The sequence below is a fragment of the Mastigoproctus giganteus genome, chromosome 6 (genome assembly GCF_048544385.1).
Source record: "Mastigoproctus giganteus isolate SK-2022 chromosome 6, ASM4854438v1, whole genome shotgun sequence".
Classification (NCBI taxonomy): Eukaryota; Metazoa; Arthropoda; class Arachnida; order Uropygi; family Thelyphonidae; genus Mastigoproctus; species Mastigoproctus giganteus.
The window spans coordinates 22997031-23069119 of record NC_143580.1 but is presented as its reverse complement, the minus strand read 5'-3'; the positions used below and the strand labels follow the sequence as shown (position 1 = coordinate 23069119).

The 72089-nt window shown below is 37.6% G+C and overlaps 2 protein-coding genes across 3 annotated transcripts; one reads left to right on the top strand and one right to left on the bottom strand.

Annotated features, from left to right (window-relative positions):
- Positions 1-7709: 7709 nt before the first annotated feature.
- On the top strand, positions 7710-13444 carry LOC150084085 (coagulogen-like). The gene is made up of 6 exons (XM_090376109.1): positions 7710-7788; positions 7909-8039; positions 8389-8493; positions 9213-9254; positions 10899-11051; positions 13303-13444. The coding sequence occupies exons 1-6, from the start codon at positions 7780-7782 to the stop codon at positions 13442-13444; spliced, it is 582 nt and encodes a 193-aa protein (XP_090232235.1). The 5' UTR covers positions 7710-7779.
- Positions 13445-15457: 2013 nt separating this feature from the next.
- On the bottom strand, positions 15458-65560 carry dachs (unconventional myosin-IXb-like dachs). Of its 2 annotated transcripts, XM_090375028.1 has the most exons (24): positions 65168-65560; positions 48190-48339; positions 34984-35123; positions 33302-33471; positions 32528-32702; positions 30251-30325; positions 29591-29675; positions 29365-29471; positions 29114-29240; positions 28742-28863; positions 26755-26902; positions 26395-26537; positions 23995-24168; positions 22954-23054; positions 21919-22124; positions 20670-20724; positions 19659-19770; positions 19369-19468; positions 18698-18804; positions 18500-18594; positions 17985-18143; positions 17501-17648; positions 17282-17381; positions 15458-15765 (listed from the first exon to the last, which is right to left on the bottom strand). In XM_090375028.1, exons 1-24 carry the CDS (start codon positions 65256-65258, stop codon positions 15599-15601), a joined length of 3057 nt encoding a protein of 1018 aa, XP_090231154.1. In that variant the 5' UTR covers positions 65259-65560; the 3' UTR covers positions 15458-15598. The 2 variants fall into 2 exon arrangements, with proteins under 2 accessions (XP_090231154.1, XP_090231155.1); XM_090375029.1 differs by lacking the exon at positions 48190-48339.
- Between the last annotated feature and the right edge of the window lie 6529 nt (positions 65561-72089).

Genomic DNA, 72089 nt, shown 5'->3' with positions numbered 1-72089 from the left:
AAAAGAATAGTAGTTTTTTTTGTTTTTTTTTTATAACTGCGAATTTTAATTTTTGGCATTTTGCCAAATCTAATTTAACTGAGTTAAAAATCTATAGAAATGATTTTTCACATTCGAGAATGAACAAAAAAAAAAAAAAAAAAAAAAAACAGTTTTTTACTGCAGTTTTGATATTTTCTTCATAATAAAAATTAAATAAAATAAGTGCCCTCTGGTGAGCACTCTTGAAACTTTTCACTTTTGAAGCACCATCTCGAAAATCACCAAGTCCCACCAATCGATAACAAACCCATCTAAGGACATATTTGGCCAAATCATTAATTCTTTCATGCGCCTGTAATTAGATCGCTTGTTACCAAGAAGTGATGGGCCCTTAGATTAATGAGGTATCTCTGGGATCTGTATCTGGGATCTGTATCTCTCTGAACAACCGACACCTGATTATCACAAAAATAAGCGATGAGTGAGTGGAAAGAGGCTCTAAGCAACTGAGGCGCAGTCGACCCGTTCTATTTATTTACTTCTTTTTTAAATTCCAGTTTTAGTTATTTTTAACGTTTGATCCACAGGAACCAAAAGATTGGACAAAAACCAAAAGAATGCGATCAAATATAATTATCGCACAGATCATTATCAAAGACGTAAAGCAAGAATATAAATCTAAAAAGACATTGAAGGAAGGTCATTAGTTTCAATTTCATTTTATTTAATACAAAAAAAAAAAAAAAAAACAGGATCAAAACATTTATTTCTCTTCCCTTTCAACAGATCAAAGAGTACGGTTTGTTGTCGAGCTTGTTCAACAATACTATTCGTCGTTTGGTTCGCTCTAGTGAATTTCACTGCGTGAGCGCGTGCATTGCTGTGGCAAAGAAAAAAAAACAAGAAGGAAATTGACTATCGTTTGGTAGCTGAATGACACTTCTTTAAGCGAACCAGGAAACAATGAAAAACCAACAATGGCTGTTGATATATGCGCACGTGGAAGCAAACAGTGGTTCTTGTAAAACACGCACGTGGAAGTAACAATAGTTGTTCCAGCTTATTGTTGAAAGTGACAATGGGTTTTTCTCCAGTTGTAGGAAATATTTATATACGCATCTAACGTTTGTCGTCTGGTTTTTGTTTGCGTGTTGGTTTTCCAACAATGCATTTTTCCATGACAACCAGTTCACCATGGAAACGCCTTAACAATAAAAAAAAGATAACAATGTATCGCCTTCATTGTTGATTTGCAAATGAACTTCGTTCTACCAGAGAATTTATCATTTTTTTTTACGTTGATTTCACTTTAAGTAAATTAACCATTTCCGTCTCCCGCGTTTCAATATATATTAATTATCCAGTGGCGCCTCCTACTTAATGAACCCTCTAGCGGTAAACAATTTAAAATTTATCCGAAATTATAAAATAATTGGAAAAATAATCACGCTTCAAAGCCGATAATTTCATGCGTGCATTTTAAAGGAGAGAATTTTCTGCATTACAAAAAAACAGCTCTGTGTTGGGGTGGAGGGATAAACTTAGGGGGAGGTTCCATGATAATAATTATCAGTTTCCTTTCTTAATTAGCTCTCTTACTTTAATTACAAACTCTGGGAAAACTTTCATTTAATTAGCAGCGTTCCTTAAGAGTATTACAAACGTGTTCCGCATGTGAAGAAATGTCAAAATAAGCAGACGAACGTGTCGAGGGAAGAAAACCATATTTTAGCCCTCCCCCCGGAGTTTATGACCCCCCACAGATACTTCCCACTGACTTATTGTCCTTTGGTGTTTATTGTAAAATCAATTTACGAGAATATTTTCGTTATGTACACTAGGTGACCATTTTATTGGGAACCCTACAGGCACCATAGAAAAGTTTAGAGTACTTTCAACGATTTCAGTGCATTGTTCGTTGACTTTAATTGGACTGGCATTTTCTCTAACAGTTGCCAGTCTCTATAGAACTGTGCATGACGTCATGTATTCTGTAGCTGGGGTTTCCATAAGCCTGCTTAATAAAGATTTCTCCCCAGGGTGTCAGGAAACTCAATTCAGTGCTCCCATTTCATTACTTAGGCCTACATAATAATGGAGGTTTTTGATTACAGTCTGCAGTGCGTTGGCATGACAACGGCTGGATGTATTTGCAGGCTTAGTTAAAAAAAAATAAAAAAATAAATGGGGATGTTTACAAGAACTGGAGGGAAGGCAGTGAGGGACTAACTCTCATTTAGATCCCGATGTTCGTGATTTAAACAGTGCGCATGCGTAGTGACCTCTTCTCTCGATCGATCGTGAGCTGAGATGGAGTGGGAGGAAGGGGGAGGGGGGAATGTGCATTTACGGCGATGTAGGAGAAAGGTTCTCTGATTAAGTCAATCATCTCCGGAGTTACAATCGTTTGGTGCTGTCTGCGGATAACAAAAGACCGAACTTTCGAAGAGACCCACACCTGAGCGTTTTCTATTGCCCTCCCTGCGTTAACCTCAGCTGTTGTGGGTGGTCTTTGTCGCCTCCTTCTTAGCGAAACAGGAAAAAGATGGAGTCCCTCCTGACATCAGAATTTTACGTCCACCCTCTGGCCAGTGAGCACATACGGCGGGAAGAGGTCAGAAGAAAGACGAGGACCGAAGCGTTCCATTAAACTGACAACGGAGTTTGTAGAAGTGCGGTCCCTTGAGGAAACTCGCTTAAACCCCCCCCCCCCCCCGGCGCTAATAAATCGTATTTGCGCCTTTTCATAGAATAGAATAGAATAGAATCTTTAATTTCACCATGATATACATACAATTAGTCCCATCATGGCAAGGTGGTGCCAGGGGTTTACAAAAGAGATACACATGAGAAAAATATATATGTTATATCAGATTATTGGAAGGCAACAAAGCACAGTTTTAAATTTTCAGTTCGACGAGGATTCCCTTCCTCTATTTTTCGTTGTTGACCACTTCTTGGAGGTCCCCATCGATGGCTTGCAGCGAGGGCAGAAATCTGCCAAAGGGTTTGCTAGCAGCTGTGCTAAAGACCGGAGATAAGGGGGAGGAATGCGTCAAGAGCAGTGATCCCAGAAGTTCGGCTCTGTTTCTACCCAGGATCGGATCCTGCGTAGTTGAAGGGCTTCTGCTAACTGCGTTGATCTGAGAGCTGGGGGAAGGTGGAGTTTGCTGTTGGCCCATTTCAGGAGCCAGAATTCGGTAGAGGTGGAGGTTGATTAGAAACTCTGGCAACGTAGTTGAGCCAGTCAACTGGGTCGATGTTGCTGGAAGATCTAGCCTTTGTTCTGTAGAATGGTTCCCCCTTTTTTAGGATTCTTTCGAGGTGCTTCTTAATTGCAGCTGATTTTCACTCTGAAAACCCATTATTTCTGATTTCGTTGCGTTTTAGTGCTACCAGATGTCACCAGATGGCGCTGTATAGTTCTTTAGTGGAGATACAAATCTGAACTATAAAGTTTAGAACAGAAAAATATGGAGTTTATGGTCTATTAATATCTTGGATATAAACGATCTTTGTTCTAAAGGTTGGCATGTCCGTTTTGCAGGCTAAAAATAGAGAATTGGGAAAACGCTGAATCAGGTGACCAAACGTCATTTGCGTTGCATCGCGTGTTGCAATGTAAATTTCTTCACAGCACGTTATTTCTGGTCACGTGAGCGTGCTGTCGTTTGATGTATTTATCCAGAAACGTACAAGATTCGATTTCTCTTCTCGCCTCGCGCCCTAATTGTTGCGTTTTGTTCGCGCGCATTTCGTCAATTTCTTAGACGCGTGTCGTCGGCCAATTGTTCGTATCTCGCGACACCTTGCACGAGTTCTTTTATCGGCAATTACGTCGTTTGTTATGCGGCGTGTTAGATCCGCGTCCATTTCCTCAGAGCGTGATGAACATTCGCCGCTTTTCTTCGAATGCTTTTTCCAGGGGGAGGGGAAGGGGGATGTTCTTCGAAATAGGTCGCAATGACGCACCTGCGCCGAACTCCGCGTGCAGCAGTTCTCGAAAATAATCGTAAAGTTCAACTGCGCCTTAATGTGACCACGATCGAGACTCAGCTTGCGTTTTCGGGGCCCCCGTATAGCGGGCGACCTGCGGTGATTTATCGACACGATCGCGTTCGCATTCTCTGTACTTGCAAAAATGGTCGCTCTGCCGTAATGTTTTTCACGAAGACGTACGTAAAGGTCAACTGCGACCTATAACGTCTAACATTTTTCATTGTTGCGGTTCTCCGCATCCGTCGGGGGCACGGGCAAATGTTAGCTGCTTCGCACGTGCTTCCGGCGGTAGAGCGTCCCATATTTCTCGAGCCTCGGGGCCAAAAATAATAACGATTTTTATCGGAGCATTCTTCTTTCAAAATAATATCGCTGTAAAAGGAAAAAAGATCAAAGGAGGCTGGGCACCCCCCCCTCGTCTGCTCTTCAAACGATTCTAGTCCATTTCTATGGCACGCCCGTGACGCCCTCTATCGTATAGAATCAAAACTAATCGAAACTACACTCTATTCTGTGTTTATTCGACGCCCAATACATTTCTGAGTTTCTCAAGGCGCCCGACAGAGGGCGCCTCGAGAACCTTAGAAACGATTAAATGAATTCGTTAGTATTCTTCTTAAGCAGTTAGTGATGAAACTGTGGTTCCATCTGTCAGCACATAATCCAAAATTACATAATGATGTTCAGACAATAAGTGGATGTGTAGCAATTAAAATGGATGCGCACAATCGAAAGCGTCATTTCTCTCAAGTAATAAAAATCTTGTTTGGGATGGGGCCCCCGTATATCGAGATGGGGCTCCCGTATATAATACATAAACTCGATAATTATTGCCCCTCTCCTAGATGGTATGGATTCCACTAGATGTCTGAGGGAGTTTAGTTCCCCTGATTTGACCATTCTTCCACCAGAATATTTGTCAGCTGCTGTATTACAGTTAGTAGAGAACTATTAATTCGAACTGCCCTTTCCAACATATCCCAGACATTCTGAAATGGATTCAAAAGTCATTGAATCCTTTGATACAATTTCAGCATGGTGGATAGTTGCGTTGTCAACTTGAACGAATCCATCACAGTCAGGGTAAAAATAAAGCATTGAATCCAACTTACATTTGCATATCGTTCGTTTAAATTGTGTTGACGCCATTTGCAAGTTTTCTCATTTTTTTGGCTAGCGAGTGTAGTTTTCTAATTTTAGAAATTTTTCATTTTCGGAAATGACGCTGTCTATTGTGCGCATCAGTGTCCTTCCACCTTGTATCATTACATATAAGCTTCTCACAGAAATGAAATTCTCTTAATATAAATCCATACAATTGATCATTATATCGTGCACCACTAGATGGCAGCATGCTCAATACCATAGACAACCAAGTGAGCACACGAGATCTCTCTTGAAGTCCCATTTTAGGAAAAAAAAATGTCAATCTGATCCGAATTTAAACCAAAGTATATTTATTCTATACACTGAGTGGACAGTTTATTAGGTACACCTTCCATCATCTGAGATATCAACTACTCCATCAAAGACAGTATCACATGTCCATACAAGACTACATAAAATACCTTTGACTTTTTGCGTTTTGCCTTTGGCACACCAGGTGGCAGTACTTTCTCAAAAAAGTCACAAATGTCTCCCTTTTTACTACTCATAAAAATCTCTAATATGTTCTTTTAAAAAAATATCCTATTAATGTTTCGTATAGTTATACTGTATGCTAGTAGGTGGCAGCACTATAGCTTCGACTATTTTTTTCCGATATATCCCAATATCAATGAATTTTATCTCGTTAATAACTTTTATTCTATTCATATCAAATATAAGGTAAACAAGGCAACGAGGCGTCAGTTTATCATATGAAATTGTGTTTATTCTATGATGGGTGTGGGTGTTTTGCAGTATAAAAAATTAGTTTAGTTGAACAAAAAATTATTCTCTCCTCACTACCCAAGAGTGATTAATACTTGTTTTACCAATTTATTTAAATTTATTGTTAAATGTATTAATTATTATTAAACAATAAAATAATAATAATGAAATATTTAAAACGATCCAATTAAAATTGTACTCTCTAACTTATTCCATGTTAGTATATTCAATTTTGTTTTTCCAAGCGACCGAACGTTTAGAACAATGAAGAAATTCTCAACAATGCAAAATGCTTTTGCTCGTGACAACTGCAAGTGATTATTAGCCATTGGCGCGTGCTGTCTTTTGGCAACTGGAAATTAATTTATTGTTGATTTCTCGAAATTAATTTTTTTATTGTTGATTTCTGCCAACTAGCGCCACCTACAATAATCGTTTTTAAGTATCGAGAGAGATTAATACTCGTTTTAACAATTTATAAGATTTATTGTTAAATGTATTAATTATTATTAAATAATAAAATATTTAAACAATCCAATTAAAATTCTATTCTCTAACTTATTCCATGCTAGTGTATTCATTTTTTTTTCTCCAAACGACCAAATGTTTAGCAACAATGAAAAAATTCTAAACAATGCAAAATGCTCGTGGCAGCTGCAAGTGATTATCAGCTATAGAAGCATGCTATCTTTTGGCAAGAGGAAATTAATTTTTTTATTGTTGATTGCTCGAAATTATTTTTTATTGTTGATTTTTGGCAACTAGCGCCACCCAAAATAATTGTATCATTTGTAAGTATCGAGACTGATTAATATTCGTTTCAACAATTTACAAGATTTATTGTTAGATGTATTAATTATTATTAAATAATAAAATATTTAAAACAATCAGATTAAAATTCTATTCTCTAACTTCTTCCAGGTTAGTGTATTCAGTTTTTTTTTCAAGCGACCAAACGTTTAGCAACAATCAAAAAATTCTAAACAATGCAAAATGTTCGTGGCAGCTGCAAGTGATTATCAGCCATTGGCGCGTGCTGTTTTTTGACAAGTGGAAATTAATTTTTTTTATTGTTGATTTCTCGAAATAAATTTTTTTAATGTTGATTTCTGGCAACCAGCGCCACCTAAAATAATTGTAGGTATCGTTTGTAAGTATCGAGAGCGATTAATAGTCGTTTTAACAATTTCTAAGATCTATTGTTAAATTTATTAATTATTACTAAATAATAAAATATTTAAAACAATCCGATTTAAATCCTATTCTCTAACTTATTCCATGTGAGTGTATTCAATTTTTTTTTCAAAGCGACAAAACGTTTAGCAACAATGAAAAAATTCTAAACAATGCAAAATACTTTTGCTCGTGACAACTGCAAGTGATTATCAGCGATTGCCGCGTGCTGTCTTTTGGCAACTGGAAATTAATTTTTATTGTTGATTTCTCAAAATTAATTTCTTTATTGTTCATTTCTGGTAACTAGCGCCATCTGAAATAATTGTACCTATCGTTTCTAAGATAATTATTATTAAATGTAAATAAAAAAATTAAAAATGCAATTTTTAATGTTTCGAATAATTCAATTAAAATTGCATTTTTTATGATAATTAATAATCATGTTTTGGGGAAGACTTTTGATTTTTAAAGCTAGTCAATTGATAATTAAGATATTTATATCTTAATTAGCAGAATCAAGGATTTCTTAACACAGTTAAATATTCAAATAGGAAAAAAAATAGGTTCACTTTAAAGTCTTAAGTGCTTTCAAAAAATAAAAAAAGTTGACAAACAAGTTTCTCTTGCTAGAAGTGTTTGAGACAAGAGTTAATCACCTTAAGGTCAAATCAATGTCAAGTACTTGAAGATAAGACGAAGTTGAAACAGTATCAGAGACAGCGTTCTTGCGACCACACCAAGTAGATAAAAATGGTGCGGGTAAGTTTTAAGATTCTTAAAATCATAGATTCATAACTAGAAAAATAGTGGTGCCATCTATCGATAAGAAATCCAATTATTTCACGATATATCTTATAATTGTTTTGAATGTTGTTTTAGGGGGTTGTCGTAGTTAATATCGTAGCGTTGGTGTTGCTGCCACGTAGTAGAGCCGATAATAGCGCACCCTGTTTATGTCAACAGCTTCGCATTACTGGCGTTAAGGAAGAACGTCTTGAAGAAGCGAAAAAGTAAGATATATTCATAAATTCTGTTAATTTAAGTTGATTTAATTTATAAACACGTTTTAAATTCTTTAATTAATAAATTTAATTTAATTTTTTAGATAAGATGAATTAAAAATTAAAAGAGTGATAATAATGGCGAAAAATCGAATTAAAGCCTTTAAGGTTATTTTTATTTAAAAAAAATGGTGCAAAACGTTTAGAGAAGTCTTCATTATCCATTATCATGTACATTAGTGATATTTATAATAAATCGAAGGGGAAAAGCAAACATTCCTCAAGTAGAAAAAAAGTCTTGAAAATTAAATGTGAAATCAGCTAAAATTACCCATAATTCTTCTCTTCTTTCATTTAGGAGTATATTTCTTTCTCTCAATCAAGTGTGGTCATTGAAAGGATCGCAATCTACAGAACTTCTCTATTTAATGGAGCAATGTCGCGAACAGCGTTGTTCTACAGGGTAAGTAGAATGGTTTTGATCTGGGTACTCCGGTCATGGGTGACATTAAACCGCTAATTATCACAGAAAGGGTATAGATGGGATTTAATGAGAAATGCGCTGCAGCATCTCTGGTTACAGAGACAGTGTATCACAAACTGTCATAACTCACCACAGAATCACCATCCCGTTGCCATGGTAACGTCTGATTAGGAGCTGGATTTCTAAACAGGTATTATTAACAATTGGTAATGAGGGTGTGTTGCAAAACGTGGAAATGTATGTGGCTGTTTGGAGTTTAAACAGACAGAGCGCGTAGGGGAACTTAGGGACGCTAGTCCGCGTGCCCCCTCATTAAATTGTAGATGCGATTGAGAGAGATTGCAAGGGTGGATGTCAATGAACGCCGAGAGTGAACATCAAAGCAGGGCCGGTTTCATTTAAAGGCGTTATGCAAAAGCAGTTGTTGACAATGAAATCAATAGATACCGTCGATCGTAACTCCCTCTAGTGAACATTTCAGGAAATAAAACATGAAAAATGCTTCCAACTTGGATTTGTTTGAATATTTAAAACAAGGAACCACTCTCGGCGTTCATTAATGTTAAATTTCTCACATTGATTTTGATTGATAGAATTCAATTTCAATTTCTAAAATAATATTTTAAATAAGGTTGCCTGTGGCGCCATCTAGTAGTAGATGTTGAAAGTGAATTTATTCTTATATCTTCTATTTACAGGTCTTCAAATCTTTATGGCACTACGTGTGGGGGTGGATTAAGGTAAGTCTTAACACTATAATGTATGACGTCATTTTTAACTGCGCATGCGTTTTACAGCACACAGTAGTAGGTTAATTAATAGAAATGTCAAACTACAATAATTTTGTGTAGGAAATGGTGCGAGAAGCAAAAACATCATCAGTTAAGACGCCATTATTAATCACCAGTGTCGGATAAAGGTTGTCTGCAAAATTCTCTTCGCCTCATTAATATTCACACCCAGCAGTAAGGTTTAATGATATTAAAAAAGAAGGACAAAAAAAAACTCGCAATTTAATCCTCGTTTTTTCCTGACCATAGTTTGGTCTTTCTTGCCAAAAAGCAATAAACCACAGCTGCCACAAAGATCATTGTTATCAGGGCCGGGCGAATCGCACGTTACAGGAGTTTACACATCAACCGTGAACCGCGCTGTCAAATATCACAATGCATTGTGGGTAGAACACAAAAAGCTTTGGCACACCCTGAGTTTTCTTTGTATTTCGGGATGGAATATTTTAAAACTGCTTCTGAAATAATTTTTAGAAGATTGTGAAAGGATTGTTTCTTCACAATCAATAGTCCTTCCCGATCATCTCATCCATTGACAATTTTTTATTCAATCTTCAAATCAGTTCTCGTGTGAATTGATTTAAAAAAATATATATGAGATTGTAAAAAAATGTACACTGCTTGACAAAATTAACAGAACACGTAGAAAACGTGGTGTAACTCGTGCAGCTTGAGATGAAGCGGGATTAAATTTGGTAGAATGGGGTACCATAGAATGATGATGAAACGAGGGGACAGAGAAAAACTTCGGACAGATAAAAGGACATTTATAGGGGTTGCGTAAGAATTGCCAAAACGGTCACATAACATCAGTAAGGCGTACGATCCCCTTCAATGACTAAACAGGCCTGAGCGATGAACCATACTCGATATAAGGGTGTTTATAAGATTCTGTGGCAACAGATCCCAAACCTTAGATCATCAAGTGAACGAGGAGTTGACTGTAGGCGGCCAATGTGACGCCGAAGGGCGTCTCACACGTTAGATCGGATTTAAGTCTGGTGATCGTGCAGGCCATCGCAGTCGTTGGATATCTTAGCTTTCAAGATAATCCTCCACCACTTCAGTTCTATGCGCAGTGGCGTTGTGCATGAAACGAAAGTTTGGGCCAAATGCATCCCTAAAGCGTCAAACATAGGGTTCGAGGATCCGTTAGCGGTACCTCTGCTCAGTTATGGTACCCCTATCAAAAACATGAAGAGAGGTGCAGCCATTGATCATTATTCCTCTCCACATGTTGATGTTCAGCGACAGTGTTTATAATCAATATTCATGAAAACGTTTTGTTCTGTTAATTTTGTCGAGCAGTGTACAATAAAATCACTTTTCTCACAATCTTTTGGTACTTAAACAATACCATTACATTTTCAAATTCAATTATGTTTCAATTGTTAAATTAATCTTTTGCACAATAAAATCTTCTGTTCTTCTTTTTTTTTTTTTGGATTTTAAAAAAATTTTAAATTAAAAATTTAACTCGTTTATTATTATCTTATTATTATAAAACCTACATAGATATCTTGTTTAGAAATTATAAAATAGTATAGAGGTATTACAAAAAATACAATTATTTTATTTTATTTATTTTTCAAGTTACCCAGCTTGGTCCCAACCTAGAGCATCATGTCCCATGAACTCCACCCATTGTGAGCCTCAGTACAGTCTTGCCAAGAATGGAGACTTGAGAATCATCGTCCAGGCTCCCAGAGCTGGCTTTCGACAGTGTGTATCTCAAACTCAATGCACGTGAGTTCATTATGTTCAATTTTTTTTTTAAATAAGTGTAATGTAAACCAACTTCTAGTGACCCAAAGATTCTACCAACTTGACCTCTTCCAATTGAATATGGATAAGGCATAGCAATTTGGAAAAGGGACACCTCCCTCTCTTTCTCTCTGCTGCACCCAAAGGATTCAAAACAGTGCTCTGAGCAACTATGGTGAAGATTAAATTTGATGGATTGCTCCAGATTACCATGAATTCGAATCAAAAAATGTCCAGGGCTATTTCTCTCATGCCATGGGATTCAAGAAAAACATGGATACCAGTTGGGGAAACATGTTCATCATTGCTTCCTTTTAAATGGTTGCAGTCTGATCAGAGAGATGCCATCAAAGAATGGTAATCTGTGACCTTACAAAGGGGCTCAAACAAACAAAGAAAAATCACAGGGAACTCAATCCTATGAATGTGGTAAATGGAAATAACAGTGTCGGAACACTTCGTATGAAATTCTTGTGTGGAAAGTGCCGAGTGCGCTGGAGCATTGTCATGACTCAAGTCCCAATTTTTTCCACTCTTCCACCTGTTTTTTTTTTTTTTTTTCGGAACAGCAATGGCCATGCAACTGTTTTAAGTATTCCTGGTTCACTGTTTGACCATCTGGGACGAATTCATAATGTAAAATCTCTAAAATGACATGAACTTGACGGATGAGAATATCTTGCTTTTTTGGGCTTTGGAGAAGCAAGAGTCTTCCGCTGAGAGGAATTGAGCTGGTGACCAATATCTGCCTGTTACTATCAGAAGACATGATGAGATAACAGAACATCAACTATCTTTTGGGATTATATCCCTCACTAAAGCTTATCTTGTAGGCTACTGAAGAAGAGTCAATCTAAAGTCACCTTCAATATTAAGAGTCAAATAGAAAGATCGGCTTGTATCTCCTCAAAAGCATATATTGCAGGCTACAGAAAAGGAATGTATGCAAAGTGAACCATGGTTTATCTTCCTAGCACCCGTTTGAGTTAAGGTCCGGAACCCGTGATTTGTTACATGAACATGTAACGCCCCTACTGTAAAGTATAGAGATACAATCTTTGAACTCTATGTAAGAATTTTGGTGCAATATCAATAAGTTGACAATGACTCACAAACTATTTGCTTTTATTATTAATGCATTAACTTTTGTTCACCAATGTACTCTCCAGTCCTGTCCTCGCTTCTAGCACCGTGGCTACGATCGCTATCCTTCCACTCCGTGCGGAAAAGGAATATGTTTAAGAGTTCATCTACGCGAGATGAACTTCTCAGTGTTTTTACAAGTGGCCAAATTAATCGGTATCGGTCCAAATGTGGTTGGCTTTCATTCCAATAAATTTGGTTTTTCATCAGATAAATCATTTTAGGATACACAGTCTACAGACACCATATAGCAACGTCTCGTGGCCTTTAATTACCTTGGCACAAAATCAAAAACAACTCTCAGTGGTCATCATCATCAGCCATTTTCGATACATTGCAGAATGAAGGCCTCTCCAGCAACTTTCCCGTTCCTTCTGTTTTGTGCAATGGCCATCCATTTTCTACTCATTTATTCTCAGTGGTGTATCATCATAACTTGGTTCCAGTGGAACTTTAATTTTTTTTCTTTTCAGGATCCTGGTGCAGTTCCAGATGATACTCTCCTCTGCTCTACACATCATCCAGTGTCCAAGTTTAACTGTTCCCTAAGTGCTGCTATAGCGATGGCATTTGCTTACAATATTTATTTTATTTACACTCCAAATCCAACGTATCAAGGTCCTAAAACTATCAGTTTTTCAATACCAAAACTATTATAGAATGGGTTATTTTGAAAATATGAGTACAGGTTGCACGCATATCAAGTGTGGTATACATTACCTGGGATGGATCATTGTCGTGATGCCCTTGGCACGTAGCCTTTCTATTAAATTAGTGTGAGATTTTGAAGATTTAGTGGTGGAGAGTTCGAGATCCAATTTCTTTCTGTTTATCTCCCATAGCCAGTCCTTTTGTTCACTGGACTCGGGCACGACAGTGGATATTGTAGTTACTAGGTCCAATTTTGTGGCAATTTGGGTTCTTTTAAATCGGGAACCCGGCCCTTCGTTCTCATTTGCGTGTGTTTAGGGGATTTAGCTTTCTGATCCATCTACGTACATTCCTAAATACAGCAAATGGAATTCTTTTGTACAGCCAATGGAAAATCACTTTTAATTAACTGAAATCATTTATTACTTTTAACTTTCAGATCTGGCCAGCGATGTGGAGTTCGAAGTGAATGCACTCAAATTACAGACGCTGTAAAACTCCTGGCCTATGACCTGCGTGGCGATCGTTTTGTTTGCGAAGAATTCAGTCGCTGCTGTGACTGTCAGTGTAAGAGAACATAAATAAAAATAATTTAAAAAGAAGTGAAAAAATTCTACAACACGTAGTTAATAATTATTAAAGTAATTATTTATCTCATCAGATGGTTATATATTCCACCACTAGATGGAGCTAAACTCAGATTGAATTAATGTATGTGTTTCAGTATATTAGTTTGAAATAAAGATTTTTGTTAAAAAGTGGAGTGGTCTTTTAATATAATTTTTACTTATTTTTTAAAATTCATATAACTGAATTATTATTTTAATTTTCTATAAAAGTATTTAGCTTTCTAGTGATTACATTTATTGCCACTAGATGGAGTCACATAGTAAGAGCATTTAGTTCTCCAGTGGTTACATTTATTGCCACTAGATGGCATCACTTACTATGAGTATTTACTGCCTAGTGATCAGGATTTATTGCCACTAGATGGCGTCACTTACTATGAGTATTTAGCTGCCTAGTGGTTAATTTATTGCCAATAGATGGCGTAACTTACTAATTTAATGTATTTGTAGAAAAATTGTACTCAAAATACAAAAAATGTCAGTTCTTTATTGGACAAAATACCTTCAGTGTTATAAAAATAGAGCAGTCAGTAAAACATAAAAGCGACGCTATTTACAAAATTGGAATGGTTTGTAAAACACACATACACACACACAAATCGTACTATATTCGGCGGGATCGGAGTAAAATGCAGAATTTTTTTTTTAATCATGCACCACGTAAAATGTTCAGCGGCGTTTGGGAGGGGCGGTGAGCATTAGGAACTTCAGTGAGGTAATACTGAAACGAATCGCTAGATGGCAGTACAAACACTATTGACTACACTGAATCTGTTTCCGATTGCTGGCCTTATGTTAATTTTTTTTTTAATTTTATGATTGAATCCTGTTATTAAAATGTAATTTAATTTATCCTCTTCCAGTTAATAGCTGCCGGTGACCTTTACTCTTAAATAGCAGGAAAATTAATTACATTTTAAAAATGGATATTATTTTTTTAAAGAAAAATACTGATTACTATGTTCAAATTATCGAAAACAATTATATATATATATTTATATAAACACACACACACAAGATGTCGTTAGTGTAGAAAAAATAATACGTATTTAAAAAACTTGGCACATTTTCGTCACGTTACAACGTGCTACCTTGGAAATGCTCAGTAGCGACACCTAGTGGTTATATGTTGCAATAGTAAAATATATAAAAATTAAGTACATTAGGCTTAGCCCGCAAAAATTATTGGCATTTACAAAACAAAAAGCGAAAGGTAGAATTGCATAGCATTCTGGGAATTGTTTTAAATATATGAGGAAGAGCGGAGAATATTAATATTAAATAAAATATCAATATCGTTAATTTTAAATAAATTAAAATTTAATATTTTCTAAAGATTTATGAAACCGGTAATATTTTGAATTTTATTATAGTTAAATTGCAGTTACAGTTTTAGCAGTTAAAATTAGATTTTGATAGCTAAAATTAAAAATCCAGTTATAATTTAATTTTAAAAATAATTGAATTTTAATGATTTTAAAATTATTTATGTGGGAAGGAAACCTAAACAACGCAAGTTAACTTCGGTATGTTTAACTGGATTTCGCATTGTAGACAGCTAGCTAGAGAAGGGTTGCTCTGTCAACGGATCACCAAGAAGAGATAAAAGCGATGTGTATATAGAGGTACACGAGTATTAGTTGTGCGTGACCAGAGCGTACCATTTATGAAAGTAGGTAGAAGAGCAAAAAAAAAAAAAGAGGAAAATTCTCCATTTTGTAAATTAAGAGGCCCTGTTTCTTCGCACTTAGAACAGGCCAAATATTAACCCTGAGTTAGGTTCTTGTTAGGAACACACGCACACACACATACTCGCATGCGCACTCACACACACACACAACACACAGACTTTCTCTTTCACGATTGGGATTATACAAAACCATAAAAACACTTGGTACATGGCTAAATAATCTCATGGTCTTTTTTTAAACAGTAGTTGTAAAAAAAAATATTCCACTTGTCTAGCTCCAAACACTTCGGCTTTCTTAGTCCTTGTAAATGTTCTCAAATATCACCGAGGTTTCTTTTAAATTCTGCTGTTCAATGTCTGTTCAAAAATTGCATTGTTTTTTTGTTTTTTTTTCACTCGCAGTGTAGAGCACATTTTCAAATGTTCACGCCTTCCTGCCCTGTAGGTTTGAGCTCCAAATACTGGTATGGAACGTGAAGTGTGTGACTTTTGTGTTCCACTAGCAAATGTCCCCTTCTAGCAGAGGCCCCCACTACAATCACTGTATCTCCTTTTAACAGCGAGGCCTCTCCGGTACTCTCCTCTATAAAACAGTGAAGAAAAAAATAGGAAAAAAGATGATTACATACCAATATACACTAGCCTTCAAAAGTATCATTAGAAATAAAAAAGAGGGTTAATCTCCTAATTTTAAATTATATTAATTTTTATGAAATGACAGTTTAAATAAATCTTATGTAAACTTTGAATTTCACTGAAATAAAAATTCACCACGGCTTTCCAAAGTCACGAAATTTTGGCAATCCTATAGATGTAAAAACCATCTGATTTTCTGGATGTCCATGAACACCCAAAGAATCAGACCACTCATTAGCTTCAAAAGCCTCCATTTGAAAAGCGGTTGCCAAGGTACAATGGTTATTTATGAGATCTTGCCCTCTATGAAGATTTTCTGACGATCATGTGGCACTGGTCATGTGCCATTGGTGACCAATGCAGTTGTTCCCTGATGAATCTCTTTTTAGCCAACAGACAGATTCTAGACGTCATCTCATCTGGGGACAACAAGGAATTCGGTACCATCCCTCCAACATCAGAGAAAGGAACATGACACTTACTGTGGAGGCAGTGTTCTCGTGTGGAACCTCTTCATGTTTTTGATAGGTTACTGTAACTGCGCAGAGGTACCTAGAACGGATCCTTGAAGCCTATAACCACTAGGTGTCGCCACTTTTAGGGGTTCATTGACCCAGATTTTCTTTTCATGCACGACAAAGCCTCTGCACATAGAGCTCAAGTGGTGGAGGAATATCTTGAAACTGATGGAGTGGAAGGACTGTCGTGGCCAGCACGATCACCAGCTGCATGAGTTACTCCACGTTTTCTACGTGTTCTGTTAATTTTGTAAAGTTGTGTTTTATGGGTGGAGGATAATGTGGGTGCAATTCGAAATGGTATGTCCCAGATAGATCAAAATGGTCATAACTCCTAAAGATGTCAACCATTATGGTTTACCTTTTAATTTTTTGATTGTATTAACCCACTTTATTGTTTTGATACATTAAACCTGGCAAATCTCTATAAATTTGGCTTTCATACTTAAATCTTAACCTTCTTGAATATCCATACATTCTAGTCTGCCCAAAGAGATTACCATATACATGCTGTAAATTGAATTTGGCGATAGTTGACCACCAGAATAATGTACCAAATCAGAAAAAATATATTCCTCAAGAAGTTATACAATCGATTAGAAAAAACCAGCGCCTTAGCCTCCCACAGAACTAATGAAACCCATCGATCTACAATCACAATATATGGATGTATCCCTCAACTTAATAGGCAAAATTGCAGACTCTAAATGCCTACTGGACAAGGTCAAAATTGTAATTTGGGCAGCGATTATTTTTTAAATCTTTTTTAAGATTAATTTTGAAGTCACTCCACACCCCTTGAGAGTCCTCAAGTAGCGAATCATTTATTAATGGAAAATCTTCGAACATAATTTTATAATGTTTAACCAGTTACTGGATGCATTGAAATTCAATTAGAAGACAATGCTGAAATTGGTGAAAAGAAGGAATACTAAAGGCACTGACCTGGGAAATTCATCTTCATGACCCTACTTTGAGGATATCCCATCTTTGTATTGCCGCTGACAGTGTAAGGTCGACTTGGGGGAACAGGGGGAGGTCTTTCCTAGGAAAATAAAAACAATTATCATTGTTTTATACAAATGATTTTAAGGAGTGACTGATTTTGATGATAAACATTTGACTGAAAACAGTTCCACGAAGTTCTGGACGCATTTCGCTTACCAGGTCAAGACCAAAGAGGGAACAGGTCTGCTGAATTGTCTTCTGGTCACAACGTTCCAAATCTGGGGGTGGTGTACCCGCTATGGGCTGCGGACGTGGTCTTGAAAACACAGGGTTGTTAACAGATGGAGGAGGATTGGACTGTGGCCTGAGAAGAAAAAATGTAGAAAGTATAAAATATTGGATTAAAGAAATGGATGAATCTTTGATTTTAATAATTATAGTGTACCTTGCCTTCCAAATAAATTAATTTAAATATATCCACACAGATCATGCAGACGTTAAATTAATCTTTTAAAAATTAAATTTTTCCCGTTTAAAATTTAATTAACTTTTAAATAAAATAATTTACATTTTAAAACTTTAAATTTATTTTAATTGAATTAAATTTCAAATTGCGTAAATTTTTTATTCTTTAAAAATTGAGTTTTCTTTTTTTTTTACATTTTTAAATATTTTCCAATCACTTTTATCTATTTTTCACCTATTCGCCCGGGATCTGGCTTGCACGTGCAAATTCCTTTTCAGAGTTGGCCATCGGCGTCTTCGAAAATTCCAACCCCTCCATACTGCTTGGATTAAAATAGCCGCATTGTGGCGTCTTTCCACCCTCAATAATTCCAATTGCTGTCTGGCACCCTCACTATTAAAAATTAAAATAGAATTTTAATAATAGAATTAGAATTTAGAATAGAATTTATTATAATTAAAATAGAATTTTAATTATAATAAAATAAAATAAAACAGTAGTGACTTACATCATAATTCAAAGACAAAGTAGCGCCATCTGTCTGCGAATATTTTAATTACAATGACTAATGACGTATTTCAAAGGAAAATCATCAGCGCGCCATCTGCTGGTGATGATTTTAATTACTCTGCATTTAACTGTTTTTAAATTTAAATTAATTTAATTTTATTATCTGAAATATTTCTAGCTTAAATAAGCTTACGCAGTGTTTTAAAGATTTTTAATTTTTCAATATATTTTCTTAATACCTGAGGAAAATATGACGTTTTCCCATGGCCCAGGCAGTCGATGCATTGGAAACTTTGCAGTTTTCAGTAGCAGCCATGAAACACTCCAAAATAAGCTAAAAATATGAAAACAAACTTAAGAAGCCAAACAAATAAGTTAAATAATTGAGAAAATTCTTCCTATTCTGATATTATCACAATATCGGGAATTCAGCTAACCTTGCAATCCTCGACAGCCTTATCCTCTGTCCTTTTCAACTTCTTGAAGGGGGCCAAGAGTCGATAACGCAGGTTGAAAGCCTTAAATCTCATCCGATGAGGAAAGCCTGTAAAATATTTTACAAAAATCAGAAGTATGAAATATGTCTATGAAGAAGCAGTTCAGATTCTAAGAATTAAAAATTTCTGCTTTTTTTTAAACATTTTCTCACTTCTTCATTCTCTTGTAGCATGATTACAACCATCTTCTTACAAAGAAACAAGTTTAAAGATTTTGTTATCAGAATCCTTCGAATATTTCGATTTTTTTGAAAAAAAAAAAAAAAAAAAAAAAATGAAACGTACAAAGTGGCGCCATCTATCATTAAACGTTATAAACACATCATATATTCTGAGAAGTTGAAGAAACAGCAATTAAAAATTTATAATTTTTTTTTAATTTTCTCATCCTTCATTCTCTTGTAGCTTTATTATGACTATCTCCTTACAAGGAAACCGATTTAAAAGATTTTGCTATGGAAATCCTGCGAATTTTCGATTTTTTGAAAAAATTTTCTTGGTAATTAATTAAACATCCAGAGTGGCGCCATCTATCGTTAAAAGTTATAATCACACCACATAATCGTAGAATTTGGTAAAATATCAAAACTGACTAGAAATGTTTGACTTACCCCCTGCCATAAGATTTACTGTTTCCAATACCTGCAGCGCCCTCACTTGTTGGACTACTACACCTCGGTCAAAATGCCCTGGTTGTTCACAGTTATTTGCCTATTTGAAAAAGAAGAGAAGCATTATGGATAAAAGGATTACAAAGAATTTATAAATTGTAATTATGAAGCTTATTTCTTAAATAGTTAGCTAAGTTTAACTTCAAATAATTTTTTCGATTAGTGTCCAACACTTTCCACCAGATGGCAGCACATATTCATTACAAATGAAATTCGTAGTCAGAACTAACCTTGATGCATCTAATGAAATGTGGTTTGGCATGTACTAATGTTCGTAGAAGGTTATCCAGCCTCGTGTGAAAGTCCTGGGTTAATGTAGACACGGGTTCGTCACCGTTTTGTCTGAAAATACAAAAAGTTATGACTGTATGGGGAATCATCAAACGAAAATATTTTAGGGTTCAAATTCCTACTAAAACATTCTTAAACTAAAAATTATAATTTGAAAAAACTACGGAGAAGCATTTTAAAAAGTATAATATGACCTAAAAAAGCCTTTAACAATTTTAGAAAAACATTACATTTATTTTCTCAAAAATATACAACTTTTTCTAAAAACGTTTTTCTGAAAAAAAATATATGAAAAACGTTAAATGTTTTAAAATAACATTCTGCACATTTTTTATTCTTAAAATAAAATATTCTCGAACTAAAATTCTATTTAGAAAAACAAAGGAAAGTTTTAAATTTATATACATGAACTAAAATTCCACTTGAACATTTAAAACACCAATTCTTTTTTTTTCAATAATATATGCTTTTTTAAAAATTTCTAATTTTTATTTTTAAAAAACAAATGTTTTGAACTTTTTCTGAAAAAAAGTTTATTAAAATTTTAAATATTAATTTTCTCTTTTTCTTAAAAATATTTTCTAAAATATTCTTAAAATAAAAATTCTTATAATAAAATATTCTATAAAGTATTCAGCAAAATATTCTTAAACCAAAAATTCTGCTTCAAAAATTAAAAATATTTAAAAAAAAATACATGACCTAAAAACGGCTTGAACACGTTTAGGAAAACTAAGTGTTAAATTTTTTTTTCAAAAATATATTTTTTCTAAAAAATGTTATTTAAATTTTTTTAATAGGTTATAAACTTTTTTGAACTTTCAAAAAACGTATTTTAAAAAAAAAACAAAAAAATTAACATAATTATCAGCATGTGTCCTTTTATATTTTCAAATTTAGTATATTAATAAAATTATTGGAGCTGCTTAAAAGACAACATATCAACTTACAGATCTGTGTGGGCGGTTGGAGAAATTCGGAAGGACACCCCTCTAGGGACAGTTTCTGCAGAACATAAAAAGTAATTAGAAAAGAAAAGTTTATAAAAACAACTGGAAAGAGCGAAAGGACACATTATAAGTGGAATTACAAACTATAACAAAATAAATATATAAAATAATTATAAACTGAATTTTCATTTTATATATAATATTAGGACTAAATACCGTTATGATGTTATTGTTATGTAACAATGTTTTATTCTAAAAATAAAAGGAATTGGATGCAAATGGTAGAATGATGAGAGACAGACGAAACAGAAATACAGAGAGGACAAGACAAAGAGAGAAAGAGAAACAGACAGAGAGAGACAGAGACAGAGAAGAAGAGACAGAGGCACAGAGAAGACAAGGCAAAGAGAGAAAGACAGACAGATAGGAAGAGAAAAGATTGACAGACAAAACAAAGACATGAAGATGGAGAGGAAAAGAGACAAAGACAGAGACCCAAATGCAGAAAGGAAGAGAAACAGAAACATGTAAACGGATGCAAACAGATAGGACAAAGACAGGAAGATGGACAGGCAGAGAGAGAGACACAAATGCAGAAAGGAAGAGAAAAGTCAGATAGACAAAATAAAAAAAGTTTTTAGTAAGAGAGAAAAAGACAGAGGCACAAATCCAGACAGAGATATGCAAAGAGAGACGGACAGGAAGGAAGGAAGGTAGACAGAGACTCAAATAGAGATAGGGTGGGAGACATAAACATGCAAAGAGAGACAGACAGACAGACTCAAATAGAGATAGAAAGAGAAACAGACACTCAAATACAGACGCAGAGACAGACAGGCAGAGAATTCAAAGAGAAAGAGACAGACAATAATACAAAGAGGCAGGCAGAGAGAAATAGACACAGCTACAAATAGACAGAATAAACAGACAGGAAGAAAGACAGAGACTGAAATAGACAGAGAGACCGACAGACAGAGACTCAAATAGAGAAATAGGGAGAGATAGATAGACAGGAAGACAGACAGAGATATGCAAAGAGAGATAGACAGAGAATCAAATAGTGATAGAAAGAGAGACAAACAAAAACTCAGAGATAAAAAGACAAAGACACAGAGAGAGAGCGAGAGAGACAGACAATAATACAAAGAGGGAGGCAGAGAAAAATAGACAGACAATACAGAGACAGACGAGAACAGATCCAGAGAGAGAGAGAGAGAGAGAGAGAGAGAGACTAGTTGATAGTGCTCACCTTGGGAATATAAGGCTTTCAATTCACTGCCAAAGAGATGCGTGGCAAAGCCAAAATTACAGGTGGATTTGTGGAAAACACATACCACATCGTCTGGAACCACATCTCGATTGGTGTCGAGAAAGTTGCACGTGTCGTAGATGACCCTCCCGGCAAAGTGACGAATACCAAACAACCACGAATTATTGGGTTTTGGTTCAAAAAACCTACACAAAATAAAGTACATCTTAGTAAGAATTCCACTGACGAATTTCATCTAAATTAAAGAGAAAAAAACAAAGTTTATGTGAAGTTATAATAAGGAGCTTAGAGAGGTGAGGGTAGGAAGGTCAGCCCTAACGTTCTTCCAATGTTGGAGACCCGGTTCCCAACACGAAAGAGCGGGTCAGCTGGTAAGGCTGTTTGTCCAAAGACACATGGCAGCATTCAACCCACCTAATATAGAGCCGACCGGGCTAGCCGGGTGGGTAGAGTGCCTGCCGGGCAACCCAAAGGTCGCGGGTTAGAATCCCGCCTCTGGCTTGGATCTGAGTAGAAAATGCAAAACCTTGGGAGGTGCAATATGGCCACAGAAGCTTATGCGCTAAAAACAAAAAAAAAAAAAAAAAAAAAACCTAATGTAGACATCTCCTTCAGTTTAATCCCTTGCTGTAATTCCGGCCTCTTTGCTTCTTCTCATAAGGGACTGTCATCTTTGTATTCTAAAACATTCTACAAGAGTGCCATATAGAATAAAAGTAAACGTTTCATGGAAGCGTGCTTAAAATCTTCATCAGTGCAAAGTAACCATGATATCGTAAGAATGACATCTCAGAACGATGTAACTTTAAGTACGCAGTCTACTGGTTGGTTCATCCGTGTGGCATCTCCTAAATTCTCCAATGCGGAAGGGTTCTGGAGATGTGAATCGAATATGAAGAAGGGATCCTTATAGAGACCGATATAAGCGGAGTTATCCAGAGATTAAGAATTATTCTTAGTTAACGTATTAATTAAAAGGCTTTTAATAATGGTGGAAGAGTGAAGATGTCTTACCTCAGACTGTTTTGATGTTGGGCCTTGACTTTTTGGAGATAAGACTCTGGGCTACCTCGTAACGAACACTCTACATCCAGCATGCTGAGAAGACCTGTTCGCTGAAAATTAAACGAGAAAATATATTTGTACAGTCATATTTACAAGACCGGATGCTTGGGTCCCCAAAATGCAGGGAGCCCCATTACAAAGCAACAAATTAATATTTTTATTGAAATATTTGGTGAAATACAAAGAGACCAATGCCTCTGTCCCAATATTGTTTATAAAAACTACTAAAAGTTCGAAGAACGATGAATGAAGAAGACTGTCTCGGTATAAGAAAACTCGGTTATAGCAACCAACATTCCTGAATAGTAAAGTTTTTTCTATAGATCTCAAAAACTATAGCGAATCCACCATAGCCACGGAGGAGACTAATTGGTGAATTTGCCAAGCGTTTGCACTGGAGGAAGGGGGAGAGGGACTATCTACCTCTGAGATAGTCTAGTTTCTCAGCCCTTGAAACATATAAAGAAATCCAGGAAATTATATATTGTAGGTCTCTTCTAAATGTAACGCTAAAAAAATAATTAAAAAAAAAGCAGGGGTTCACACAAAGATTTGGGTTTATGAGTTATCAAGAATCAACCAGCGCTTTTTCAGGGTGATAATTAGCCCCTTGATTTTCCTGCATCAAGTCTGCAAAACAAAAAAATAAAAATATATATATTATATTTTTAGGGCCCTAAAAATTTAGTTCTTCCCTCTAGTTGGAGAGCCCGTTTCCCGCCCCCATATAATCCGGACTAGCCTGCCTATTGTTTAATCTTTATAAAATTAAACAACAGATGGCAGCACTAGCCAAAGCAAAGAAAAATCCGCAGCTCATTATGAATGCTTATTTCGCTACCATCCCACGCCTCCCGTGGCCGGCTTCTTTTCCACCCCTTTCCCCTATGCAAAACAAACCCCTCCCCCCCCCACATGCCACGCTCAGAGCCCAGATAGATAAACAGCAAGTAGCTTGATCAGAACTCACGCCAACGGAACGTGACTTACCAGAGAGGATATGAGGTCAATGCAAGGAACGTTATCCACGTAGTCCACCTGCAGGTCGCTTTGGACGCCTTCCTCACGGCACGACTCAATGCTACTCTTGAAAACGTGCGTGTTGTAGAAGTGTTGGGAGGTTTCGGCGCACAAGTTGATACAAAGATGCTCGAGATGGCTGGGCTGCCAAGAAACAGAGAAAAAAAAGGTCACAGGTCACGTTTGGTACAGTCGGCTTATGTTAAGATCAAGCTGGGGATGAAAGTAAAGTAAAATAATCGTAATTTTAATCCAATACAATAGAGAAAAAGATTATCCACTGAATTTGCTCTTTAGAGCAAAATTATAAAATTTGATTTAATATTTATTTATTTTTATATGAAAATAATGAATTGCGCAATTACAGATGCTTAAAAAAGAATTCCGAATTCGAATTTGTTTACTTAAAATTAAGAACATAATTTCAAAACTTTTAGTTCTGAAAATAACTTAATTTAAGAACTCCTGATCTCAAAATAGGACTATTTGAATTTTATGTTCCTAAAAATTCCGAATTTCAATATAGGAGTCTTTGAATTATATTTGTAAAAATTCCTAATCTGAAAAGAAGAGTCTTTGAATTAGGATTACACAAAAAGCCTTAATCTGAAAAGAAGAGTCTTTGAATTAGGATTACACAAAAAGCCCTAATCTGAAAAGAAGAGTCTTTGAATTAGGATTACACAAAAACCCCTAATCTAAAAAGAGGAGTCTTTGAATTAGGATTACACAAAAAGAGGAGTTTTGAATTACGATTACACAAAAACCCCTACTCTGAAAATAGGAGTCTTTCAATTAGGATTACACAAAAACCCATACTCTGAAAATAGGAGTCTTTGAATTATGATTACACAAAAACCCATGCTCTGAAAATAGGAGTCTCAGAATTACAATTACGCAAAAATTCAAAGACTCCAACTCTGAAAATTTGCAGTCTTTGAATTGCGATTAAACAAACACTCCTAATCTGAAAACAGGAGTCTTTGAATTATAATTACACAAAAAGTCCTAATCTGAAAACAGGAGTCTTTGAATTAGGATTACACAAAAAGAGGAGTTTTGAATTGCGATTACACAAAAACCCATACTCTGAAAATAGGAGTCTTAGAATTACAATTACGCAAAAATTCAAAGACTCCAACTCTGAAAATTGGAGACTTTTAATTGCGATTACACAAACACTCCTAATTTGACAATAGGAGTGTTTGAATTACGATTACACCAAAACCCCTAATCTGGAGTTCTTTGAATTACGAATATGTACGTAAAATCTCCTAATTTGAAAATAGGAGCCTTTAAATAGTTCTTAAAAACTCCTAATTTGAAATTAGCAGTTTCTAAATTATGTAAACATTCTTAATTTGAAATTCGGAGTTCAAAAGTATGTTATAAAAAACCGTTAATTTGAACTTTGTTGTTACATCTTCTTCGTTAACGAGTTTACCATTTTCAAAATTGGTTATGACGTTTAGGGCCGGTACTTTTTGTTCGAGAAGGAGTAAATTAAATCGAGGCCTGTGTCATAGAGCAAAGATATTATGATTTTGATCTAGCAACTGTTTGTCTTAAATAAATTGAAACAAAACTGAAAATAGTAATTTTGAATACAATAATACAAGGTCTCACAGTAAAATTCCAGAATTATATCAGCATAAAGTTTTAACGCGAATTCGGAATTTACATTTTGTGAGCCTTCGAGGTAATCTCCTTATGAGTGTATTTATACTCATGGATTTCGTGGATCAGGCACTTGGGTGCATAAGTAACCGGGGTTCAAAATTTATTTATTAATAAATTCCTTGGCCACAATGCTGTGGATGCAGAATGATAGTTTTGCCTATCATAACGTGTTCAGGCATGTCAGAATAAAACATGGCGCCTACTTTCGTTTAATCTAAGTCGCTCTGGTTCATTTATTGTTATCAGAGACGTCTCATAACAAAACTTAGTGCTGCCACCTGTACAGGAAACAAATCATGGAATTCTATTAACAAATCCCATATATAAATCCATTACGGATAAAAAGGCCATGAGAAAAAACACTTATTTATGAATTAAATATCAATACAAGACAAAGTTTTCTTAATTATTTTACTTAATTCTAATATATCTGCTTTAAACTGATAAATATTTTGACATCTTATTTCATTAAGTTTTTGTTCAACCAAACAAAAAAAATTATAAATAGGCAGAAAAAAATTCTGCCAATAGATGGCAGCACAACGAGTTATATTATTCGTTGCACAGTAGTATGAACGGTTAGAGATAGCAATACAAACATGGGAACAGTCGATCTTCCTTGTCAGTGCCACCGACTCCCTACCTTATTTATGAGCTTGTATGATAAACCGCGCATGGGAGTCAACTTACCTTGCCTGCCTCAAATCCAAACATGTCCAGAATACCAATGAAGCCATCGGTGGCATGGCGAACAGCGGAGTTCAGAACTGTCATGGATTTAGACGCTTTCACCCCTCCAGAGCCAATAGTTGATGCATGTTGACTGCTGTTTTCTATAAAAAACAAAGAAATCTCCAGATAAAATATTTGAGCGTGAACAATTTAGAGAAAATAGTTGCTTTTTATATCGTTAGATGGCAGCACGGTACACCTAACGGTCAATTTTGTAACCATATCTTAGAATAATAATGGATTATTCGCGCCAATTTACCATATTAACGTTATTTTTGAAAAGAGTGCTGCTATCTGGTGAACTAAAACCACCCTTACCTGTGTGATTATGCACCGATTCATTGCTGTCAGAACTTAAAGTGCCTGATGTGGAGCCAAGGCGTTTCAGGCTATTAGCCCTGCGAACAATTGTTGCCACAGTTCTACAATAGAGGGCTTTTGCTAATGCATCCCGGTTTGAATTAGCCTAATAAAAAAAAAAAAGTGGTCACAGGTCATATATATTTTTTATTAATAAGGTATAACAGTACATTACAGTATAGTAACTAATTCTGCCAAGAGAGGGAAGCACAATTAATATTTTAAAATATTGTGTTTTATAGTTTAGTAAATAATTCTGCCAACAGATGGAAGCATAATTAATAATTTAAAATATTCTGTTTTATAGTATAACAACTAATTCGGCCAAGAGATGGCAGCACAATTAATTTAAAATATTCTATTTTAAAGAATGTAATTGTAATTTTTTTTCTTCTTTCGATTCACCCTCTTCACTTATTTTGCGAATGTGGTTGGGCTAGTTCGAGTTCATGTTTAACGACCTGTTAGTTTTTTTTTAGAGATAATTTTTTTTAATATATAAGCAAAAAAACTGCAGCATGAGAACGCCACATAAAAGAAGCAAAAAACAAGTTTCTCCACCTGCTAATAGTATACAAAAGCCCCTGTCACATCACGGTATCTTTATGTACTTCAATCGTAAATTATACAGTGTTTACAAAGGCATTTGAAGCTCAAGACAACGTTACCTCTAAAGCCATCAGTACCACGATGACATTTTTATTACTAAAACATGTCAAAAAATTCGAGATTTGTAGATGGTATACGTTAGCTCCCCACAAACTTCATTATCTTATCTGGCACCATTGTTAGGTACAGCAAAATAGACAGAATTAAGGGAATGTGAAAGGTTTTGTTAGTTCGTGAACAATAAATATTTAGGCTTGGTATTTATTGAGTCGTTAAAGAGGTTAAAAAAAAAAGGATAAACACGTGGCTCCAAAGATGGTATCTACAGAATGTACGATCCATCACGCACATCGAACTAGAATCAACAGAAATGGCTTTTTTATTGCACATGCGTAAATAATGTGATTTTTTGAAAGTCTAACACTGTGTTTAAATCTTTTATGGATAATTCCAGTGTATATTTTCCTTGTCACTTGATTCGCATTACAAAGAAGGATAAATTTCTTAAAATAGAATTTCAGGTTCTGCGTTTTTGACTGAATTCTTGAGTCCCCAGCATGGTTTTTTTTTTTTTAACAGATTCAGAATTATAATAAAAATCTCCTTTGTTTTGGGTGAACATTTAAGTTCTGTAAAACGAAATCAGACTGAGCTATATCTAAGGGAAATCAAATGTCAGGGTCATATTGTTGCTTTTGGTTAGAAAATATCGCATATTCAACCTAGTATTCACAATCTAGGATAATTTTTGGTCAAGAGAATGTAGATCTGACCCTAGTGATCACCAGGATTACTCGTGGATTATCAATATACTTGTTTATCATGAAATAAAAAATAAAGCATTTCTTTCATCCATTCAAGGATCAGAGGAATTCTTTGCGATCCCTAAAGGGATGGTTAAATAGCGTTTGTCCTCCCAGACGCTACTGTTTTTCATCTTGCAAAACAGACATATTTCGTGAGAAAAAAATCAAAAACGTCAATTTATATTTTTAAAACATAAACCAGTTTGCACAATTATATTTTAAAAACTAAGAAAAAAAAACGATTCATGATTTAAATCAAGATTTATTTTTATCTTCAAAAATTATTAAAAAAAATTTTTTAAAATGCAATTTTTAATTTTAGGAAATAAATTTTTTAAATTCAAATTTAAGTTAAAGTAGTCTCGAAATATTTTTTTAAAAGTTAAAAGTTTAAAAATTAAATTATTAAAATTATAAATTTTAAGAATGGTAGGAAAATTATTTTTAAAATGCACGAAGTTGCACTAAATTTGCTAGTTAATCGACATTTTCCTGAACGAAACTGATTTTCGAAATAACAAGCCTCTTACCATATTGGCATCACATACAGATTTGACCAGTTGACCTCTCACGTTATGCGTCCGTGTTGTTAAACCCCGAAAGAGAGCAACGCTAGATACCCCTAATAAGGAGGCCACGGATTTTATCTCAGCTAGAAAAAAAAAAGATTTTAATTTTTTAATTATATATAAGTAACATGTGCAACTGAATGTCATGAAATATAACTCATTTTAAGTTGTCATTTTAAAATTTAATTTAAGTCGAAATTTTATTAAATTTAATTTAAGTTTAAATTTAAGTATCCATTTAAATTTTTAAATATACGGCAACTTAAAATTTTAAATCCTTTAATGATTTTTTTTTAAATAATTTTTTTAATATAAATTCTCTTTGAGACTTACCATTACCCCCTTTGACGTCAACTTCCATACCAGGACCGTCAATAAACTGAACGTTGCCTAGCAATAGGACGGCAGCTAAAACGCGGACCACATCCATTGAAGGAATACCCAAAACTGATAAACAGGACTGAAATAAAAGGGAAAAAAAGATATATTTTAGAGTTTGATGTAATAGTTACTTTTATATGCAATAGATGGCAGCACCACGCACAGATCTATATTTTACGTTTTCTCTAGGGTTTTTTGCTTACCTTCCAAGCTTCGAACCTAGAAGAGTCCTCATTGTCGTTTTGACTGACATCCCCATGATTCAGGTAGCGTAAGTTATGGAGGGAGTAGCCGGCCAGGCTTAACTGGGCTGAAAAAAAAAAAAAAAACCATGAGGTGTGCACACTGGTCCAATTAATTTGGCATTATGGATTTTTACAATCACCTTATTTATTTATTTATTTTTTTATTTTTAGGGTGCTCACTTACCACGTTCCTCTTGTGTGAGTCCAGCTAACATCTGGTAGAAGATGTGATAATTCTTTTCGCTAGGGAGGGGCCTAATGACTCGCGTCTGCAATGTAAACAAAAGAAATTGGTTAACATTTAAGAGAAATAAGAATAATTTGTTTTATTAATTACAGTAGCCAGAACAAGATTACAAAATTTAAACAAATTCAATTTATCGATTTATTCGTTTTGTACATCAGAATGCGTTATCAATAGATGATAAAAAATTTAAAAACTTATTTAAAAATATTTTATTAAATAAAACTGTTAAAATAACAAATGATTTTTAAAAAAAATATGAAATTAAAAAATAAGTATATCATAAAAAGTTTAAAAACGATTTTAAAACAAAAAAGTTAATAAATTATTTTAAAAAATTTTAAAAACAAACTTGTCCATTTTTTATTGCTTATACGGATTTTTAATTATATTTTTAAATTAATTAGAGATAATTCTTCAATAATTGTTTACTGAACAATTATAATAATCCGATGAATAACTATAAATAAAAATAAAAATGACAATATAAATTAATATTTCATTCACCCTATTTGTATTAATTATTTACCGTTTACTTAAATTTAAATAAACGATTACAATAAAAACTGCTTTAAGTATCGCTTCAGAAACACTACCTACCTGATCAAGAAAATAGCAGTGGATTTTTGTCCTATAGAGGGCGCCATCAGTCACCTGTACTTCGATGAAGTGGCCCTGAAAAAGAAATTGAAAGATTTTTCAAAAGTAATCAAGGGTAACAATAAATTGGCTGAAGTTTAGCATAAAAACAGGGTGATCTCTCCACCTCTCTTGGATGAGAGAGCCCATTCTGGAAACCTAACGTCCCTTAAGATAAACATCTAATATTATTGCAACCCATCCTCCTCTGGAAGCATCTGCAGTGTTTATAGAACTTTTTGTTTTAATATTCGCGCATTTATTAAAGAACCATTAGTTATCTAGACCGGCATGAAAAGGATCGCATATTTCCTTTTCCACCAGATGGCGCTCAAGTGCAAATGGTAAATATCCACGATCAGATGTAACTCTTAATATTTCAGAAAAGTCATTATGTCCGACAGTAAGCATCCGAGACCAAGATCGTCGTTAAATAATGAACTGGGGCCTATTTAAAATATTTCCCACGTGACAGTCATTAACAGGGCTGTACAGAAACCTGTGGGGTTGCAGGAAGCCGAGAGTACAATTCCCAGCGCGTTTTCACTGACGGCCATTAAGGAAGGCAAATGAAGTCGACGAACATTAAGGTTGGATATACGACCATCTTCGAAGCTAGTAAACAAGAAGAGAACTTCCCATAGCGATAAGCCACCCCCACTCGTATGGCGAAGGGCTGGCAGGGTTAAACACACAATTGCGAACAAATCCTTAACCTCGAGATGCATACTCCGCTGATGCGCAGAGCATTTTCACCCCTGACCCTTGTGTCGGTAAGTAGCATTTTTCAAAGCGTTAGACTGAGATATGCGAAGGTCACGTGGTGTATAAATGTACGGAAGGGGGGATCCCAGTCGGCCATTCACCCGACTTTAGGTCCGCCCCTGGAGGCGATTTTCGCGTGAAGGGGTTAAGCAACTAGTGACACCCGACACACGGGTCAAAGCGACACAAAAGTCCAGAACCACCCACTGCGGTAGGATTAATTTTTAATTACCCACTACAAAAAAAAAAAAAAAACGGAAAAAGGAAAAAGGGCTATAACATCCGAACAGGCAACCCTCCTTTGCGGTATAAACAATTCCAACTTTAGAGCATCAGTGGGAATTATGTTGAAACAGGAACTGTGCTAAGAACAGATGAAAAAAAAAAAAAAAACCTCTAAAAGAATTAAGGTTTCTAATATTTTGATAGGGCAGTGTATTGAAATATCAGGCAGTAATATTTCCCAACACGCTGTACCATCAAATTATGATGACAAGAAAATTTTAAATCGTGCAGACTACAAATAAGAATTTTATCAAAGATAGTTGTCATGGTAACAGAAATTCATCACTATTACGTATATGAGAAGACTGATGTTACCGTGGTAACTAAAGAAACCGACTAAAAATGTGAATATCTGGCACGCTAACGTTACCATAGCAACCGAAGAAACCAACAAAAAATGTATTGCAAGTTGTCATAGCAACGGAAATTGACTGCTATATCGACGACGTCAACAATGTTTAGCCCAAGCTCTAGTTACCATAGTAACTGGAGAAATCGACAACTTACTAAAAATGTGAAATCTTTGCACACTAATGTTACCATGGTAACCTAGAGAAATCGACAACGTACTAGAAATGTGAATATATCTTGCAAACTAACGTTACCATGGTAACTGGAGAAATCGACAACGTACTAAAACTGAAATCTTTACACACTAATGTTACCCTGGTAACCTAGAGAAATCGATACTAGAAACTTGAGTATCTTGCAAACTAATCTTACCATGGTAACTGCAAAAACCGATAAGAAACTGTCAAGTTGTCATAGCAACGGAAATTCATTGCTATATCGTCGACGTCACAATGTTTAGAGTGTTACCATGGTGACTAGAGAAACCGACAACGTACTAAAAATGTGAATATCTTGCACACTAGTGTGTACCATGGTAACCTAGAGAAATCGAAACGTACAAGAATTGTGAATATTCTGCATACTAATGTTACTGGTAACCAGAGAAACTGGCAACGTCCTAAAAATGTAAAATCTCCCGTTGTCATAAAATTAATTCTTCGCTATTTCATCGACATTAACAATGGGTAGGATAAGATTTACGTTACCATGGTAACTAAAAATGGACACCATTATTTACTTCGACTGTGATTCGCTCGTTGTCATAGCAACAAGTAGTAAAATTTTATTAATTTGCTCTTTCTTGTTTAGAATTGGGCCCTAAGGGTTGATACTTACAATTCGACTAGATTCTGAGTTGGAGGATGTCTTCGCACTACCTAGTGACCGGAGGACGGTGAACGCTGCTGCCAGGTGTTTGAAGGCATCGGTCTCCGGCCCTCCTCCGGCGACATCGAACAACTGGCGAAGCAACAGCATGGACGAATAAGTCTTCCCACTGCCGCTTTCTCCGCTATGGGATAGGGACGTGGAGGGGGGGGAAGAAGAATTACACTAAAGTCCAAGTTTATTTAAGAAAATATAAAGAAAACATAAAATAATACCATTCAGAATCACCATCTCATCTGCTGGACGTGATTCTGAAGTTGATATCAAGAGAATTTACAATTCTCTGGGTTCTCCGGATATTAATCTATCCGAAGAATCCGGAGAAGAATACATTGTTGTAAATGTAAATATTGTATATTTCTACCAGGGCTCTCCTTTACAAATATACATTAATAGAATGAGCAATTAACGTATCATTTTGTAGTTCAATTACAACAATAAAAACAGCTTGCAACGATCACCGCCGGAGGGCGCTTGTGTAGCGAACAAATTGCAATTTAGTCGTATCGGTTGGGATGCACTCTGCGGGTTTGTTTAACTGGTGGTATTTCCCCTTTCTCACTCATCCTGAGACGTTCCCCCCATCCCCCCAAAAAAATAAAGATGGAAAAGTAGCCGATCTTTTTTGGCGGTAAGTAATGCGAGTATCGACTGGTACTTTCGCTCACCGAAGGTCTACGATAATAACAGGGGAGCGAACAAAGTGGGCGATATCTTTCTTACCTGAGGATGACTGCCTGGGGGTATCCTGTTTCACTCTGTTGTCTTACTGCCTCGTGCACCACTCGAAGGAGCTGAGGACAACGAGACGCTGCATGAGCACTGCTTAAAGTCAAAGGGTTACCGACATCTTGATAAGGGTTGATAGATAACAGGATCGGACCAACGTTAGTCTGAAAAGAGAGAGAGAGAGAAAAATAAACAATTAAAACAGTTATCACGTGACCACGCTGAAGAAGCTTTTTTTTTTTTTTTTTTTAATGAAACTTACATATCACGGGACACGTGCAAATCAACAATGGACGGTCAATTTCTGTTACTTCTGCTCGTGAATTGTTACGTCATCACACGTGACAAATTGTAGTTTTCAAGCAATTTTTAGTTTATTTATTTATTTTTTTGCTTCTTCTTCGACGTCAACATTCTTACTTTTGCTCTTCCCTTTTTCGCAGAGCCTCACGGGCCAAGAGACCCTGTGCGTACATTACGAAGTGGCTCTGGGCCATCAAATCAATCACATTTACCGAAATTAGAAAGGTAACTCCCTTGATCGCGAGCTTGTCTTGGGGTCGGATGGAATCTGGCATCTCTCCTGCGTCGTATTCGGGGCTTCTGGGAAATCAGCCTTCCCGACATGCATCGGGACAACTTGGGTGTGGTTTCCGATCCCCGCCCTATCTTTAAGCGCTGTTGCAGTCACTGATAGGTCCGCTTCTTTAACCACATGTTTGCTTCTTCTGCCGGAGACTTTCCAGGGGTATTGCCCTCTTTCGCTGCCGTCATTAACATCCGTCTTTGTCACAGGGGCTATCAGGGGCGAGAGCCGAAGATCTTCTACTCGTTGATTTGGACATGACAAATGCTAGACATCTCCATTCTGCACTTTAACTGCACGTACCCTAACGATAATGGTCTGTCGCACTTCCAGTTTTTCCCTACGATAAATCGACACGCAAGCGTTCGTCCCCGAGACTGCGGCGATGTGGTTCAAAGGTCAAGGGTTGCGCATACTTGTCTATTGCCAAAGGTAGCCCGGACCAAAGTTGGAGTTGCAGCCTCTTTTATGACTATGAGATCGCTCGGGTAATTGAGCCGAGGAGTGACACACGCTGGCGCCATCTTGCGGCAACAATGCGAACACGACCATTTCGAAGGAATATGTGGTCTGAAGATTGTGGCACTGTTCACAAAGTTCGTATTGACTTAGCAATTAAGATTTTAAAAAAAGGAAGCTGTGCGCGCGGTTTATATTTATACCCCGGGACAGCTACTTTAATATGACTTTGAGTGGGGGTTAACCCCACCGTATTAATGTCCGTGGGGGTTATCTTGGGATAACTGGGATAAATCGCACGACACCAAAAAAAAAAAAAAAATGGAATCTATTAGTAGTGCTGACTGTTGTGTTTATGCAGAGTGGGGAGGTTACCCCTTGGGTAAACCCCCCCCCCCTACGAAATTATTTTTTAAAGTCATGTTAGAAAAGGGACTAAATTTCTTGGAAATTCCAATATTCAGCCTCCAAATGTGTACGCTCGTTTGGAAGATTATGGCACTGTTCACAAAGTTCGAATAGGATACTTGAAATTAAGTAAATATCTAATAGACAACTGAAAAAAAAAATTATTTTTTTTTAATCAAAAACAAAATTGGATGTTTATAAGAGATATATTAAAGACACTTACAAAATATTCTCTGCTGAAAAACCTGGCATGGAGCGTCCTTAAAACGGCGTCCTCTGTTAAAGGACCGGGCAAATGAATCAAATCTTGAACCTCGGCGCAAACACTATGCCGGATCATACCAGAGGGCGTTTTTGTTAACTCTAATAAAAAAAAAAAAAAAAAAACAGAAAGAAAAACAAAGATTTATTAGTGGATTTTTATCTTCTTTTCATCCCTATAAATAAATGGTCTTCCATTATCTCCTAAAGCACTAATCGTCTGCCGTTACAAAATAGCAGATTTCCTGTTTATTAACAATACCAGTCTACTTATAATAACAATATAAGTAGCAACAATTACCTGCCTACGTAACAATGCGAAGTCATAGGTCGCTTGGTGCTCCTAGCATAACACGTGTGATACAGAACGAATGAGTGAAAAAAAAAATCATCCATATACATACGTTTAATTTAAGAAATAGTCATTAGCAGTTAACAAGTGGATAGAGTACCGAAGCGTGTGTACCTCCAAGGCCGTTTGAAGGTCACCGACAACCATTTGTTGTGAATGGCATGCTCCTGTTAAACTAATTGATACTTTCGAGCGCTTTATGGACCCCTAAGTAATGAATATCTTGGGGCCCATTGGTGATACCTATAATCAGACAAAGTTGGATGTTTTGGCGTTGTTAAAACGTTGTACGTGGCGACCTCTGGGTACTGGTCTTGTACCAAACTAATTGGGCATTTTTTTTTTCTTTTTTTTTTCTTTAAAGAGTAATACATTGTTTAAATTTAATGGTAGAAGAATTGTCAAATAGACGGGTATAAATCGTAGGTCGAGGCCTCTTTTGATTGGCTAACAATGTTCATTTGTTGTGCTTGGCACTAAACAACTGAACAAGTGAGCAAGTGGCAATGCTCGAATTCGCTTCTCGACAGACAGATCGATCTCCACGTATAAAGATGAATAACAGAAAGTTACAATACGTAAACTTTTTCTTTGGGGTTTTTTATTGTTTTTTTTTTAAAGGAAACTAAGGAAACGAGGCGTAAGTCATTGTTGCATGTTGATGCAAACAAGTTACAGTGGGTCTGTTAGCATATATGCATAAAGAGCCTATTGTCTTCAGCATGTCCGTCCGCATGTAATAACTCGATTTCTAATGGATAGTTTTCGTAAAATTTTATATTTTGATCTTTTAGAACGATTTGTTCAGCCAGCCTAATTGTTATTAAAATCGGTTCAACTGAAATCCAGCAGTTCTTTCTTTATTTTTTTTATATATACTTTTTTCATATATGTCGCATAGGCTATCCATATACCGTAGCTGAAGCACTGGTTATTACTAGTTGAAGGAATGAATGGGCAAGGAACAAATGCGCAGACACCTGATATTTTCCTTTAGCGCATACGAATGATTGCGTTTCGCTCATTTGTTTTGTTGTAAATCATGAATTATTACTATTTGCCAAAGCTTTTGGAATATAACGGACTGGGTATGTTAACTTGTTTTCTAATAAGCAATTAAGAAGGCGCATCGCGTTCACCGTGGCTGCCTTAAAAATTTCCAATGGAATGTTGGCAATCTCCATAGGTGCCTTCAAAATTTCCGATGGAATGTTTCAGCGCCACCCTCCGGATGTTCCAGCGTCCTTCGAATCTGAAACAACGCCTCATCAATTATTTGAATATGTTCTTGGGATGACAGCAGGCACCCACTTCAGACTTAGGAGTTACGTAGCCTTCTTAGAAACACCTTACAGCATTTAATACAGTTCTTCAGAACAAGATGGCCTGAAGACAAATTTTCTGTCTTTGATCAGTTATGGAAGTTAGCATTAGTAGAGGCATCTGATGCAAGAAAACAAGCTTATACAACATCAGTCAAAAAAAAAAAAAAAAAAATTTCACCACCTTCCCCGTTGATTCAACTACGGTTCACCTCAGTTGCCCAAATTATTCCCTGTATGATTCCTCAAAGGTGTCATTTGTGCATATGTCCATTCTGATATTCCCTATCCGAGACTTGGTAATTTGGAATCTCCTCTCTTCGATCTTCTCTGGCTTAAAATCTGTCTACCTCATTGTGCCAAATTCATCTGTTGCCTCTACCGTTCTCCCAACTCCACTAATCACTTGGAGCTCTTTGACTTCCTCTCTTTGCAACTTGACTTTCTCCAGTCCAACTTTCCTAACAGTGAGGTAATTTTCCTTGGTGATTTTAATGTTCACAACTCCAGCTGGCTTCCATTTTCTAGTCACACCGACCCAGCAGGTAGAGGTCCTGAGGCTTTTGCAATTACTAATGACCTAGCACAGATTGTTCATTTACCTACAAGAATACCGGACAATCCTAATCATACAGCCAATACGCTTGATCTTTTTCTCACAAACAACCCTTCTAAGTACAAGGTCGAAGTGAGAGGTCCTTTAGGCACTTCAGATCACAACTTGGTGATTGTCTCTTTTTCGATGGAACCTTTATCTCATGAATATTCCTAACATGGTGTTGTTTGGCATTACAGGAATGCAAAATGGGATGACCTGCGAGATTTCTTTTCTTCTTTTCCTTGGCCTGATTACTGTTTCAAAACTTCTGATGTCAATGTTTGCTCAGATCGTGTCAGTGAAATTATTCTTGCAGGAATGGAATCCTTTATCCCACACTCCACTTTAAAATCTCGTCCTTTATCTAAACCTTGGTTTTCCAATAAATGTGCTAAGGCTGTTCAAGAGAAGAATGTTGCATATCTTAATTGGCTTGTTTCGAATTCTTCAGTTTCATTTTCTGCCTACATCAAAGCTCGCAACAAATGTAAAGCAGTTATTAATCAGTCCAAACTAGATTTTGAATAGGCTAAGAGTAGAAAACTTGCTTCTTGCCCTAATGGTAGCCGAGCATTGGTTTCTTGCCAAAGCTATTGACCGCAACGTTTGCCCATCTCTGCTCCCACCTCTGTCCAAACCAGATGGTTCTGTTGTCACTTCGGCCAAGGATAAAGCTAACCTGCTAGCATCCCATTTTTCCTCCAGCTCATGTATTAATGATCTTGGTAAAACACCTCCCACCATTCCCAACACATTCTATTCAATGCCTCCTGTGGTCTTCCGCCAAAAGGATGTCAAAAGAATGTCACAAATCTTGATGGTAAGAAAGCTCCAAGTCCCGATGGTATTTCTCCACTTGTTCTCAAAACCTGTGCTCCTGAACTCACTCCTGTTCTTTGCCGCTTTTTTTCACTTTCTTATTCCCAAGGTGTTTTTCCTTCTGCTTGGAAATTTGTTCATATCCAGCCAGTTCCTAAAAAGGGTGACAAATCCCTCCCATCCAATTATTGTCCCATTGCAATTACTTCTACTCTTTATAAAGTGATGGAGAAATCAATTAACCGCCAACTCTTAAACTACCTAGAAACCTTCCGTCTGATCAACGATCGCCAGTATGGATTCCGTCAGTGTCGATCCACTGGTGATATTCTGGCTTATGTTACCCATTTATGGACTAATTCAATGGAAAGGTTCGGTGAAACACAAGTAGTTGCTCTTGACATCTCAAAGGCTTTCGATTGTGTTTGGCATAAAGGTCTTCTAAACAAGCTTCCATCTTATGGTTTGCCAACTGTTTTTTGTAATTCGTTATCCAGTTTTCTCTCTGATCGCTCATTGAGGGTAATGGTAGATGGCTCTCTGTCTTCTAACTTCTCCACTAATGCCGGTGTCCCCCAAGGTTCAGTCTTTCCCCCACACTTTTCCTCTTGTATATTAATGACCTTCTTCCATTGACTGGAAATCGTATCCATAGTTTTGCCGATGATAGCACATTGCATTCCACTTTCCATTTTGAGAAACCTTGTCCTGCTCAATCAGATTCAACTTCTCGAAAATCTGCAACCAATTCCTTAAATGCCGATCTTCAGGTAATTCTCCAGTGGGGCAAAGACAACTTAGTTGATTTCAATCCTTCTAAAACTCAGTCTTGTCTTATATCTCGCAAAAAGGATTCTTCTGCTCTTATGCTTATCTTTAGTGACACTCCAATTTCTAGACAAAATGATATATCTCTTTCGGGGATTACCCTGACCTCTAATCTCGCTTAGTACAAGCACATTACAAATATTGCTTCATCTGCATCTAAAAAACTTGGTTTTCGCTTTCGCTCTCGGCGTTAACTTTTCTTCCAAAAAGCTGTTCACTCTGTACAAATCCGCCCTGCCATGGAATATTGTTCCCACATCTCGGGTGGTGCCCCCAAAACCTCCCTCAAGCTTCTAGATTCCATTCAGAAGAGGGCAGTTAGGTTAATTAATTACTCATCTCTAACAGAGTCTTTCCAATAGCTGTGTCATAAATGTACTGTTTCTGCTGCATGCCTCTTCTACAGATACTTCCATGGGCACTGTTCTTCTGCATTGGCTTCTATAATTCCCTCTCTCTCTCTTTCAAAACAGTCCGAACACGTCCAGCCAACATTCATTTACTGTCCAACATCAAACTCACAGAACCAACTTTTCATCTTCCTCGTTTATTCATTCAACTGCCGTTTTCTGGAACAACCTTCCTTCATACGTATTTCCTGAAAATTACAATCTACAGAAGTTCAAGTCTAATGTCAACAAATATCTTCTTTCGTCTTCTCAACCTCCAACCCAAGCACAGTACTAAGTACTATAGGTTCGAATACCTCTGTTCGGTGTTTTCATAAAAAAAAGATAAAATTCATTCATTCATTCGTTCCAAAAGTTTGTCCAATTGTTCCTTGAATTTATTTAAGCCATCAACTTCCAGAACGACAGATGGAAGTTTGTTACAGCAATCAACCACCCGCTGGCTGGACACAAATTTCCGCACATCTGTTCTACAATTGTCTTCAATTTGAATTTATGTCCCTTTAGGTTCGTAATCTGTGCAAGCGGAAGAATCTCATCAGAATTCAATTTGCTCAACCCATTCAATGTCTTATACAGTTCCATCAGATCACCTCGCAGGTGCCTAGTCTCCAGAAGCTGCAATTTGCAGCTTCTGGAGCCTCTCTTGTTAAAAGAACCCCTTCGTTCCACTCACCAATCTTGTTGCCCTTCTCTGTACTCGCTCAAGCAATTCTACTTCCTTCCTAAAATGAGGCCTTCAGACTTGTACGCAGCATTCAAAGGTGGCCTCACCATTGCCTTATACAAAAGAATAATCACCTCCTTTCCCTACTAGCAAAATTCTAGATGGTGGAAGCTTCGATTGTTTAGAGGACAAAGAAATGGAACAGTTGTTTGATGTAAAATGTATCCATTATTCAAAACATTTTTGTTTCTTCCATCTTGAATCCTCATCGTGTATTTGATCCTGCGCGATGTAAAAGAGTCCAGAATCTGAACTCGTATATTGGCGAAGATCGTTTGCCTCTATATAAGACAACTTTTCTTTTGACGTTATATTTGGAACTAACGTTTCTCTCATCTTCACCAAATTTGGTGAAGATGAGACACCACCAGCCCTTGTGGGTAGCACAGTTGGTATGATCACCATCCTCCACACACCGGGTAGAAAAGACCCGAGTTGAGTCCCGTCGATGACGTGAGGAATTTTCATGGCCTTTTTCACAACGTGGTCGAGTCAGTTGGTTTCAAGCGAGGGCAGCATGGTCTCTTCCCACGGAAACTCGGGTTTTTCATCCAGAAAATACACGCAATTTAAAGACAATATGGCAGTAGTTGCTAATGCACCAAAACCCTATTACAACAACAAGACACCACTAGCCCTCATCCCCTAAAACTATATTGCTCATTGAGAACTTAGTAGTTTTATGTACAGCAGTGGTCAAAAAATTCCTTCCACTTTGGCAGAATTTTAAAAAACATTTTTCATTTTTAAAAACAATAAGTCAGTGGTAGTATAACACAAAACATGGACGTCATATATTTAAAAAAACAAAATAAATGCTATTATTTCGTTTCATTGGTTCTACACTCATTGGCCAAAAAATTAGAAACCTTTATTGAATATCTAGTAACCACGTTTTTCCCGAAATACAAGCTTCGTGAGATAAGGTTCCACAACTTTGACCATTCTTCTATTAAGACATTTGTTGGCTGTTACATTGTGGCTGGCAGACACCTGCACCTTCGCTACCCATTCAGATGAAACTTTTGCATGGTGGACAGTTGCATTGTTTTTTTTGGAAGAATCCATCACTGTCTTGGTAAAATTGAAGCCCTGCAGAATGGTTAGATAGATATTCACTGGAGATAATAGGATCTTCTAATGGTATGAGTGGATGTGGTCCGTACCAACAGAACATACCCCATACGATGATACCATCTCCAATCGCTTAAGTGGTGGACACAAAACAGTCCTGGTTCATGGCTTCATGCCACACTTCTATCTTACCATTGGTGAAAAAAAAAAACATAAATCGAGACTCCTTTTAATTTTTCAGTTGTCTCTAAATGTGCTCCAACAATAACACCTTTCCTAAAACTGGAAGGATCACCCTCATACCATTTGTGTACAAAACGTTTAGTTATCTGTTGACGCCAATTAAAAAATGGAAAGAACATTGATCTATAAAAGAAGAGTTGTCGATGGCATTGGATACTAGCTGCTGGCATTGCAATTGCGGTTCTTTCCAATTCTTTGGTTAGAAAAAGTATGGTGCTCACCGAGGTTCATTTTTCTTGGGGGCGATCTTTGAGCAGTGCAATTGAGGTAGAGAAAGTCCAGTCAGAAATTTCACCAATCTTTACAGACACAGAAAAACAAATAAGAAAAAACTGACAATGTTTTTAAAAAGACCTCCGGATTTAAAATTCAAAGAAAATGGAAGACTTTGTTCAGTAGTGAACAGGAACTTCCATTTCAAGTAGAAGTCTCAGAGGCTCAATTTTTGAATTTAGTGTGGTGTGGTTTCGATGTGGTATGTTTGTTAAGTACACAAGGAAACTAAGGCCATGGCGCACCGGTGTGTCTATAATTGCGTATACTCATTGGTTAGTTTGCAGTTCTGAAAGATATATTCAAATACCTGGGAGACAACACTCCATATGGGACCCTCCGCAATATAAGAAATCCCCTAAAAAAAATTCATTGACGAGAATTTAACTCCAGTCTTTTCCACCCAGTGCAAAGAAGATGGTGATTATAATCATTGTACTGCCAGTGTGGGGTCCGTCAATGCCGAAATGGACCATATGGAAAAATATAACAAAGGTCATTCTGTGGAAAAATTGGACATCCAGTGACATTTGACTTCAACTAAGCCCAGAACTGACCTATTTCAACTCCCACCATGGCCGGGGAATTGAAGATATTGGGTATTGGCAGTCACCTGTCTATTAGGAAACCACTATTTTCAAGAAGAATAGAAAAATGCACTTTCAGTTATGCCGAGTTGTGACTGGACAGTGGAAGAATATGGCCCACAAAGTGCCACAATTCGTGGTAAAATGCCTCAGTCCGTTCATCCTCCAACTGCTCAGGTCCATCTTCAACGGAATTCTAACCACAAGAATCTTTCCTAAAGCCTGGAATAGCTACCTTGTCAGACCACATCCAAAAGTTCGAAACCCCACTCTACCTAAGCATTTTCGGCAGATATCTAACCCCTCAACGCTCCTGAAAATCCTGGAAAAAATTATGCTGCCCAACTTAATGAATCATACCCTCGCAGATAAGTCGCAACAGATCCATTAAGCCATTAGAAACCGATCCACAGTGAAGAACCTCCTTGCAACCACATGTAATATATTGTCCGGCTTTGAACAGCAAGAGGAACTCACAATCATGTACCTGAATATTGAAGACGATCTCTGCAGGTGTTCCACAAGGAGGAGTACTATCTGGCTTATTATTTACAGCCATCATTGCGCCTTTTGTCCGTAACAATGAGAAAATCATCACGTATGCAGACGATGTAAAAATTCTAACGCCTATTACTTCAAACAGTTACATTGAGGCTACAGGGTGTGTCAATAATAGTCTCATCAACGTCGCCTCTTACTTCAAACAATATGGAATCTCAATCAACCCACAAAAAACAAAACTAATGGTGTTCTCTCTCAGACCCTATAATAATAGCGCCATGGTTAGCATGGGCATTCAGAGCAGCCTGCGATGTATTGTGTGTTGTGACACATTACGGTCATCCCCAGCATTCCAATTACCGAGTTGCGCCACAATCGCCCTTCTGTTGCCACGTACCATCCGTGAAAGCCTTCGCTCACCTCGAGCATCGATGAGCAGTGGTCATCCAACACCTCACCAGCGGTTCATGGGTTCCCCTCCTCGGACCACTTTCGGTAGGTACTAACCACGGCTGACCGTGAGCATTCCACCAGCCGTGCTGTTTCGGATATGCTCTGACCCAGTAGTGTGGCCATTACAATTTGGCTTTTCTCAAACTCGCTTAAGTCCGCTGCCTTTCCCATCTGAAGAAGAACACTGATTAATGGAGTTCAGTATCAGGTGATTTTTTATACCTTGTCCCGACCCGCGCCATAGTTCACTTGCAGTTGCTTCGATTTGCATAACGACTCGCTGGCCATAATGTTTTGGCTCATTGGTGTATATCTTTTGCCTATTTTTAATGCATATTACCTAATGTCGAATTAACTCATAAAAATAATAATTATTTAAATTTTATTAATTAAAATTTCTCGGTTGGATTTAATCCAAATGTAGACAGCTCCACCTGCCACCAACAAAAGAAAAATAAGCAAAGGTATAAAACGTTTACATTTCTTTGGTGTTGGATCCTTTTAATTGCTTCTACAGATTTAAGTTATCAGTATCTTTGCAGGATGGTGATATATTTGGGGGGGAAGAGGGGGAGAAGACGTGTTCCGTGTTGCCTAGCATTAAAGAAATACGGGGAATGTCTCCTCTCCCACGGACGCTTAAAGTCTGAAGGGAGCTTAGATGGTTTTTTTTCTTTTTTTTTTTTTGTATATAGCCTAGGGATAGGAACGCCATATCGACCTTTGAAATCAGGCCCACTTGACGTTAGAAGTACAAGGAATGTCGCATCCCCCAGGCATTGGGATGGCTTACGGAGTGATGGAAGGGAGTCCTGCGCGGACCTACCTGTCGGGGGAAGGTGGGGGGAAGGGAGTAACCCCGGCAGTCGCGCAGCAGGTAATGCCACTCCCTGGCATTGGGTTAGTAGATGAACAAGCAAAGTCCTACTGGCATCTGCTGGTTGTCAAAATGGAAGATCCGATTCGCCTGGTGGAATTTCTTTTGTCTAGCGTTTCTCGGCTGCCCCTTTGCCCCCCTTTTTTTCACCCACCCCTCTTATCCTGCTGTTTATACATGGATGGCGTGTTGAAGGCGACATCTAGCGAATGGCACTGCTACTAAGTGTTTATGGATGACATTATTTGAACGTAGATTTTCGCTCCCCCTGGTGTTAACGAATGGAGGTTGTTCTCATTACAACGACCTACCAGGGCTATTCATTCCAACTGATCCCCCCTTCACGATGGAGCTAATGCCCTGCGCGAATTAAAGAACAACAAATATCTTTTGTTCCCGGTTTTTCTCCTGTGATTTATAAAACTCGTAGTGATCAAGGAAGTCGTTAAAACGAGACTTTATATTCATACAGCGATAGCCAACAGGACATGCGCAACGTTGGCGAACGCGGAAATAATTACAGACGCTAAAACTGCTCTTATGTTACGTCTGCTGTTTTCTTAACCCTGCCTAATTCATTCTAAAAGTCTCTCTCTCTCTCTCTCTCTGTCTGTCATTTTTCTTTTTAAATTACCACCGGTGGTTCTGCGGCTTTTTATTAATAAATTTTTAATTTTCATTCTTATCCTCTATGATCCTGTTAACTTGGCCAAGTTGCTATAGCAACGCAACAATTGAGAACGTGCTTGACACGTGAGATTTCCAACAATTAGTTTTGCTTGATCGCGTGCCGTGTTCATTTCACTTTGGCAGACGCCGCCAAAGTATGGCGTCGTTTATTAAAAACGTGTCTAAGAAATGTTTATCGAATGCGGATTTATTTTCACGCTATTTTCACATTACACTTTATTTTATTTTTTTTTCTCTCTCTCTTTCTTTTTAAACAGCTATTCGTTTCTTTCATAAACGTGACCCGATAATAAGACTACACACTATTGCATAACTATGACGTGTAGGTCATGTGATCTATCTATCGCGGGTTTCGAAGAAGTCGTCTGCTTGCCAATATTACGTCGGAAACGCCGAAGAACGGACGGAAGCTACGACTTGAAAATCAGGTAACATAACTGCACGTTCGTACCGCGTACCACGAGCGGAGTGAAAATCTTCTGCCACATGTGTGCCTCCCGTCATTATATATAATAGCCGAAACGCACTCATTAACTCTCATCTGAGAAGACTAAACTACATATTCTCCGAAGCAGGTGATAAGATCGGCGATATATGCGGAACCAGTCCTAGCTATGACAGTGTTATTTCCTCCGGGGAAGAGGGGGCTCTTCTCCTGCCCCCCCCCCCCCCCCCCCCCAACAAGGTGGAAAAGAAACCATTAAAGAAACGGAAAGTGGAAGACTAGAAGAAGTTGGAAAAGTGTAAACCTGAAACACTGGGTTCCTACTGATATTTGGGCCTCCCCCCTTTGGGGATGAGAATTGGCTCAATAAAGTTAATATGCATTCATCGGTATATATTTAATATGTCACTGACGCAAAACGATCGACTTAAGTAGAAATTCGCGATCCACCGGTCGATCGCGATCGACCGGTGGATCCCGAACCTATTCGGCTGTACTCGAGTTTTTGCCACAGTAAATTTTAGCATGATTAACACTTAATGGTTGTTTAGGAAAGAAAAAAAAAGGGGGATCTATGAGAATGGGTTCTGTATCCTACACTCCCCAGAGGGCGCTTTTTTTCTGTTTTGATTATCTCTTTCTGCTACAACCACAAAATAAAAGTTTTACAATCGTAACTGAAATGACGTTCAAAAATAATATTTGTCCAATAATTTTTTTGATTTATATTTAGTATCATAGGGACTAGTAATAAGTCAACCCCCATCCTACCTAAACCTCCAGTGGGGGATTTATTAAAAGGGGATATTCTAACAGTATTTCCAGTTGGTAGTTAGAAATATTTGCTGGCAATTAGCACGCGTCTGTGCTAGATATGCCGTTGAAATGCGAATGCTCTATATTAGTTTGTCTTTAAGGAGGGCGGGGGGTTGAGGGATTAGGGGAGGTTAGAGCGAAATTTCTGAATCCAACCTTTCTGTTTCTCCAAGATTCTTTACCTTCGCCTAGGCTTCATACATGCCTGACATCAAGTTCAACAACATAGGGGTGTTCCGTTGTCATGGCAACGGCATAACCAGTTTTTCTGGTCGACTTACCACCAGAGAAGGCAAAGACAGAACAGCGGGGGAAAAAAATATTACGAAAAAAAATAAAATAAAATAAAATAAAAAGAAAACTTTAAAATGCACCAAAAAAAAATCCAACTGGTTTGTTGGAGTCGAAAAGTGAGTTTGCTCTGTCGAATGAAATAACAGGACCTGCATTGGAATTTTTTGTATCAATCCCCTGCTCGGGTCATTGAGGGACAAGGACAAAATATCTCGGGGGTTTTACATACCCCGAAAGCCATCCGTTTTTGAAACAGAAGCTGCAATGGAGACGCATTAGCTAAGCCTACTTCCACTTCAGTTTTATCTTTCTCCATCGCCATTCCCTCCAAAATATATCTACCGGAGAATCCCATAAAACTAAAACAGTGCACACCCTTCTGTTTTAAAAACCCCCAGCGAATATTTGTTGCCGGTAAATAAGGTCCTTCCTGCTTTGCTACTAGTTTTCATGGTTGGAATCCAAACGACTTTTTATGTAGTATATTATTCGACCCACGTAATGAGTCGGTGTCGCTTCGTTTTATTGGTCACCTCGAGGTGAAATTACACCCCTCCTTCCCCTCTCCTTTCTACGAAAGTTATGTCACAAACAAGGGTTGTCTCTCCCTTCCCCTCCCCCCCAAACCCGGACAAGACATTCATAACGATGTAGTAAAAATGTTGAGGCAGCCGTCAGCGAATCTGCTACTATCGGTATGGTTGCGTTTTGTGTCACGTGACTGGCTTTGCGTGCCAGAAAGCAAAATAACACATTTGCTTCAAGCGCTGAGTTCGATTATAATAATTTATACATCTTGCCTTCAATTCTAATCTCTTTGAAAAGTGGAATTGCACGCCATGGCAACCATATCGCAAAAAATCACTGATTTCAAAATGAAAAATTGGTAACCATGGCAACCATATTGAAAGTAAAAATTGGGAAAAAAAGAAAAAGTCGATTTCATCCTTGAAGACAGCGCAAGAGATGAAAAGCTAGAAACCAAGGCAACCGGATCAAAGTAAATAAAAACTGTCAAATTCTTGGAAGAGTGCAAAGATGACATATTAGTAACCATGGCAACCGCATCAAAAGTAAATGAAAATGTCAATTTCTTCGGAGAGCGCGAAGATAGCATATAGATAACCATGCCAACCGTATCAAAAGTAAATAAAAAAATGTCAATTTGGAGAGCGCGAAGACATATTGGTAACCATGGCAACCGCATCAAAAATAAATGCAAATGTCAATTTCTCTGGAGAGCGCGAAGATGGCATATCGATAACCATGGCAACCGTATCAAAAGTAGATAAAAAATGTCGATTTCTTCGGAGAACCCAAAGATGAAAAATTGGTAACCATAGAAACCGTATCAAAATACATAAAAATGTCAATTCCTTCGGAGAGCCCAATGATGAAAAATTGGTAACCATGGCAACCGTATCAAAAGTAAATAAATGTCAATTTCTTCGTAGAATGCAAAGATGACAAATTGGTAACTATGGCAATCGCATCAAAAGTAAATAAAAAAACGTCAATTTCTGACAGTCGAAAGGTGAAAAATTGGTAACCATAGCAACCGTGTCAAAAATAAATTCCTTCGGAGAGTCCAAAGATGGGAAACTAGCAACCATGGCAACCGTCTCAAAGTTAAATTAAAAAAATATCAATTTCTCACGTAAAAAAAAAAAAAAAACAGAAAGAAACTGTAAATTAATATTAATCAGCAGGAATTATTGTTTATAGTAAGTTATTGTTAAATTTGTCAATTAAGGTGTTTTTAAAATTAATTGAACCGATTTTTTCAGCAAAAAAAAAAAAAAAAAAAAGAAAAGCAAATGAGCATAACTGACTGCTATCAGAATTAGGAAACACCGTACCTTGGTAGGTAGCCAGGGTTTGGCCATTGAGAGGGCCGCTTGGGGCTCCGCCGCTTGTCACGTGCAGTCGGTTTCTCAAAGTCACTAGTTCAGAACTAAGACTGCGCAGACGCTGCTGAAGGTGCACAGCTTCATTGGAAGAGGACGCATCTGTAGGAAAATCAAAGCATTCACGTGAGTTGCAGGGATGAAAAACGGGGAAGGGAGGTTTGGGTAAAGGGTGTGTAGAGTACACTACGATACCAAAAGTACTGGGACACAATGAAGAAGTATATTTTTATTTTTCAGTCCATATTCACTTGGAGGTCCCGTCGACTGGAGAGCTCACCTCAGTCCATTTCGGAACAGATTGAATTTTAGCACGGGTTCAACAAGACAAGGTCCTCGCTTATTTTTCCATCAGTGCAAGGATTCTTCAACGCACAGTTCTGAGATGAGTGGATTGACCACGGCTTACATATGTATGTGCCAAAAGAGACCCCGACTCGTATTAAAATGTCCCGATACTTTTGGCAACGTAGTGTATACAACGATTGTGTAAGTGGTATTACATTCATTTCTTTAATCTAAGGATGGATTAAAGATTCAGAAATTAAACTAGGAGAACTATATTCATTAAGAGAAACCTGGAGGAAAGGAATGTCAGGGGATTAAATATACAGGAAAAGAACGTGGAGGGAAAGATTCTTAATCTTTTCCTCCAGACGAAAAGAGCATGAAAGGATTATGAAAAAGGTGCAGGAAATGACATCAAGGCCAAGATAAAATGCGAATGAACTTTGAAGCAGCGCATCTTTGTATGATTTTAAATTCTTCACTCTGAAATTCCTTGATCCCTCATTCACACTCGAGCGCACTCTAACGAAGAGTAATGGAACTACAGAAGGTATTATTTACGCAATGGGCTAGTAACCCACACGTAACTGTACCGAAGACAACGACATCTATATCGGTTTATCGTTTTTATCCAAAGGGGAAGGAAATGACGAACCCTTGTGTTGTGACGTCATCAATTTCGAACATGTTCGCGTGGCATACTACCATATGGGCCCCGTTACCTAACAGAAAATAATCTTAAAGAACACGATTCATTAACAAGAACATTAAACACGCCCATTTCATATCAATATTGCAATAAAATAGCCATAAAACTGTGCCCCCTAGCGGTAGAAAGCGGAACTAGAACAGAACCGTGGTGATTTATGCCAGTATCGATACCCTGCACAATTCAAGGGTACATACGATCCTCTTTGGGGAAAGGGGGGGGACGGGTGCATTTCATATTATTTCTTCTGCCTGTCTTTCTGGTTACCGACACACCTACCACCGGGACAGACGATTGTTGACTCGCTGGCCCTGTATTATGAGGTCACTCCCACTATCTTAAACAGTAAACAAACTGAATTGTGGTAAGGTCAAGGCAATTGACTGGGTCATCAATCTGGGTTTACACAGACAATAAGGGTCTTACCTATAAACACAATGGTTGGCACTTTGCCAACATTGTCAGATCGCGTGCGTGGGTTGTGAACCATTGAGATTCAATTTATTATTGTTATCAGTATTCAATGTCCAGTTGCTTGTTCCGGTGGCACGGAGGGAATCCCCAATCTGCTGAAATTTAACCTTCGAACTGCGCCCATTTGAATACAATTGAGGATGAAGTGAACTTTTGACTTCGTTCTTCAAGGTCCTTTCAGAGTACTCAGTTCTCTGAAATGCGCTTGACCTTGAACAGATTTGCATAATGGCTAAATGGACTTCAGTCCGGATTACATTTTAACTTTTAGGGCTCCTGTATGCCGGTTAACTATTTTATTAAATGATACTAATGTTCGTATATACTCATAGATGGCAGAACTGTTGAGAAGCGTTAACATGTTCAATCTTGTCTGTCTGCCTCCCACTTCTCCATAATGGAAGTTGAAACTAAGCCAGAAGATTCAGAACTAAGTTTGGCGATCGTTTAAAGCATTTATGCATGGATTTCTTGGAAGAAATGCATGGAAAAAAGATGGATTTCCATGAATTTCTTGGACTTCAAAGATGAACTTACATGTATTTCTTCCATTGTAGAAAGACGATCTTCCTTGGATTTCTTTCATGGAAGAAAGATGGATTTCTTGAACTTCCATGAACTTCCTTGGACTTCTTGAATGGAAGAAATCCATGGATTTCTCGGAAGATAATTATGGATCTGTGGTGTGAACTTTATTGTAATATAAAACTATGAGTTGCCGAATATTTTTGAAAGTCCAGCAATGGTTTTCATCAGAACATATGGAAAAGTTGGTACCGAGCTCGCTGGGACACTGCCATGATGGAAGATTACTGTTGGTTTCTTATGAGGAAGGGCAAAATGGACTGTAAGAAAATTCTCTCAGTGGCCATTCTCTCAGGAAAAATTCTTTCTAAGGAAATAGAATGAATGTAGTACATCATATGTTTTGATTAAAGTATTAAAAAAAAGGGGAGAATGTTCAGAGAAAAAAAAATAATTGCAAATAAGATAGAAAGACAAAAAATTTATAATATTACAGTGTGGGTAATCTGTAATAATATTGCAGAAAGCAAAGATAGAGAAACAAAAAAGGGAGGCAAAAAGCAGAGGTAGTAGAATAAGAAGAAAGTGAAAGAAAAATTAAAGAGAAAAAAAACAAAGAAAAAGAAAAATTAAAGAGAAAAGAAGAGGCGAAAAAAAGCATAGAAAAATAATATATTGGGAAACAAAGAGACAGAAAATGAGTAGTCAAAATAGAAAGAAAAACAGTCACAAAATATGAAAATAATAAGACAAAAAAGAGACAGAAGACGAGATGAGCCAAACGAGGGAAAAAAAGAAAAATCAGAAGTAGAGAGAAAGAAATAAGAAAACTGAAGAGAGAAAGAAAAAAAAGAGGAATAATGAGATAGAAAAAAAAAGAAAGAAAGAAACAGAAGTCAAAGAAGTAGAAAATTAGAAATATGAGAGAGAAGCAAGAAAGAAAAAGCAAAAAAAAAAGTAAAAAAAATAGAAAAAATGAGACAGAACAATGAGAGAGCAAAAAATGAAAAAAAAATAGAATTCAATATCATACAGAAGACAGAAAGAGAAATAAAAATGTGATAGGCGAAAAACAGTGAACAAAATTAAAAAAAATAGGGAGAAAAAATGCGACAGAAGAAAGAGCAAAAAAATGAAAGAAGGGAGAATGAATAAGATAGAGAGCAGAGAAATTAGTGTAAAAATGAGAGGGAAGAAAGAGAGCGAAAAGAAATGAAAAAAGAGAAAAAGGAAACAGAAGAAAGAAAGCGAGAAAAGGAAACAATTATAGAGGGAAAACTGATGGAAGATAGAGGGCGGAAAGATTGGTGTAAAAATCAGAGGAAAGAGAACGAAAGGAGAGAAAAAAAAAATGAAAAAATTACAGACAAAAATGTGAATGAAGAATGAGCAAAAGAAACGAAAAATGAAACAGAAGAAAGAAAGCCGAAATTTTTTTTTTAAAAATTAGAGAGAGATAAAACTGAAATAGAAGATAGAGGACAAAAACTAGTTTAAAAATAAAACAGAGGAAAGAGAACGAAAAGAGAGAAAAAATATGAAAAAAGAAATGAAAAAAATTAGAGAGAAAAATGCGTCTGAAGAAAGAGTGAAAAAAAAAACGCGTAAACACGAGTAAAATGAAACAGAAGAAAGAGAAAAAAGAAAAAAAATTAGTGGAAAAATGAGATAGAAGAAAGAGAGCGAAAAATTAGAAAAAATGAGACAGACAAAAGAGAATGTCAAAAAATGAGACGAAAAAGTGATAAAATAGAGAAATACAAAATAGAGAAGAACAAAAAAGAGAAACAAGATAGAGAAAAGAGAGATAAAGAGACCCGAAAATAAGAAAATATAAAAAAAAAGAGAAAAAAGTGAAAATACAAAATATTAGGAGAAATTTGCGAAACATTTAATGAGACTAAAGAGAAAGAGATGGGAGAAAGTAAAGAGTAAGTTTCTGCTTGAGCGAGAGAAAAAGAAAATGAAACGGAGAGAACGAATGGAAAAGAGAGTGAGCCAATCGTATGAAAGAGTGAAATTTCCATCGTTTGATTGGAGCTGGAAAAAATGCATTTTGTTTGTCAAGAGAGCATTGAAGGGATGAAACGTGTTTGATGCGCACCATTCCGCGCGGTTTTTTTGGCGTTCTTGTTTTTATTCGTCCGCAGGTCGCCGGTTCGGCAGGTATTGTCGAAGCCCGGGGCAGCCACTTCCATCAGACGTGACAGCGAACATTAGGCCTGCCACTATAATGGGCCCACAGCGTGTGTGGATGATTATAATTTCCTGGAAGACCTAGCCCACTTGGACAGCGAGTATAAAAACTATTATTACGCAGCTGCAGATGCTTCCCCCTCCCTCCTGGGTCTCGGGGAGAGGTGAGTCATTTAGGATGACATTCTGACGAAACACAGGTACACAAAGTACACAGCAAGTCGGACCGGTTTACCCCACAGTGACTTTAGAGGCAAACACGTGCACAAATGAATTCCAAATCCACGGCATGAATATAATATTCTCTCTCTCTCTCTCTCTCTCTCTCTCTCTCTCTCTCTCTCTCCATTGTATCGCATACCATTCAAATTATTCGTTTTTTTTTCGAATGTATTCTAGAAAAGTTCTTCCGTTTTGAATTACAAATGTTCTGTCCGTCTGTCTGTATTTTTGTCACGCTCTTTATGCAACATTTTGACGTCACCTATTGGATTACTAACTAACTCCAGATAATTTTACTATCTTTTCCCCCAAAAATAGCAGAGTTGTCTGGCATTACTAGTCCAGTAGCAAAGTTGTCGCACGTATTCTTTCTGTGATGTTTGTAGATGAGTTTGTAGACACAGAAAGAAACAAACGTTTTAAATTTATTTCTTCGATATTACATTAAATGTATACTGATGTATGTCTAACCAAAAGGAGGAGAGTCTTACTTTTCTAGAAACGTGGATTTTAAAACCCACTGACGTCTGTTTTCCCCCCACCAAACGACCATATCCAATCTTTAAGCAAGATTAAACCAAATTCAAAAACAAGGCTGCTTAAAACCACAGACAGTTTTAGAGATGAACACAAGATGTATATATTAACCTGCATAATGATGCAGCTGTAACTGCATCCTAAATTTCCCAGTATAAAAGAAAAACGGAAGTACAGTGGTGTCATGAACGGCAGCAGTGGTCATTCGAAATTTCCTACATTTATTTCTGAAAAGCAAGTTTTTTTTTTTTTTTTCTAATGTCAAAAATTTTTAATAAGGTGCAAAATCTACAAATGCAACAACAGATGTTAAACTTTTATAAAGACGAGATCGGTTAAAGTGTGGAACTGACTGAACTCTCATCATGACAATGCACCAGCTCACTTTCTGTAAAACAGCTTTTTGTCGAAAAGAAAAACTTCAATCAGCCGCCATATAAACCAGATATGGCTCTCTGCGACTTTTCTTTTTATCATCGAGACAGAAATGAGTTTAAAACTCCGATAAATTTTATGGATGGGTGGATAGTAATAAAAGAAAGAATGAAAACTAAACGAATTAGATGAACACCTGCAACGCGTTTAAACATTCTAAGACTGATGTCAAAGGTCATTGTTCAAGCGAATTGTGCTACAAAAGGTGGAACCTCCAGGAAAAATTAGCAAAAAAAGATAAATACAGAGTTCATAATGCCTTATGGCTTTTCATGTCTGGAAGAGCAAACGATGGAGATACAAGTTGTAACCTAATAACCTTCATTTCCGGGATTCAGGCTATTTACGTATTAGCTTTTTCTTTTCTTTTTTCTTTTTTTAATTATCATTGCTTGGTTTGTAGCTCTGGGTTGAAGATAAACAGCGAAGGAAGGAAGCTTGTGGGGGGGATGGGGTGCGTTAAGCACCCTCTGGCGAGTAAGTGCATCTGAGAGTAGGTGCGCTGGTATCGCTCATTCGGAGCGTCAGGTAATAATCGTATATACAGCCCGCAGCATCGTACATTTCCATGACGAAGTGCGAAGAAAGGGTATGGCTGGATGAGGTCAATGCTTCGACCAATCCCTGTACAGGTCAAGATGGAACTGAACGCAGGTGTGGAGTAAACGAATGTAGAACGATATACAAATATTGTGCATGTCGGGGTTATGTTTTCTTACGTTTCGTAAGTAAACATCGTTTTTGTTCACGATTATTGGAAATAAAATTCCCACGAGCGTACACTGGTTGCAAAAATGTTAGGGTACGTCTACAAATGACCAAAAAACACACTAGCTTACAAAAATAATAGACAAGGCTGAATTCAGGTGAAAGTACGCTATGAGTGAGGGAAGGCAAATTTTTCCTTGATTGGATTACTCCTCGATTCTATCCATAAGATGACAGTGAGGGTATTAATGCTCACGCCATTCTCTATCACACAAATGTTCGGTTTCTGCTGCATACCTTTTCTACAGATGGGCATTGTTCAAATTTCAGTTGATGTTAATGTCTTCTGTTAGAATAATAGATTCTGATTATCCGCTGAAAATGTAATGCACATGCGCAGCGGAATTACAAAAACTCGAAACGGGTTCAGAAGACCATTACAAACTCTTCTACACACCCATTTCCTATAGCTTCCTGAGTATGATGCTAGTTGAGGGTACCCCCAGTCTACACTGAGGATATCCACAACATCCTGCTTACCATGTGGCAGTTTTCCAGATGACTGCAGATCCTCGACACAGTCTGCATCGATACATGTATCACCTCCCTTAATATGCTTAAGAATTCTTTCACTGCATAAATACCAACAATCATGAATCCCTAATGCTTGCTTTCTCGGTGGCTGGTGCCCTCGTGGGTGGTATAGTGGTTATAATCACTGTCAACCCACATCGGGCAGAAAAGGTGAGGTTGAATCCACCAATGACACGCGGAATCATGTCATTGGTCCATAGATGAAATATCTACAGATTTCATTTCCATAGAACACAAAGTAATTCAATTTTGATTCGAATCCTGGCAGAAGAATGTCGAATTTCCTAATATTTTGGAAGGTCAGTGTATAATTATAAGGAATTTAATGTATTTTTTCTATGAACTGGATGCATGTTCTGGCTAACGAGCCAGAACATTCAAGTCAGGTGCTATAAAGGTGCGCATCACAACAGCACCACTAATTTAGCAAGCTGCAGAATTCATCTCAATAGGTTCTTTCTTTCTTTCTTTTTGTAGGTTGCAAGGTTTCGAAGTCTGAGCCCTGTCCTTAAACGTGCCAAGAACAAGCGTTTGACAATATTTTTTAAAAAATTAAATGTATAATTTGTAATTAAATTAATTTGTTTTTACGTATAATTGATGCAAATTTCTCCCCTTCTCAAAAAAAAAAAAAAAAAAAAAAAGAAAGAAAGAAATCGGCTGCCAGAGAATCCTTTCGTCTGATTTAAATTTAAATCGAGCTTTAATATCATAATTAAATTTTATATTCCTGATAATCTCGTTAACAAAAATTACTGTGTTTAAAATTTATTGAAAACTCCATAACATTCATCTGGACGTTTCGGGTGGATTTATCAGTCTTTTTCAACAGTAATAAAGAAATAAGTTGTCGTTTGGTTCTGTTTTTATTCAGTTTTTCAAAAAAATACCATTGCAGCTTTTCGATCATCAGTATCAGATCATAAAACAACAACAACAACAAACAAAAAAACAAAAAAAAAAAACAGAATAAGCAATATTCTGTTAGCAGTAACTAAAGTGAAAGTTTCCAGATTTTACTACAACAAACCACGTGAAGGAAGCTGAAGAGCCTTAATACTGTCGCGCCCCCTACACGTTCATCCTAAAACTATCAGTCATAAGCGAATCTCCACTGACAACTCCAGACGATTACAAACTTTTATGAACTCATAACGGCATCTGTCAACTGGAGTTAATTGACGCCCAATGCTAATGCATGCAGTCGCGCGTGCCAATGAACTGTCCCCGTAAGTCCGGTGCCTTTTGGCAGTCGACGAATGATGTCAGCATCATCCGTAAGGGGGCGACATCGCAGTGCAAGGGGGAGGGAATGGATGAACACTATCCAAGGACACACGACAAACGAAGGACGGTCGCTGTATGCGACAGGATTTTTGAAACGCGTCACTGAGTTTTGTATCACGTTGCTATAGCAACAGCCGATAAGGAGTCTGGACACTCCAGTTGCCGGAGATTAACCCTGGGACGTTTGCTGTCCGCGCTTCGTCCGGGTACCCCGTTCTTTAAAGCGCTGCTCAGAGAATGAAGATCGAAAAGGGGCCACCACCTGAGGGCAAGTTACCATTCTAAGGTCATCGAAGGTAAGACTTAAGGAGACACCCCCGTTCACTCCTCTGGCATCAACAGCTCCTCATCTGTCCAGTCAAAACACAAGACGCTCTTCAGTTAAACCCAAACACGTTCACTCCCCCAAGCAGACGCTGACCAATCAGTTTGAAGAAGGTAAGGTGGAAGGCTTTCGCTTTTCCCTCCTTTGAAACGTCATTAACTCAGGAGACTATCTTTAATAGCTCTTTTCCAGGAAATCAGACAGTTAAGATTAAGAGGAAGATCCAAACGAACTAGAAACAAAAGACAAAAAAAAAGCACTAATTCGCGGTATTTCTCTTTGATTTAAAATCTCTATCGTTTGGCATAAAGCTGTCGTTGCCTAGCAACACATACCACACTTTGCTGAAATCTACAATTAACTCGTGCCAGTGTAGCTCGTGATAAATACTCAAAATGGCGACTTACTTGTCGTTTGGCTAGTAGTGCGTACTATAAGAGATGTGTAATTAATTTGAAACCTCCATTGGACTTCCCTGCAATAGTGACTAATCATCCCCCCCCCCCTGAAAAAAAAATAAATTACTTTGTCGAAAAGTGAAGTTTAGTTCCACCTGCTACCACCAGGAGGTCCATAGGTTGTTTCAGAGCACTGCCCTTTCGATTAATTACTCCAAAGATTTACCCCGAGTGCGAAGTCTGACACGAGTTAGTAATTCCGGCCCCCACGACCCCTTTATGTGTGCTGTCACTGAGACATCAACTTTAGCAAAGCAATTAGGCTATGCACGTTCGCGAAAGAGTTGACTAATGGCTCGCGTCCCAAAACGAGATGTTTTCACATTCCACACTTGACGACCCTTGGAGGGACTGCAGACAGCTCCTCAAGATTGGCAAAAGATTCGTGCTGATGACCCATCAAGTACAGAAACCGCTGGAATCCTATTAAGCGAGCCAAAATAGGAAATATGGTTTGGACACTCTTCTTATGGCCAGGCAGTATCGATAATAAACGAATTTTATTATTACTGTAATTGAAAAAATAATAGACGCTTATTTATGCACTCAGTGGCCAAAAAATTAGATACCTTTGTCACACGGTATGATCACAAGTTCCTTGGTATTGGATAAATATTGAGGTCTCTTAGACGATGGGTCATGGGGAGGACACGTGATCTTTCCAGTTTTCAGGACAGCAGCCACCAATGAAAGCCAAAAAAAGACCAATTTTCAACCGAACTATATGGAGGGAGTTAAAGAATCTGGGATTAACTTCTTCTTTCTGTAAAAAATCGAAATATTCGACTAGAGTGGGATGAAAGTGGATTGAACCTCATGAAAACATGCATCCAGGCTCTCTCATGTTCAATCAAGCAGCTAGAGATGGTGTCTGGTATACTTGGCACTCAGGTGATCATGGATTCTTTCAAGACGGCAACTCAACATCTACCCTGCTGGCCTAATTCTACAGCTGTGAACCCAATTGAGAATGTCTGGGACACGTTGGAAAGGGCAGTCCGACTTCGTAGTTCTCTACTGACCACAATACAGTAGCTGACGAATATCTTGATGGAAGACTCCTCAGCCCTCTAGTAGAGTTCATGCCACCATGTGTACGGTGGCTATAATTTGGCCAAAATGTGATATTGAATAAAGATTTTGTAATACAACACTGAAGGAATTTGGCTTTTCTGAAAAAGAAGAGTCCAACAGCTCAAGGAAACAATTCTACCTCAACGAACACAAGAAAGATCAGATGTTAATTGGCGTATTAAACTGAATGCAACTTAATTAATAACCAATCTTGAAAATTCACGATGGAACATTGATAAATTAAGATTGGTTGTTTTATAATCAGCACCAAGGCAGGTGAAACCATGAAGAGTTGTTTACATGGACTGATTTTAATTATCTCGTAGGATACTAAGTTCATGGGAGATTAATACATCGTGTCTGAATTACATGTACACTGTCCTAACAAAAGTTAGGAGACACTTCTGATTGCAGGAAATAATTGGTGACTAAATATGCAAATATTTTGGTCACCAAAAAATAAATGGAAGTTCAGAGCTAAATTGAGTCCAAAAACTACCGAATATGCATAAAAAATACTGACTGACACGAATCGAGACTACTTATTGTCTTATTTCTCCACCGGAACATAGCAAATCTGAGATTGGAACTGCTAGAGGCAACAAACAAATCCATTAGTGTTTTCGTAAAAAGTATACAACGTCTATTGGAACCGTTGTCCAGTGGAATCGCTCCTATAGGGTCATAAGTCCAAGTTACACACTCGTCGAGTTTGATGCTTTAAACCATCCAGGATCATTGTTCTATCCTCAATGGCTGAAGATGAAGATAGATGCAACTTTAGATTTTTATACTTTTGACAGCTTTGTTTCGGATCCAGCTCATCAGTTTAAGGGAGCATCTGAGGGACTCCAATGGAATATTATTCCCAAATGTGGAAACAATGTTCCATGGTAAGGTGGATTTATGCAGTAGCTGTTCAGAAGAAAAGACCCAGCAATACCTGAGATGTGCACCAAGAAAGGTTAGAAGTCAAGATTCCCTCCCCAATACAAAGTAAAACTCCCAGCCAGGCCATGTTGCTTCGAGAAGACTTTGAACAAGATGCCTTCCAATTAGGGGTAGGCAGAAGATTTGGCTAAGTTTGAAGCAGAATTGGATGGTTATCTTCTGGTGACCATTCAATACAGGAAGAAAAGAGTAGGCGAAAAGAAATGAAAAATTTACAAAAAATATTGAAATGATTAATATCAACAACAACACTGATTTTTCATCAAAATATCCTCCTCCTCGAGATTTTATCATTGTCGTTCATAGACGTGGATTCTGGAGATTCATTTTATAATAGTGTCTTGACCAACGTTATTTCAAACGATCTTCAAGGTTTCCCATAAATTTTGTGAAGATGGGCGGACTTCATGGATTTGATAGTCCCACAAAAGCTCTATTGGGTTGAAGTCAGGCAATTGGGGTGGCCACGCCATAATTTGTAATACCCCTCGTGTTGTTCAGTTGCTGGAAAGTCCCTGCACAGCTTACAGCTGTTCTTCGGATCATTGCATTGTTTTAATTTAAAATTTTTTCCACAAAGTCGAAGTCCAGAGGACATTGCATTGTGCTCAACAATGTTTTTATAACCTTCTTTTCTTAAAATTCCTTCAATTATGACGATACGATATAAACCACTCCAGAAAAACAGAAGCAACCCCAAATCATGATGGAATCATCACAGTTCCACATTAAACGGTGCCACATTGTGGCACCGTTTTTTCTTCAGTTGATTGTCTCGCAAAAACTCTACGCTTCGATCCAAAAATTTCAATTTGAACTCATCTGTCCACAAGGCGTTTTTCTACTCTTCAAATGTCCAATGTTGGTGGCTTTTAGCTCAAGCCAACGGTTCTTAAAATCTTCTAGTTTTAAAGATGGTTTTCGGACCGCAACACGACCATGAAATCAATTGTTAAAGACGAAGTTTTACAATGGATGAAGACACGGGAGTTTCTCTGTTCGAAAAATCGAGAATATGATATAATAATCTACCACATTCAGTTGGGTTGAGTTTTCTTTAGGAGCATCGGCAACCAAGGTAAATTGCGTGTGCTTTGAGATCCATTTTCTGTTTGTTGGACGAAAAACCCGAGTTTTCAGGAGAAAAAAACCATGTTACCATCGCCTGAGACCGACTAACTCAACCTCGTGAAAAAATACCCATAAAAGCTCCTCCCATCATCAATTCGAATTCACGTCTTTTCCACCAGGTGTGGGGAGGACGGCAATCCTACCAACTGTGCTACGCACGAGGGCCCACATTCAGTAATCTTCTACACCTTTCTGGAATATTCTCGAAATTTCTAAAATATTCGAATATTTTAGAACTTAGTACTACTTGAATAAAAAATAAAAAAATTGAAAATTAAGAAAATGAAACAGGATTCCAAACTTTTAGGTGGGTGTGTACCTAAGAACTAAAGGACCCAATCGCTGGATGGATATCGGTTTGCTTCCTATACCATAGAAAAGTGAAATATAGAGCGAAATATACCAAAGTCATTTCTTAGAGTTCTACCAGCTCTGCTTTTGCACAACCAGCCACAACTTTTCCAATGTCCAAAGTAGATTTTCCAATGGTACGAAGAAACTTCACCCTGCTAAAACACAGTCCTTTTGTATTTCTCGCTAGGAACATTGGGTGAAAAATCTTTTTTTGCCGAAATACAGCTCTTAAATATCGTGACATGGATTCCACTAAGTGTCTGAGGGGGGTCTAGCTCCAGATTTTACCATTCTTCTGTTTGTCAGCCGATCTATTGTGGTCGGTAGAGAACTGCGAAGCTGGACTATCCTTTACAACATATCTCAGACGTTTCTCAATTGGATTTAGATCAGAATTAGGTGGACATAGACAATTTTTGGACGGTGGACATTTGTGTTTTCGTCTTGAAAGAATCCATCGCGATTCGAGTGAACATTGGAAGTCAGTACCAACAGAATACATCCCATCCCATGATACTACCTCCAGCAACCTGAGTGTTGGACACGAGACAGTCTAGATGAATGACTTCGTGAGGTTCGTGCTACACTTTCACCCTACTATTGGTGAAGGAACTTATGATCATACCACGTGACAACTGTCATTTGCATATGGTTCGTTTAATTATCTGTTGGTGCCAATTGCAAAAGATTTCATAAATTAATCTTAAAATTCAGTCTTTGGACATTCAACGTTTTCTAATGAAAGATTGCTTAGATAGACAGATAAAACAACACTAGAGAGAAGAGGGGGGAGGGGTGGAAGAGGAGGAGAAGTGTTGAACTGTGACCCCGATTCGAGAATTTTCCATTTTATCCCACTCCCTCCTTAAACAGCCTAAAGTCCAACTGCTGTTCATGTAGCGACTACAACGCCATCTCATGAGATACGGCAGGTCACAGAAAGATCACGGTGGTTGCAAAATACGTGACCACGATAAAATACACCTTAAGCACACTACCCTATCAGGGTGGAGGAAGAAACTTGCAGAAGATCACGTATTCGGCCATGCTTCGCTTGTCTCATCATACTTTGCGAGGTTCACCCGCTCGACGGCCCAGAAGTGGCAGAAGATACACAAATAAGACGAACATTTTGATGTTTAATAAATAACTCAGTGGAAACATTCGTTCTCCACCAGATGGCGTTCACAACGCGTGAACTCCTTTGTTGTCGGGTCCACAGCCAATTACTAGCGTGATAATACTTAATTGGCCCGGTTGACATTGAATTAGGGGCGGGCGAAGGGGTGTGAAACCAACCCACACACACCTGTTGCCCTAAACGCAACTACTTCCCTTGATTACTACATCGTCTGCCGGAAATTTTCTATGCTAGAGCAGTCATGCTTACCGTTAGGGCGTTAGAGGTGGGAGGGGTCTTTAGACTTCGTCCTCACGAGCTCTTTGGGAGTCTTAAAAATCCCCTTCGAAGGGAAAATTTCTAGATTTCCTATTGCATCATCAAGTGTTGCGTCATCTTTAGATGGTGAATGGCGACTTTTTAATGAGAGCTTCCAAAAGTGTAACTAGCTCGTGCGCATTCTTAACCCCTTATCGTCTGCAAGCACCCGTTCGCTATCTTCCTAATTATCAACCGCATTACCGAGAGGCCAGATCTACTTAGCTAGTGGGGAAATAAGTCATTTGTTAGTCCCTTAGAATGTTCCTTACATGTTAATGAGCGTCTGAGAACATTTAATTATCTGTGCCGACCCCTATCCCGGGGAGCTCCCCAAAGCCTTCCCTCCCCTTCGGCACTCGTAGCGGAACGATATATTATCATCGCATCGCTTAAGAAAAATCTGTTGGGACGCCACTTCGAGTAGATTAAGAAAACACATAAAATATAACACTTACAAAGAAAGAAAAGCTTCAAGTTGCTTAGCAACCGGACTTTAAACAATGCATAGTTGCTATGCATTGTTTAAAGCATGCACACGTAGATAAACACTTAATTTATGCCTGCCTTTTATACATTGATCTTTCTAAATTTTCTTTTTTTTTAATGTTATTGATCTTTCAGAAACATAGCAAACATCGTCGCAAAGAATTCTCTCGGTATTGCACTACTCCTATTAAACTGCTCTTCCTAAAGAAGATTCTGGCCACCTCTAACGACTCTGTCCAAACAACTCCAACGCAATGTCCGAATTTCATCAATAAAATTTTCGATTAAGCCCGAAGCATGTCTTCCGTTGTAGGCGCAGATTATATCTTTTGTGTCGTCATTTATACTGGCACCGTACACCAATTATTAAAAAAATTAACTGTGGTTTACAGGTGTACAAGAAACTCCATCACATGTACATGCTCGCTTTTGGGGTTTGTTTATCAAAGATCATGCATGGTTGTTTATAAACAATAATAGAAAGTTATTGTTTTTTTTTTTTTTGGAATGAACGTTTCAAGTCATTGTTTTTAATCATTATTATTACTACCAGTTAAAAAAACAAGGAGGGATACCACCTACACGATTCTTGGCCCATCCCTTGAATTTACTTACATCACTCGATCAAAAAATAGTTCCGGCTTAACCAGTTTGAGCACAAGTTGTGTGCTTCCACAATAGTCTGTTTAGAAATCGGCAATGCTAATTATAAGTCGCTTTTATCAGAGCAAAGAAAGAGAGAGAGAGACCATGTCTCTCTATCTCTCGCTTCTATTCGTGCTCTTGTATGTAAACTCAGACCCCCGCTTGGCAAGTGGGTGGGAACTAGAAGGGGGAAGAAGACACAAAGTGCAGAGATCTTCGAAGAAAGGCGGATCACATATGTTAAACAGACGCAGTGGAAAGAAAGACTGTAGAAACAGTACGACAATAACTTGCTTGTTTTCTGATGTGATATCTACCCTAACTCATTCTTGCCTGCAGAGTCACAGGGGAGAGCGAAGAGGGGGGGGGGACTGGGGTCAAAAAGTTACTGGCAAACAGGTTTCTTATGAAACTTCCTCACCACAATATTTACATGGTGAGAGCAGCTTTATTTTTCATCTTGAAGAGATCGTCTTAAGTTAAACTGTAAGCAGCGCCATCTAGGAAAAAAATCCCATCAGATAATTTAAAAATTTTATTTAAAAGCAATTTTTTAAATAATTAAAACATTTTTAATGACTAAATAATATCAAGGGAAAATAAAATTAACATTTGAATAAAGTTTTAAAAGTATGATGTTTGTTACTATTCTCCCTTTTCTTTTTTCTTAAATTTATAACTTTAATGACGTTGAGAAAATTTAAATTGTTGGAAGGGGCGATGTAAGAACCCAGACTTGTACCCTGGTTATCAGAAGGTAGAAAAGTGATTGATGAATAGTGGGAGGTGTTTTGAGGGAACCATTAATATAAACTGAAGTTTGTTCCTTCAGACGCATGCTCATTTAATGAGTTTGTCAGACATGAGGAGACCTAATAAATTTCCAACACTGTGTCCCTAGTGACAGGCGTGGTGTATTAATACAGGTAAAGAAATAAAGGGTTGTGTGTTCACAGAATTAGGGGGAGGGGTGGTAGAATAAAAAAAATATCAAAACAAGAACCTCCAGCTATAAAATTTCATTTTGATATTTAATCTGGTTTCAAATTAAAATGTTAATGACAGTAATGGAGAACTGGTACACATTCGAGTTAAGGGGACAGTGATAGAGTAAAATGGAATTTGTAGGGGGGGGTGAATTAGAGATAGAAAGGGGCGGAGAGTAAATACGATCATTAAACCGGACGGCTGGATTAAACTTTTTAATTAGCCACAAATTTAATACTCTCTGTAGATGGCAATGAGTGATAGAGGGCGCTGCTGAACACAAACAATCTTGAATTAGACCAAAATAGCTTACAGGGACACGAGACTAATGATCATACAGACTATTAATAGCGGAGAAAGTAAATTATTTAAGCTTAATTTAGCTGCCGAGATAAGTCCACATAAAGCAGGTTCGAAACCGGGTTAAAAGATGAATGTTTTTTTGCTTTTTTTTAACGTAGAAGTTTTAAAATTAACAGGCTAAGAAATTACATTAAATGCTGGGAGTGAAAGTAATATAAAGGAACAGCCACAGCCAGAAATTAACAATTTAAAGTGAAGGGAGGAAAGCAAGTAATTAAAGAGCCAGACATAAATTAGCATATTTAATAGCAGGGAAGAAAGGGAAATAAAGGAACAGCCATAGATAGAAATAAACAATTGAAAGTGGAGGGAGGGAAAGCTCAGTAATTAAACAGCCCATGCGTGAAAATCAAATATTTGCCTTTAGTATAAATTAATGAAAAAGGCTTAGTTAACTCTTAGGGAGGAAAAGAAAATAAAAGAACAGCCACAGACAGAAATTGACTATTGAAAGTGGAGGGAGGGAAAGCTGAATAATTAAATAGCCCATGTGTGAAAATCAAATATTTGCCTTTGGTATTAAACTAATGAAAAAGGCTTAGTTAACTCGTAGGGGGGAAGAAGGAAATAAAGGAACAGCTAAAGACAGAAACTGGGAAAAGTTGAAGGAGGGAAAGCTAAGTAATTAAAGAGCGCGGGCATCAAAATCAAACGATTTATAGTTTAAATTTTATTTGTAATTAAAATATATTTTTAAATGCCCTATTTGAGGGTTCTCTGGAGAGTTGTTGCAAACGTACCTTGAAGTTTTCTTTCTGTTTCCCAGAACTTCTGTAGCTCCGAGAAATATTTGTCCAGGATAAATACCTTCGAGAGTCCTAAGGTTGCCATACCGGCTGTGTATTAGGGATTTGGCGGTCTACATCACTCGCCAACATCAGTGGGGAAGGTCACAGTCTGAACACCTTTGCACGGCCGATGATCAGGTATTTCCGTGTCTGGAACATCTCGAGAAGGGGGTAGGGGAAGTCGGTGCAAGAGGGGGTAAGGTGGTCACTGAAAATCCAAAGAGACAGTTCGCAGGGAGACGGAGGAGTTGGACATCGCTGACAACAGACCCGGTGGGGCCAGTCCGCTCACAACACCGTAATCACACTTTGCGCCCCGTCAAGGGAACTCCATCGCACTGTCGAGACACGCACACACACAAGGAACGAAGCTGTGACCTCGCTTTGCGCGAGAAGGATCAACACCAAGCTGGTTCCGAGCGTCGTATTGATGAAGGAACGCCACAAACGCTGATTGGCTCGCGAGGTGCGGTGAACACTTGCAATAGAGAAACTGCTGATGCTCCTGCCTTGACCAGGTAGGGGCGTGCCCATTTCGCTTCCACGGGAGGGGGAAAGGACGGATAAAGGTGATGACACGAAACGGGGTTTCGGAAGATGTCTCTCGCTCGCGTGTCCATCGCGGTCATTCGGAGTGCTCGTAACTGACAGTCTGGACCGATTCCGTAACGCTAATGCCCCTTCGTTGGTGCGTGAGCAGCTTTCATAAAGATGCTTACAAACACATCTTTGCGCAGCCTCCTGGAAAACAGAATGGGGAGGGGGGGTTGGAAACTGAGACGCGACGGTAGTTCCTAAACACTTCAAGGTCAGTCCTAGCATTGCTCAAATAGGTCAGAAAGTACACCACTGGCGATTCTTAGTTTTCGCGCTTCGAGTGGACAGCTGGCGACCTCTTCTGGTAGACAATAACGTAAAACGGTTTTGTTTCCCGCCCTTTCTGCGTTCGTCCATCTATCTTCCACACGTACCTCGTTCTTCATTTTAGCGTATCATTTGCGTTGAGAAGGGGATGGGGGAACTTCGACCCTCAGATTCAAATCTGTTCTCTTCTTCCATCTTTCTGTCCATCCACGATTGTCTGAATAATATTTTGTTTTTCATCTCTCCATCAAAAAGACAACTGGCCTTAGAACAAACTTCCTCTGCAGTTCTCCTGATTTATTTTTGCCACCTTTAATGATTATTTGTTTGATTTGTGCGATAATAAATTCTTCGAAAATGTGCAGAATCCTAGACTCCGAACAAAAAGTTACCACTGCCCATACATCAAAGTTGCTATGTAAACACTTCGTGGTACTATTCAGGAGCCCTCAGATTTACGGAGGCCACCACCCTGACAGTGCTTGAAACATTGAAAACTGATTTGCATCATAAGGCTATAGCGATTTAGGCTTAACAAACCTATTGATCGCGATAAACAAAACAATACTGGCATTTCTTGGGAATCCCCATTAAAAAACCACCCTACCACGAATTTTCCACAGTCAGCAGCGCGAGTGTTCGTGTACACGCGCGTATTGCGAAGTGTCAATGAGCAAATCGTGTCTACATAAGGATAAAGGTAGGCGGGAGACAGAGGCCAGGTTAGGGCAGACCACACGCATTTTCGTCATCAAGGTCAGTCCGAACGTGATTCCTGGGGCTGTTGGAGAGTTAACAACTGCACTTTTAGAGTGTTGTCGCATCACGTGACCCCCCCCTTCCGTTTCCACTAGTTTTTCCAGTAGACAGCCTACAAGTTTGCGTTTGAAGATTGTTACCTCTTTCTTGTTGTTTTAACCCGCCCACTTGAAGACAATTTTCAAGCCCCCAAGTCGCATCAGACATGCTTTTGCCACGATACGGAAGCGGAAATGGCTTTCCAACATTTCAGAGCTAAAAGAGATACAAATGGAATGTTATAGGATATAAAACCAATCGAAGTTCCTATTGACCTTGATATGACATTAAAAAGAGGATTAGGAAGAATTCCTCACAATTCCTGAATTGTAGAAAAATAATCCTGCAATCCAGGAATTGTCTTATAAAAGTTAGACAAATCCTGAATTGTAGAAAATAATAATCCTGCAATTCAGGAATTGTAGAAATTTGAATAATTCTCGCTAGATGGCATAAATTATCATAATACACCAGTCTGTGTTCTCGTATCTACACTGACGCGTATTTAAAAATCACTGCCCAGCTCAAATTTCATTGCCACAGTCTGTAAATGTATCGGGTGCACCCACAGTTCCCCTAAAGCACATTTAGGCTCGTCCAGAACGCCGGGAACATTTGAGTAACCATGTATGCGCCTACTAATCTTCCTTTCACTGGCTCCTGGGGTGCCTATCTACCATCCAGAGAAATTGTAAGAAAATACAACCCCCGCCAGGACACTTAGCAGTCAAACAGGTTTCTGCCGACAAAGGTAGACCAATTGACGCACCGCTTTGCTTAGAGTGAAGAGACCACAGCTTCCTATGAATGCAGGAGAGTAAGGCAAAGTTACCCTCAGCATTATACGTATACCTTGAAGGAGACAGTCTTCTACATCCTTCAATATCTCAAGAAAAACCCATCAGAAATTCAAAGAAGTTAATAGTAAGTCTTAAATTTTCACTGTTTTCGAAACGCAAAAAGAAAAGAGACAGGTGCTGCCATCTGGTGACCCTAAACGAAACTGCGCGTCTGAAACCGAATTCATCTTTTAACAAAATTATTAATTTGATAATGAATTGCAACTTTTAGCTCAGTCGACATTTTATTTATGCCAATACCACACTTTGTGTGTTTTAAATAAAGGTTTGCACAGGGCTGTGCAAAGGTACTTGGGGATGCCTGGATGCAAAAGTGGTTAAGGGTCCTCGTTTATTTATGTTGAGACTTAGATGGTTCCCTCGATTGGGCCCTCCTAGATCGGGCACTCTGGTGCATTGCATCCATTGTACCATTTGCAAGGCCCTTGGTTTGCAAACCAGCGCCATCTAGTAATTTCCATTACCAGATAGCGCTGCTCATTAAGTGCATAAAATCTATTGACTTCCCAGATTTTTTTTGTATTAATTAATAGCGCCACCTGTCAGAGAGATTTCTGATTTCGATGTAAATTTTATGACCAAGTGGTTGCCTAAATCGACTGGGAATAAATGCGAACTTTTTAAATTTTTTCTGTGTTTCCTATCTCTTGGCAAACAGCGGGAGCTACACACCCCCTGGAGGCATTTCTTTTTTTTTTTTTACTAACCTCCAGCTAGTTCCGCTAACCTGACATTTCCGACGCTACCACCACACAACTGATAAAGTACAACGCTGAAGCATGCCTGAACTACAGACGCTGGTAAGCATGACCTTCAACCTCCGCATAATATCGGCGAGATGGCGGAAGGGGTAATTCCAAGCGGGAGTTGAACAAAGAGAGTCTGTGAGGAAAAAGATAAAACAGAAATACTCTCGAACCGCAGCGTGGAACTGCAAGTTCACGATACTCCCTCTGCAAGATGAAGAGAAAGATTTTCTGGATGGATTATGTTCATAAACAAAACTCATCTTTGATACAGACCAATCTGCTTTCATTCTAGCACTGCGACCATACATGGATGGATTTAAAATTACAGGTATTAAATTAAGAGAACAATTTGGTATTTCTATGTCATCTACAATGTCTAAATTGCGAAACATTTATTGGACATTTGCACAGATTATTTAAGACAGCTGACATGCATTACCCTTCAATTCCACTAATGGTTAAGAAGCTCCATGGAAACAGAGAATTTAAGATAAAATCTCAAGAATGTCACCACAGAATTTTAGAGGGAGTCTCGATGATTATTCTTAGAATTGTAAACTTAAAATCTGGAGACAAATTTGGACGTGCGGTGGTGGCCATGTTTCTTTGGATGAAAAATCCAAGTTTTGGGAGGAAAGAGTCATGCTACTTGGAGACCAACTGAGAGTATTCCATTAATGGTCGAAATTATACATCTGGATTTTAAAAAATTGAACCATCTAGATGTTTTGCTCTGTCTTTCTCATGATGATAACTAATGATGAAACAGTTATGAGTTGCCTGCTACAAACTAGATAAGTTACATTCCAAACAGAATTCGAGATAAAAGAATTCCTTTTTCTAATTCCTAGAACGTATAAATCTACAATTCAGGAATGAGATGAAAGATTTTGTCGACAAAAATCTAAATTCAGCAATTAGATGGCAGAAATCTTCAATTCAGGAATTAGATAGGGGATTTTGTCGATAGAAATCTACATTCAAGAATTAGATGGAAGAAGCTGTTTTCGAAAGAAATATACAATTTAGGATTTGATGGAAGTCTTTTTTGATAGAAATCTACAATTCAGGAATTAGATGGAGGATTTTGTTGACAGGAATCTACATTCAGGAATTAGATGGAAGACTTCATCGACAGAAATCTACAATTCAGGAATTAGACGGAAATTTTGTCACCAGAAATTTACATTGAGAAACTAGATCCTGACTGATCACGACAGAACTCTACAAGACAGAACTAGATCACGACATAAACCTACAATTCTAGACAGAAGATTTTTTCGACAGAAAACTACAATTCAGGAATTAGACGGAAGATTTTGTAGACAGAAATCTACATTCAGAAATTAATCAGATGGAAGACTTTTTGAACAGAAACCTACAGTTCAGGAATTAGACAGAAGATTTTGTCGACAGAAACCTACAATTCAGGAATTAGATGGAAGATTTTGTGAACAGAAATCTACATTCAGGAATTAGATGGAAGACTTTTTCGATAGAAATCTACAATTCAGGAATTAGATGGAAGATTTTGTGAACAGAAATCTACATTCAGGAATTAGAGGGAAGACTTTTTCGATAGAAATCTACAATTCAGGAATTAGATGGAAGAGTTTTCGCTATAAATCTACAATTGAGGAATTAAATAAAAAAATTTTCGATAGATTTTACAATCCAGAAATTTGGAGAATTGCCGATGGAAGCCTACACATTAAAATTCTGGAATGTATACATAACATGGCTGCGCATTATAACGGTAAACGTAACTTTGACACAGGAATAGGGGACAAATAAATACTTTTCTTTAGATTTGTTTCTGTATATTTTTTCGGAGAATAATGCGAAGTATTGAAATTAGTGTAGTAGAGGGATTCTCCATTATTTCTCATGTTTCTGCTCATCGTGCAGTTTCGATGAAGAGCGAAAAGATTTGTTTAAATTCGGTTTTTCTTTTAATTAATTCAGCTTGTCATTGAACCCGATGTCGACATGCAGCAGGCTAAACTCACCCCCCTTCTAACCCCCAGAGACCGATCCATCATGATTCGTAGCCTCGGGCAGCCCTCCTGGTCGAATAAGGGTTTGGACAGGGGTGAAATGATAGGGTATTGATAGGTGAACTCCGAAACGACTCATTAAAGCCCCGTCAACCTCTTGCCACATGTCGCGGAATTTTTTTTTTTTTTTTTTAGAAAATAATCCTGTTTAAGAAATTCTCCTTTAGTCCATTCGGCATACAAAAAATGTCATCACTGACAAGATGTAGTGCGTTCTTTCCGAATAAACGGAGGAATAAATCTATGCTTATATGATTTTCAAAGAAGAAAATAAATCTTATGAAATGTAAAGAGAAAATCACTTGCACAGAAGAAGACCCTAATTCGAATCCTTTGAATGACGTGAGGAATTTTTACGGACATTTTTCACAACGTGGCTGAGTTAGTCGGTCTCAGGCGTGGGTAGCATGGTTTTTATCCCTTAATTCGAGTCCTTCATCCAGCAAAGAGCAAATCGGCCACAGAAGACACGCAATTTACAGACATATTATATACAGCCCAATATGGTCTAAGTTTCTGATGCTCATAAAACTACAAAAAAAAAAAAAAAAAACAAGAATCAATTCAGAATTAAATACTAAAAGAAATAAATCTGTTTCTACCATCTGTTGTCCATATGGTGAATTGTATCATGCAACCCATTCGATGGAAATTTCATGAAGATCTTATTCTCATCATAGCCAAATGTTATGAAAATGTTCCCTAACAATACTATAGGGACTCCATGCCATCTTCATGGTATGTATAAATTAATGTCCATGAATGTCTTTATCACTTTAGTATCAGATTGTCACCTTCTCTGTGGGTAAGACCAATATCTGTCATTCATATCATATTTGTCATCCAGTGAGTACAGGGTTTATACTATGCTGCATATCTGTTAGATCTTGAGTCCTTAGTCCTAATCAGACCGCTTTACTCTAGAACTTGCTTTAGCAAAACTATGGATTTACAGTCAGTGGAAGGATGTCATTAATGTGCAAGGGAAAACAAAGATCTTTGGGGACTTTCTGTTATCTACCATGACACTCGATTAGCAGTCAGAAAGAATCCTGGCTACCAAACTGCAGAAAACAAAAAGTACAACATAACGTGGAAGCTTATTTAGAAGACCATTATGCCAAACACGATCCTGAGAAATTCTTTAGCAATGTCAAGAATTTCTAAGAAGATTTCTATCAAATTTGACCAAAGATGAGTAACATAAGCCAATATATCTGGTTGATCTACACTGAAGGAATCCATGCTGACGATTTTTCTTCAGATTGAAGGTTTCAAGGTAGTGTAAGACTTTACTGCTGATGGTTTTCTCCATTGGAAACAGTAGAAGCAAGTACAACCAAAGGAACTATAGAGAACAGAAAGCGTGGAATGAAAAAAGCAATGAACGATTTCAAAAGAATGTCAGTATGAGCGTTCCACGTAGAAAAGAACACAGTTGAACCTCGAAAGATGGAGACCCTCTCTGAAAAACAAAAAGCAAAAGAAAATAAATATAACTTTTCAATCATTAAATTAAAGAAAACAAAAACTGGAACACCAAAAA

What these genes read in the sequence shown, in the direction of transcription:
- LOC150084085 (XM_090376109.1), top strand. An exon ending in CGTCTTGAAGAAGCGAAAAA is followed by an intron (nt 8,040 to 8,388) that starts GTAAGATATATT and finishes TCTTTCATTTAG; the next exon opens with GAGTATATTTCTTTCTCTCA. An exon ending in ACGTGTGGGGGTGGATTAAG is followed by an intron (nt 9,255 to 10,898) that starts GTAAGTCTTAAC and finishes TTATTTTTCAAG; the next exon opens with TTACCCAGCTTGGTCCCAAC.
- dachs (XM_090375028.1), bottom strand. Translation starts at nt 65,258, where the DNA reads ATGGCAACCTTAGGACTCTCGAAGGTATTTATCCTGGACAAATATTTC. An exon ending in AACAGAAAGAAAACTTCAAG is followed by an intron (nt 48,340 to 65,167) that starts GTACGTTTGCAA and finishes ATTTTCCTACAG; the next exon opens with ATGCGTCCTCTTCCAATGAA. An exon ending in GAAAGCCTTATATTCCCAAG is followed by an intron (nt 20,725 to 21,918) that starts GTGAGCACTATC and finishes TATGTTCTGCAG; the next exon opens with AAACTGTCCCTAGAGGGGTG.